General features: G+C 45.2%; 2 protein-coding genes and 1 pseudogene across 2 annotated transcripts; all 3 read left to right on the top strand.

Annotated features, from left to right (window-relative positions):
* Window positions 1–22,470: 22,470 nt before the first annotated feature.
* LOC123057380 (uncharacterized) lies at window positions 22,471–26,809 on the top strand. Its single transcript, XM_044480385.1, is given in 4 exon segments — window positions 22,471–22,770; window positions 25,894–26,173; window positions 26,176–26,459; window positions 26,648–26,809. Coding segments are annotated over 4 exon segments (1,026 nt in total).
* An 8,657-nt stretch (window positions 26,810–35,466) lies between these two features.
* Window positions 35,467–38,773, top strand: LOC123057381 (agamous-like MADS-box protein AGL23; annotated as a pseudogene).
* Window positions 38,774–41,633: 2,860 nt separating this feature from the next.
* On the top strand, window positions 41,634–50,954 carry LOC123057382 (agamous-like MADS-box protein AGL23). Its single transcript, XM_044480386.1, has 2 exons — window positions 41,634–42,257; window positions 50,733–50,954. Exons 1-2 carry the CDS (start codon window positions 41,634–41,636, stop codon window positions 50,952–50,954), a joined length of 846 nt encoding a protein of 281 aa, XP_044336321.1.
* The last annotated feature ends 11,553 nt before the right edge of the window (window positions 50,955–62,507 follow it).

Below are 62,507 nucleotides of genomic sequence, written 5' to 3' on the forward strand. Positions count from 1 at the left end.
CCCTAGCCCGGGTGGCGTTGGCCTCGCCACCGCCGGAGCTCCTCCGATGAGCGGCCTCGCGCGCGGCCTCTTCATGCCGCCACAGATGACCTCGGCGGCGGGTGGCGTCGCGCCGGAGCCGGCCCGAGCCGCCGCCCCCTCCTCCTCAAAGCTCCCCAATGCGGCGCGGCTAAAGAAGGGCAAGACATCGACGAAGAAAAACAAGGCAGCGGACGGCTCCGGCACCTCCAAGGCGAAGAGGAAGAAGCATGCGGGGCGTGCGACGGGCGCGGTGGCTGCCGAAGCGCCGGCAAGCTCACTCGTTGAGCCGGCGGCCGGCGCGCACAACATGTTCGACGAAATGCCTCCAAGGTAAAAAAAATTCTAACTTTTCATTTTTTTTGTTATTTTTTGAATGCATTCGTCACATATAGATAGCTTATTTTCATTGTGCAAAAAAATTTGTAGGTGTTGGCTCCAACAATTCGCATTGGTCTCAAACCAATGACATGAATTTTGAAGACCATGAGTTCGAGGTGGATGAGGAGGGTGAGGGCATTGTCGACGCACCGAAAGGAAGAGCGGGCAATTACAACAACACCGATGACATCTTACTATGCAATACTTGGTTGCAAGTGTCGAGGGATCCATCCGTTGGAGGCGATCAAAGTAGAGATGCTTATTGGAACCGGATGAAGGAACACTTTGATGCTCGCGACGTGAGTGGAATTGACCGCTCCAACCGATCACTTAGGTCCCGGTGGTCGACAATCAACTCGGATTGTCAAAGGTGGGCGGCTTGTCAAAAGGCGGTTGACAAGTTGAACCCAAGTGGCACAAATGAGGACGATAGAGTAAGTGCCATTTCATCTTACATGTTGGTGCTAAACTTGCTTTGTTTTGCTTGTTGTTGGTGCTAACTTGCTTTGTTTTCATGTAGTTCAACATTGCGCAAAACTTGTTCAAAGAAGAGGAGAGGAAAACCAAGAAGGGGAAGATCAAGAACGGAAGGGTCTTTACTTTGCCTCATTGCTATGATGTGTTGAAGGATGATGAGAAATGGAAGAAGCGTGAAGATTTGGATGATTTGCATTTGAGCGACAAACGGAAGCGAACAATTAAGTTGGATGATGAGGAGGAGGAGGATGATGCATCAAGTGATGACGGCAAGAGAAGCTCTACACCCAACTCGGTTTCATACTCGAAGCCAAAGCGAGCGGATGGGTGCAAGAAAGACCAAACCCAAAAGAAGAAGAAATGAGATGATGAGCTCAAAAATGCTATGGAAGCTATTGTGTTTTTTGCGTGCAGCGCGACCGGCGCCTGTTGGAGATGCTCTTATACCGCAATGCACTGCATACCGGGCATGCGTTCAGATCTTTGTACGCACCGCGGTAGAGGATGCATTCATTAGGGCATGCATGTATCTTCTGCACCTCCAATCCTAGAGGGCATACGGCCTTCTTTGATGTGTATGTACTGTTGGGCAATTCGTTATCCTTTCGAAGCTTCTTCTTCAATATTTCCAGTAGCTTCTCAAATCCTTTGTCAGGCACAGCATTCTCTGCCTTCCACTGCAGCAATTCCAGTACGGTACCAAGCTTTGTGTTGCCATCTTTGCAATTGGGGTGGAACCCTTTTTTGTGATCCTCTAACATGTGATCGAACTTCAGCTTCTCCTTTTGACTTTCGCATTGCGTCCTTGCATCGACAATGACCTGGCAAAGATCATCATCATCGGGCACATCGTCTGGTTCCTCTTGATCTTCAGCAGCTTCCCTCGTTGCAGCATCATTGGGCACATCGTCTGGTTCCTCTTGATCTTCAGCAACTTCCCCCGTTGCAGCATCACCGTATTCAGGGGGCACATAGTTGTCATCGTCCTCTTCTTCTTCGCTGTCTTCCATCATAACCCCTATTTCTCCGTGCCTCGTCCAAACATTATAGTGTGGCATGAAACCATTGTAAAGCAGGTGGGTGTGAAGGATTTTTCGGTCAAAGTAAGACTTCGTATTCCCACATTTAGGGCATGGACAACACATAAAACCATTCTTCTTGTTTGCCTCAGCCACTTCGAGAAAATCATGCACGCCCTTAATGTACTCGGAGGTGTGTCTGTCACCATACATCCATTGCCGGTTCATCTGCGTGCATTATATATAATTAAGTGTGTCAAAAACCATTACAGAACATCATGAATAGATAATTAAGTGACCAAATTAATAGAAGTTCATCATCACATTAAAACCAAAGTACATACATAGTTCTCATCTAACAACATATAGCTCTCCAGAGCATCAAATTAATTAAACCATACATTGAAACTATGTAAAACATTTCAATGCGAAAACAAATGCAATCATAATCGCAACCAAGGTAACAATTGATCCAACGGCGTAATGATACCAAGTCTCGGTATGAATGGCATATTTTCTAATCTTTCTAATCTTCAAGCGCATTGCATCCATCTTGATCTTGTGATCATCGATGACATCCGCAACATGCAACTCCAATATCATCTTCTCCTCCTCAATTTTTTTATTTTTTCCTTCAAGTAATTGTTTTCTTCTTCAACTAAATTTAACCTCTCGACAATAGGGTCGGTTGGAATTTCCGGTTCAACTACCTCCTACATAAATAAAATCTATGTCACGTTGGTCGGCATAATTGTCATAAACAATAAATGAACCAAATAGCTATAAAAAGATAATATATAGCACATCCGAATCATAAATAGGACGAGGGCCGACGGGGGCGGATACCAAAACCATCGCACTATATAGTAACAAGCAATAAAATAGTAATAAAATTAGACAAGTATCTATCTAAAGTAAGAATTTTTTCTCTTAGAAAGAAGATAAGAACAAGAGGCTCACCACGGTGGTGCCGACGACGAGATCGGCGCGGGCGATCGACGGCGCTGAAGATGGGAATGGGATGTGACGGGCCACTAAACCTAGACAAATCTCGAGGAAAATGAAGCTTTGAGGTCGAGCTTCGACAGGAGAAAGCTTAACTAGTGTGGCTCGGGCATTTCATCGAACACCTCATGTGCATAGGAGGTGAGCTAGAGCACCACAAAGCCCTCCCCTCGCCGGCCAGAGAAAAACAGAGCACTGGAGCGCTCTACTCGCGGGCGAGGGGTATATATAGGCACCTCATTGGTCCTGGTTCGTGGCATGAACCGGGACTAAAGGGAAGCCAGTGGTCCCGGTTCAAGCCACCAACCGGGACCAATGGTGGTGGGCCAGGAGTGAGGCCCATTGGTCCCAGTTCGTCCCACCAACCGGGACCAAAGGGGCCAGACGAACCAGGACCAATGCCCCCACGAGGCCCGGCAGGCCCGTGGCCTCACCAACCGGGACCAATGCCCCCATGGGTCCCGGTTCTGGACTGAACCGGGACTAATGGGTTGACCCGGCATGAACCAAAGCCCTCTTTTCTACTAGTGAGGCTTACTCATATCAATCGGAAAAAAGGACAGGGGACATTGGATCTTGATGATGGGTGGCTGGGACCGAGGACGCGCCTGGACGACCTGAGGAAACGCAGCAGCACAATAGCTCTGTCGTGATGGCGTCCGGCCGTTGGTCCCTTGCACCACGGTAAGAAGGCAGGAAGGAGAGGGAGATCCCAAAGGGCGACGGCGACCCGAGATCCCTTGCGTCGGCAGGGCCGTCCCCCTTCTCGAGCAGGATAAGAAGTTTTGCTGAAATCCGTGGTTCAAGCTATTCCGACATATATTATGAGCTGTTTCCTAATACCCATTTCTATATGTGAAGGGATGAGACAAGCTGTTGCTGATTATTGGTGGGGTAGAGAAGATGGTAAGAGGAAACTTCACTGGCGTTCATGGGATTGGTTATCCACACCAAAAAAGCTTGGTGGACTAGGTTTCCATGATTTTTCGCTCTTCAACCAAGCTATGCTTGGTAGACAATGTTGGAGGCTTCTTACTGAGCCAGATTCTCTTTGTGCTCGGGTTCTCAAAGGACGCTATTTTCCTTCCTGTGATTTTTGGGATGCGCCCAAGCCTAGATCGTCATCTTATACTTGGAGAAGTATTCTCTATGGCCGAGAGCTTGTTAAGGCTGGTGTTCGTTGGGGAATTGCTAATGGCCAAAAGGTTAAAATCATGACAGATCACTGGATTCCCGGACGACCACCGCACATGTTGCAAACTCTATTTCCAATTCCAAAATATGCTAAAGTGTGTTCTCTCATGGATGGACATGGTCATTGGAACGAAGAAAATGTCAGAGCTTTCTTCCCAGAGGAAACTGTTGAACTCATATTACAAACACAGATTAGCAGCCATGGAGGAGAGGATTTTGTGTATTGGCCTCATACTCGCTTTGGACTATATACTGTCCGTTCAGCATACAATCTTGTTCGATCTTCGGATTTCTTTTTATCACACAGTAAGAATGGCCGTGGACTCTCGTCAAGTAAGGAAGTTGAGGAGAAATATTGGAAGCAATCTGGGCAATCAAGGCCCCAAACAAAATGAACATAATGCTCTGGAGGTTCGCACAAAATTGTCTCCCATCTGGACTTCAGTTACGCCATCGGAATATCCCCACAAATCCTGCTTGTGTGCATTGTGGGAGAGACGAGAGTATTGAGCATTGTTTGCTGTTCTGTCAGTTTGCTTCCGAGGTTTGGAACAAGGTCAAAAAATGGTTCGACATCCACCTATGTCCCAAGAACTTCCACTCAACGAAACAGTGGCTATTCGATTTCATTGACAGAGCATCACCGGAGCAGTCCACTGTTTTGGCAATCACTGTATGGCATATTTGGGAAGCGAGGAATGCGGTAAGGAATGGTGAAGGTAATATCCATCCACACCGTGTTGCCTCAAAGATCCATGCTTATGTTGATTTGGTTCTGCTGCATCTCTTTAAGACTGTTGCGGGGCACAGTCGTGAGACACCATCAAGTTCATCGGTTAAATGGTCTCCGCCGCCGCCCGGATCAGTCCTTATTAACGTCGACGCATCTATCTTCTCAAACCTACACAAACTGGGAATTGGCATCCTGATTCAGAACCACAAAGGTGAATGCTTGGTCGCCTGCACCGAGCCACTTAAAGGGATGGTACAGCCAGAACTTGCTGAAAGCTGGGCGCTCCGTCAAGCTGTGATTCTCGCCCGTGATGAGGGACTGACCTCTGTCATTTTCGCTTCTGATTGCCTCTCCTTAGTACAACGAGTGAACTCTTCATCCATAGACAGGTCTGAAGTGGGTGTAGTAGTGTCAGATATTAAGCGTTTGGTTGCTTGTTTTTCTTCTGTTTTCTTCTGCCATGTCAAGAGGTCGTTGAATGCTGCTGCTCATATACTAGCTAGGGCCTGTGAGTTTGCTAGTTCAAAATTTGTGTACTATTCTACTCCAGAATGTATCAGGCAAACTCTTTGTACTGATGTATACTAATTAATATAATGCAGCATTCTCTCTCAAAAAAAAACCTTCACGAACCAGAAGTGATGAATAAGAAGCATAGTAGTACATGTCAGTGCTTGAATGGATACTACTGAAATATCCCCTGAGAATCCAAAAAAAATAAGACATTGCCAAACAGCATATACTGGTTGGCGGCACATAGGGACATATTCAGGAATCAAGCATGTGCTTTTCTTAGAGCTAGTAAATTAGTGATGTTATTCTTCGTACCAAAATTCTAATCAGCAAAATTATTGGGCCAGCTCAGAAAATGGAGACTGTTTAACAAATAGTAGCATTATACATGTAATTGAATAAACATATGTTGCAACAGCTTTGCTTCTCATAGCATCACCAGATTGGTGCATGCGCTTAGTTAGATAGTGGCGGTGTTTGTCTGCCTTTCAATCAATATACGAAAAATGCTTACGATTAGCATGAAGGGAAATACTCACGTCAAAATCCCATTCACTATAGAGGTCAGGATCATCTACATTCCCCCATATGTATGCATAGGCGATCATTGTATCCGACGAATCCTGCAAATCCGAAGTACTCAATCATCTTTCCGTGGAACAGTCTAGTGAAGAATTGCTCCCTAAGTGCCAAACGAAAAGTGATCTTTCATGATAAAACAAAACCAATTGATAGATGTTCTATCTGCGTGCCCCAAAGAAGAAGGCTCAATCATGAAAAGGGGTGTCAGGATAACTGATTTGAACTAAACATTCCACTGAATTTTGCAGTTCGGCATGAATCCGGCTACCATGAGCTGAAGCAGAGACCTAGGCCGGCGAATGGACTTACGGTCAGTGAGATGCCAACAGCTTCCCTCACATACTCTTCATCTTCAAATGTGTCCAGCACATCAAGCTCCCCATCAGTGATCCCCTTCCAAACCTGTAGCGTAGACACATGAACAGATTGTCACTCGTTCTGCACTTCAACCGTTCCATACTGACAGTACTCGCCACTGTTCACATCTTAACTTGTAGTGGACAAACTAAGAAATTAACACCAAGTATACAGGATTTGTGTGTGTGCGATTGCATGCACCTTTCCAGGGACTTTGTTGCTGTCTACAGGGAGGATCGCCGGGTAGACGCGGCCCCTGATGTTGAGCCTCTGGTTGCGACAAAAGCAACGTGAGAATAGCGACAGGGGACGCAGAGGGAGAGGGAGAACACATGACGAACACCGGGAGGAGTGGACGCTCACCTGGGCGAGAACCGCCGCAAAGGACATCCCAGGCGGCAGTGTGATGTCCTGCACGTCATCACCGGCACCCTTGTCGTCGCCTTCGCCTCCCTATCCTCTCCGAGCGGACAACAGTCGCCGACACCACTGTAGGTGAATCCTCTTCCGCGGCCGGGAGCGCCGGGAGGCCGAGTCGGTCGAGGACGCAGGGGAGGAGGCCCTGTCGGCCTCCGGGGAGTTGCCAGCGATGTGGGCGGCCCCGTCCATCGGAAGGGGCCCTGCTGGAGTTGAAGCCCCGCCGCTGGACCTCCTTCCGCGCCTTGTAGATCGCCTCCATGTCGTCTCCGGAACAGGATTCGGTCCCTACCTCGCCTCCTCGACCAGATCTGAAGGGAGATTGCCGCTGCCGCGCCTGGCGTCGTGTGCATCGCAGCCCCATCTCGCTCAGAACCGGCGAGGAACGCCGCCACCATGTACTTGGAGTTGAAGCTCCGCCGCTGGACCTCCTCCCGCGCCTCCTAGATCGCCCCGGCCTCACCTCCTCGGCCGGATCTTGTCGGAGATCGCAGCCGCCGCGCCGGGCATCGTTTGCATCGCGGCCAGCCTCGACCTCCAGCTCGTCTCGCTCGCCAGCAACCGAAAAAGGGACCGCGGGTTGAATACCAAAAAGGACAGGGACTATTTTGCAAAATTGCTGACGATGGACGACAAGAAACACTATTTGCTTTACTAGCAAAAAAAAGTCTGTGTGTTGCAACACGAGAGAAAACATAACACACACTCTTAACTCAACAACCATCACTCAAGACCACAATAGGTCCATCTCCTTTATTTTTGCGAGGCATCATATTTGTGTTGCCGTTTATCCTTCTTCTCACCCTCGCCGGCGATGGCCTCGGTGTTCACACGAAACAACAAAAAACGTGTGTTGAATATGGTTAATCCTAAGGCGTCTCTCTCCCTCTCTTCTCCCTCCCTCCCTCTCTCTCTCTCTCTCTCTCTCTCTCTCTCTCTCTCTCTCTCTCTCTCTCTCTCGCTCGCTCGCTCGCTCGCTTGCTTTCTCTCACTCTCGCGATGAGAAATCTGTTGTTTTCGCCTACGACATTTTTCAGAGGTATGCATGTGTAGTTATCGATGTTTTCTTTTCCGTATATGGTTATAGTGTGGTGTTTATTTGCAATCCGGATCGCTGCCGGTATAAAAAAACGAATCTTGTGCTATAAATTATAAGTTTGCTTCCATAAAATATTTAAAAAATATTTAACAGGTAAAATTAACATCATATTTAGATTCCACACATTTTTCTACTAAAATTTCATATATAATATGTTAAAAACGAAGTTACGGTTTAAAAGATACAGATAATTTAGAAAATCATTTGGTTTGACTCAATAATATTTAAAAATACTTAACAGGTAAAAATAATCTCATATTCATATTCTACATATTTTTCTAATCAAATTTCATACATAACATGTTCAAATCGGAGTTACGGTTTAAAAGATATGGATGATTTTAAAAAGCATTTATTTGACTTAAATACCGCGGATGAATTACCTAAAACATCAGGGGATTGAAAATTGTAAAATAACTGTGATAATGGATCTTGCACCCAGGTATGTGGATCTTACATAGATCTTGCATGATTTATTTAGAATAATATAACTGTGACAACAAACTACTCCTGCCCGGACACAAACATGATTAAGGCCTTGCTGTTAGCCTTAATCTTGATTCCATGTGTTTGCATATTTGAGTTTTGCATGTAGTTTAGTCTGGGGTCTCAAGTGTCCGGTGAAGTTTCAGCTATACGCGTGATGGAGGAGAGATGCCGGGCTGCCGTGCGCTGCGGCGAGCATGGTGAGATTCTGATGGCAACGAGAAGTCGCGGTGCTGTTTGATGCAGCATAGTCGTGTGAATCGACAAAACGCAAGAAGGGTTGAAGCAAGACCGGACGGCTGGACGGATTAGTTGGAGGTGACGTTCAGTACGGTACTAGCTAGTCAGGTGACTCGGTTAGTTAGTTAGTGCATGGAGGAGTCAGTGTAGTTTGCATGGAATGAGTCCAAGCCGGTGGCTCTTGGCCGTGTGTGGGTGGCGCTTGGATACGAGTGGATGGCATTACGTGCATGTAGTTGGTGATTACCATCATGCATGGAGTTAGTTGGAGTAGTGGCTAGATGTGCTGGCCGGTTAGTGCGTGCGTGATGGCCGGACGTGATGGCTGGCAGTGTGCCCTCCTGTGTCAAGTGAAAACGCTTGATCAGTAAAAACTGAAAACTATCATCCTAGCCCATCAGATCGAGGACGTACAGCAGAGATCGGAGATGGGAATATGGCCATCCACTTAATAATTCTTTTGCACATAACCCCGCGTGCTTACGTTCTGTCTTATGAAAGATTTAGCGAACTAGAAAGAAAAGAAAAAAGCAAAACGAATCTCGACCCAGGCGAGGGCGAGACTTGGCGGCGGCTACTGGACTGCGACTTGGAGGCCGGTGCCGCACCCCTAGCGACGGCGACTCGGAGGCCACGGTGGAGCAACGACGCGACCGCGATGCCCCCAGGCGATCTGGCGCGCGCTGGCGGTATCCCCACCCAACGGCGACGAGACGGCCACCGAGATGACCCTGGCCAAGGCGACGTCCACGATCCAGCGACATGGCGCTGGCCCAGGCGAGGGAGACCCTGTGGCGGCGGCCGGCGGCGCTGCCTCCATGCGACAGCGACCCGGCAACTTGCTTGCCCTCTGGAGCTGTTGTTTTGCTGTAGATTAAAATTGTTGGTGTTCTTGCTGTAGCTGACTGAATGGTGATGTACAGATAAGATAAATCTTTGTTGTTTTGTTTCACCTGAAGTGAAAGTGAGAGTGGGTATTCAAAAAACACGTGAGTCGATGTACATACAGAAACATTTGCTCTTGCTATTGCTGTTGCTTTGCTATCCACGTCGATTTGGATGTACATTTAAGTATGACCATGTTGCTACATAGTGAAATATTTGGATGTACAAACAACAGCTTCAAAAAACACTTGAATTAATTTGGATATATACAAGAAATATTTGCTCTTTTGCTACTGCTGTACATACTGAATTTGCAGATTTACAGAATGAATGTGAATTGGTTGCAGAAATATTCCCTTGTTAAAAGTGAGGCATGTACTGGTGATTTAACATCTTTTGTCTTGCTAATTTCAGAATTCCGTAAGCCACATGTGCTAAAACCAACAGGACGCAACGTTAACCAATGAACCTCTTGTGCCTTATTATCCTGTCTAAGTCTAACCCTTTTTAGTAAAAGCGAACAGTTGCCAGCCAAAAGATAGCAGCAGGAGGAGTAGGCAGGGGATCCTGGTAAGCTCAATGCCCTCTGTTATCTACAAACCTTTCCCACACTTGACATAAGCAGGCGATGATTTCAACATCACTTGTACACAGTAAACTGGAGCAAACAACTTGCCGTGCGAAATATTATTCTTGCATCGCGAAACAAAATTTCTCTCTGGCCATTTTGATGAATCTTCAGACATAAATATTCAGAAATACAATATTCGGACATAAATATTCAACAGAACTACAATATTTGGAAATAAAATAATAATCTCCTAGGAAATATAAGCGGAAAGTTCATGTAAAATCCGTCCAACACATGAGCTTCAATGCAAAGTTGTCGTTCCAAAATGCATCGTGGAGTTGGAACAAGACCTGCAGTTTGACATAAACAGATAAGTTTGTGTCTGTGTATACATTTTTTGAAAGAAAAATAAATTGTATGGTCATGAAAAGTACCAGTAGTTTTCTTAGTTATTGTTAGGGCAATTACGGCTAGCATGGAAGCCAACTTGCTTACACTTCTTGCACGTTCTAGGCACTTTCTTTTTTTGTCCACCAATATTTTTCTTCCCCTCTCCATCCTTATTTTTCTTCCCTTCTACATCCTTATTTTGATGCCCACCCTTGTCTAAGTGCCCCTTAATTCTTTTGCATCTCCCTTTTGTATGGACATCTGTTGGTGGATGAATTTCAACTTGATTAGGCATAGTACAACCAATATATGCCTCAAACTCATCTTGTCTACTAGGATGATTGGCAACAACCCTTTTAGAAACATTTCTTTTCATGTCGATGAGAATGTTTCTTATTGCTTCCAATTCTTCAGGAGAGTGTTCAGCCAACCTAATTGTATCATCCACTGCTTGGTGTATCTCAGAAACCATTTTTCGCTTTGCCAAATCAGAGGAACTACTTTCATTCTCTTCAAGAAAGTTGCCGTAGCTATCATATAGTACCCTCCTATTAACCGTTTTCTTCCACCTATTTAGAATAAAATGGCTAGGTAGCTCATTCATCTTTGTGAAGGAAATATGCCCTAGAGGCAATAATAAAGTTATTATTTATGTCCTTATATCATGATAAATGTTTATTATTCATGCTAGAATTGTATTAACCGGAAACATAATACATGTGTGAATACATAGACAAACAAAGTATCACTAGTATGGCTCTACTTGACTAGATCGTTAATCGAAGATGGTTATGTTTCCTAGCCATAGACATGAGTTGTCATTTGATTAACGGGATCACATCATTAGGAGAATGATATGATTGACTTGACCCATTCCATTAGCTTAGCACTTGATCGTTTAGTTTGTTGCTATTGCTTTCTTCATAACTTATACATGTTCCTATGACTATGAGATTATGCAACCCCCGTATACCGGAGGAACACTTTGTGTGCTACCAAACATCACAACGTAACTGGGTGATTATAAAGGTGCTCTACAGGTGTCTCCGAAGGTACTTGTTGGGTTGGCGTATTTCGAGATTAGGATTTGTCACTCCGATTGTCAGAGAGGTATCTCTGGGCCCTCTCGGTAATGCACATCACTTAAGCCTTGCAAGCATTGCAACTAATAAGTTAGTTGCAGGATGATGTATTACGGAACGAGTAAAGAGACTTGCCGGTAACGAGATTGAACTAGGTATTGAGATACCAACGATCGAATCTCGGGCAAGTAACATACCGATGACAAAGGGAACAACGTATGTTGTTATGCGGTCTGACCGATAAAGATCTTCATAGAATATGTGGGAGCCAATATGAGCATCCAGGTTCCGCTATTGGTTATTGACCGGGGACATGTCTCGGTCATGTCTACATAGTTCTCGAACCCGTAGGGTCCGCATGCTTAAAGTTTCGGTGACGATTGTATTATGAGTTTATGTGATTTGATGTACCGAAGGTAGTTCAGAGTCCCGGATGAGATCGGGGACATGACGAGGAGTCTCGAAATGGTCGAGACGTAAAGATCGATATATTGGACGACTATATTCGGACATCAGAAAGGTTTCGAGTGATTCGGGTATTTTCGGGGGTACCGAGGAGTTACGGGAATACAAGGAAGAAGTAATGGGCCTCATGGGCCAAGTGGTGGAAGAGAGGAGGCAGGGCGCGCGGCCCCCCTAGCCCAAACCGAATTGGACTAGGGGGCCGGCCCCCCTTTCCTACTTTTCCTTCCTTCTCCTTCTCCTCCTTCCTTTCCTCCTCCTAGTAGGAGTAGGAAAGGGGAGTCCTACTCCTACTAGGAGGAGGACTCCTCCTCCTGGTGCGCCCATAGAGGGCCGGCCGGCCTCCCCCCTTGCTCCTTTATATACAGGGGCAGGGGGGCACCTCTAGACACACATGTTGATCAGTTGATCTCTCCCAGCCGTGTGCGGTGCCCCCCTCCATCATATTCCACCTCGGTCATAACGTAGCGGTGCTTAGGCAAAGCCCTGTGTCGGTAGCAACATCATCACTGTCACCACGCCGTCGTGCTGACGGAACTCTCCCGTGAAGCTCTGCTGGATCGGAGTTCGCGGGACATCATCGAGCTGAACGTGTGCTGAACTCGGAGGTGTTGGGGAATGTAGCAGAATTTTAAAATTTTCTACGCATCACCAAGATCAATCTATGGAGTCATCTAGCAACGAGGGAGATAGGAGTGCATCTACACACCCTTGTAGATCGCGCACGGAAGCGTTCAAGAGAACGGGGTTGATGGAGTCGTACTCGTCGTGATCCAAATCACCGATGACCTAGTGCCGAACGGACGGCACCTCCGCGTTCAACACACGTACGGTTGGGAATACGTCTCCTCCAACTTGATCCAGAAAGGGGAAAGGAGAGGTTGATGAAGATCCAGCAGCACGACGGCGTGGTGGTGGAAGCAACGGTGTTCTCGGCAGGGCTTCGCCAAGCTCAGGGAGAGGAAGGAGTGTCACGGGAGGGAGAGGGAGGCGCCAGGGGCTAGGGTGCAGCTGCCCTCCCTCCCCCCACTATATATAGGACCCCTAGGGGGGCGCCAGCCCTAGGAGATTGAATCTCCAAGGGGGGCGGCGGCCAAGGGGGTGGAGTGCCCCCCAAGCCAAGTGGGGCGCCCCCACCCCTAGGGTTTCCAACCCTAGGCGCAGGGGAGGCCCATGGGGGCGCATCAGCCCACTAGGGGCTGGTTCCCCTTCCACTTTAGCCCATGGGGCCCTCTGGGATAGGTGGCCCCACCCGGTGGACCCCCGGACCCTTCCGGTGGTCCCGGTACAATACTGATTACCCCCGAAACCTTCCCGATGGGCGAAACTTGACTTCCTATATATAAATCTTCATCTCCGGACCATTCCAGAACTCCTTGTGACGTCCGGGATCTCATCTGGGACTCCGAACAACTTTTGGGTTACCGTATACTAATATCTCAACAACCCTAGCATCACTGAACCTTAAGTGTGTAGACCCTACGGGTTCGGGAGACACGCAGACATGACCAAGACGACTCTCCGGTCAATAACCACCAGCGGGATATGGATACCCATGTTGGCTCCCACATGCTCTTCGATGATCTCATCGGATGAACCATGATGTCGAGGATTCGATCAATCCCGTATACAATTCCCTTTGTCAATCGGTACGTTACTTGCCCGAGACTCGATCGTCGGTATCCCAATACCTCGTTCAATCTCGTTACCGGCAAGTCACTTTACTCGTACCGTAATGCATGATCCCGTGATCAACCACTTGGTCACATTGAGCTCATTATGATGATGCATTACCGAGTGGGCCCAGAGATACCTCTCCGTCATACGGAGTGACAAATCCCAGTCTTGATTCGTGCCAACCCAACAGACACTTTTGGAGATACCTGTAGTGTACCTTTATAGTCACCCAGTTACGTTGTGACGTTTGGCACACCCAAAGCACTCCTACGGTATCCGGGAGTTGCACAATCTCATGGTCTATGGAAATGATACTTGACATTCAGAAAAGCTATAGCAAACGAACTACACGATCTTTGAGCTATGCTTAAGATTGGGTCTTGTCCATCACATCATTCTCCTAATGATGTGATCCTGTTATCAATGACATCCAACGTCCATAGTTAGGAAACCATGACTATCTTTTGATCAATGAGCTAGTCAACTAGAGGCTCACTAGGGACGTGTTGTAGTCTATGTATTCACACATGTATTACGATTTCTAGATAACACAATTATAGCATGAACAATAGACAATTATCATGAACAAAGAAATATAATAATAACCATTTTATTATTGCCTCTAGGGCATATTTCCAACAGTCTCCCACTTGCACTAGAGTTAATAGTCTAGTTACATTGTGATGAATCAAACACCCATGCAATTCTGGTGTTGATCATGTTTTGCTCTAGGGAGAGGTTTAGTCAACGGATCTGCCACATTCAGGTTCGTATGTACTTTACAAATATCTATGTCTCCATTTTGAACACTTTCAAGAATGGAGTTGAAGCGACGCTTGATACGCCTGGTCTTCCTGTGAAACCTGGGCTCCTTGGCAAGGGCAATAGCTCCAGTGTTGTCACAGAAGAGAGTCATCGGGCCCGACGCATTGGGTATGACTCCTAGGTCGGTAATGAACTCCTTCACCCAGATTGCCTCTTGTTCTGCCTCCGAGGCTGCCATGTACTCCGCTTCACATGTAGATCCCGCCACAACACTTTGCTTGCAACTGCACCAGTTTACTGCCCCACCATTCAAAATATACACGTATCCGGTTTGTGACTTAGAGTCATCCAGATCTGTGTCGAAGCTAGCATCGACGTAACCCTTTACGACGAGCTCTTCGTCACCTCCATAAACGAGAAACATATCCTTAGTCCTCTTCAGGTACTTCAGGATATTCTTGGCCGTTGTCCAGTGTTCCATGCTGGGATTACTTTGGTACCTTCCTACCAAACTTACGACAAGGTTTACATCAGGTCTGGTACACAGCATAGCATACATGATAGACCCTATGGCCGAGGCATAGGGGACGACACTCATCTTTTCTCTATCTTCTGCCGTGGTCGGGCATTGAGCCGTGCTCAATCTCGTACCATGCAATACAGGCAAGAACCCCTTCTTTGACTGATCCATTTTGAACTTCTTCAATATCTTGTCAAGGTACGTACTCTGTGAAAGACCAATGAGGCGTCTCGATCTATCTCTATAGATCTTGATGCCTAATATATAAGCAGCTTCTCTAAGATCCTTCATTGAAAAACACTTGTTCAAGTAGGCCTTTATGCTTTCTAAGAATTCTATATCATTTCCCATCAACAGTATGTCATCCGCATAAAATATGAGAAATGCTACAGAGCTCCCACTCACTTTCTTATAAATGCAGGCTTCTCCATAAGTCTGCGTAAACCCAAACGCTTTGATCATCTCATCAAAAAGAATGTTCCAACTCCGAGATGCTTGCACCAGCCCATAAATCGAGCGTTGGAGCTTGCACACCTTGTCAGCATTCTTAGGATCGACAAAACCTTCCGGCTGCATCATATACAATTCTTCCTTAAGGAAACCATTAAGGAATGCCATTTTGACGTCCATTTACCATATCTCATACTCATAGAATGCGGCAATTGCTAACATGATTCGGACGGACTTCAGCTTCGCTACGGGTGAGAAAGTCTCATATTAGTCAACCCCTTGAACTTGTCGATAACCCTTAGCGACAAGCCGAGCTTTATAGATGGTTACATTACCATCCGCGTCTGTCTTCTTCTTAAAAATCCATTTATTTTCTATGGCTCGCCGATCATCGGGCAAGTCAGTCAAAGTCCATACTTCGTTTTCATACATGGATCCTATCTCGGATTTCATGGCTTCCAGCCATTTGTTGGAATTCGGGCCGCCATCGCTTCTTCATAGTTCAAAGGTTCACCATTGTCTAACAACATGATTTCCAAGATAGGGTTGCCGTACCACTCTGGTGCGGAACGTGTCCTTGTGGACCTACGAAGTTCAGTAGCAACTTGATCTGAAGTTTCATGATCATCATCATTAACTTCCTCTCTAGTCGGTGCATGCACCCTAGGAACAATTTCCTGAGCTGCGCCACTCTCTGGTTCAAGAGGTAATACTTCATCAAGTTCTACTTTCCTCCCACTTATTTCTTTCGAGAGAAACTCTTTCTCTAGAAAGGATCCATTCTTGGCAACAAAGATCTTGCCTTGGGATCTGAGGTAGAAGGTATAGCCAATAGTTTCTTTAGGGTATCCTATGAAGACGCATTTTTCCGACTTGGGTTCGAGCTTTTCAGGTTGAAGTTTCTTGACATAAGCATCGCATCCCCAAACTTTTAGAAACGACAGCTTAGGTTTCTTTCCAAACCATAATTCATACGGTGTCGTCTCAACGGATTTCGACGGAGCCCTGTTTAAAGTGAATGCGGTAGTCTCTAAAGCATAGCCCCAAAATGACAACGGTAAATCGGTAAGAGACATCATAGATCGCACCATATCCAATAGAGTGCGATTACGACGTTCGGACATACCATTACGCTGAGGTGTTCCAGGCGGCGTGAGTTGTGAAACGATTCCACATTTCCTTAAGTGTGTGCCAAATTCATGACTCAAGTATTCTCCCCCACGATCTGATCGCAAGAACTTGATTTTCCTGTCACGTTGATTCTCAACCTCACTCTGAAATTCCTTGAACTTTTCAAAAGTCTCAGACTTGTGTTTCATTAAGTAGACATACCCATATCTACTCAAGTCATCAGTGAGGGTGAGAACATAACGATAGCCACCGCGAGCCTCAACACTAATTGGACCGCACACATCAGTACGTATGATTTCCAATAAGTTGGTTGCTCGCTCCATTGTTCCTAAGAACGGAGTCTTTGTCATTTTACCCATGAGGCATGGTTCGCATGTGTCAAATGATTCGTAATCAAGAGACTCCAAAAGTCCATCTACATGGAGCTTCTTCATGCATTTGACACCTATGTGACCAAGGCGGCAGTGCCACAAGTATGTGGGACTATCATTATCAACCTTACATCTTTTGGTATTCACACTATGAATACGTGTAACATTACGCTCGAGATTCATTAAGAATAAACCATTCACCAGCGGAGCATGACCATAAAACATATCTCTCATATAAATAGAACAACCATTATTATCGGATTTAAATGAGTAGCCATCTCAAATTAAACGAGATCCTGATACAATGTTCATGCTCAAAGCTGGCACTAAATAACAATTATTGAGGTTTAAAACTAATCCCGTAGGTAAATGTAGAGGCAGCGTGCCGACGGCGATCACATCGACCTTGGAACCATTCCCGACGCGCATCGTCACCTCGTCCTTCGCCAGTCTCCGCTTATTCCGCAGTTCCTGCTTTGAGTTACAAATGTGAGCAACCGCACCGGTATCCAATACCCAGGAGCTACTACGGGTACTGGTAAGGTACACATCAATTACATGTATATCACATATACCTTTAGTGTTGCTGGCCTTCTTGTCCACTAAGTATTTGGGGCAGTTCCGCTTCCAGTGACCACTTCCCTTGCAATAAAAACACTCAGTCTCAGGCTTGGGTCCATTCTTTGACTTCTTCCCGGCAGCTTGCTTACCGGGCGCGGCAACTCCCTTGCCGTCCTTCTTGAAGTTCTTTTTACCCTTGCCTTTCTTGAACTTAGTGGTTTTATTCACCATCAACACTTGATGTTCCTTTTTGATTTCCACCTCCGCTGATTTCAGCATTGAATATACTTCAGGAATGGTCTTTTCCATCCCCTGCATATTGAAGTTCATCACAAAGCTCTTGTAGCTCGGTGGAAGCGAGTGAAGGATTCTGTCAATGACCGCATCATCCGGGAGATTAACTCCCAGCTGATTCAAGCGGTTATGCAACCCAGACATCTTGAGTATGTGCTCACTGACAGAACTATTTTCCTCCATCTTACAACTGAAGAACTTGTCGGAGACTTCATATCTCTCGACCCGGGCATGAGCTTGGAAAACCATTTTCAGCTCTTCGAACATCTCATATGCTCCGTGTCTCTCAAAACGCTTTTGGAGCCCCGGTTCTAAGCTGTAAAGCATGCCGCACTGAACGAGGGAGTAATCATCAACACGTGACTGCCAAGCGTTCATAACGTCTTGGTTCTCTGGGATGGGTGCGTCACCTAGCGGTGCTTCTAGGACATAATCTTTCTTGACAGTTATGAGGATGATCCTCAGGTTCCGGACCCAGTCCGTATAGTTGCTGCCATCATCTTTCAGCTTGGTTTTCTCTAGGAACGCGTTGAAGTTGAGGGCAACATTAGCGTGGGCCATTTGATCTACAAGACATAGTGTAAAGATTTTAGACTAAGTTCATGATAATTAAGTTCATCTAATCAAATTATTCAATGAACTCCCACTCAGATAGACATCCCTCTAGTCATCTAAGTGAAACATGATCCGAGTCAACTAGGTCGTGTCCGATCATCACGTGAGATGGACTAGTCAACATCGGTGAACATCTTCATGTTGATCGTATCTTCTATACGACTCATGCTCGACCTTTCGGTCTTCCATGTTCCGAGGCCATGTGTGTACATGCTAGGCTCGTCAAGTCAACCTAAGTGTATTACGTGTGTAAATCTGGCTTACACCCGTTCTATTCGAACGTTAGAATCTATCACACCTGATCATCACGTGGTGCTTCGAAACAATGAACCTTCGCAACGGTGCACAGTTAGGGGGAACACTTTCTTGAAATTATTACAAGGGATCATCATATTTAAGCTACCGTCGTTCTAAGCAAATAAGATACAAAACATGATAAACATCACATGCAATCAAATAGTGACATGATATGGCCAATATCATTTGCTCCTTTTGATCTCCATCTTCGGGGCTTCATGATCATCGTTGTCACCGGCATGACACCATGATCTCCATCATCATGATCTCCATCATCGTGTCTTCTTGAAGTTGTCTCGTCATCCATTACTTCTACTACTATGGCTAACGCTTTAGCAATAAAGTAAAGTAATTACATGACGTTCATGTTGACACGCAGGTCATAAATAATTTAAGACAACTCCTATGGCTCCTGCCGGTTGTCATACTCATCGACATGCAAGTCGTGATTCCTATTACAAGAACATGATCAATCTCATATATCACATATATCATTCATCACATCCTTTTGGCCATATCACATCACACGGCACATGCTGCAAAAACAAGTTAGACGTCCTCCAATTGTTGTTGCAAGTTTATACGTGGCTGCTATAGGTTTCTAGCAAGAACGTTTCTTACCTACGCCAAAACCACAACGTGATATGCCAATTTATATTTACCCTTCATAAGGACCCTTTTCATCGAATCCGATCCGACTAAAGTGGGAGAGTCAGACACCCGCTAGCCACCTTATGCAACTAGTGCATGCCAATCGGTGGAACCAGTCTCACGTAAGCGTATGTGTAAGGTCGGTCCGGGCCGCTTCATCCCACGATGCCGCTGAATCAAGATAAGACTAGTAACGGCAAGAAAATTGACAATATCCACGCCCACAACTGCTTTGTGTTCTACTCGTGCAAAGAAACTACGCATAGACCTAGCTCATGATGCCACTATTGGGGAACGTAGCAGAATTTTAAAATTTTCTACGCATCACCAAGATCAATCTATGGAGTCATCTAGCAACGAGGGAGAGAGGAGTGCATCTACATACCCTTGTAGATCGCGTGCGGAAGCGTTCAAGAGAACGGGGTTGATGGAGTCGTACTCGTCGTGATCCAAATCACCGATGACCTAGCGCCGAACGGACAGCACCTCCGCGTTCAACACACGTACAGTTGGGAAGACGTCTCCTCCAACTTGATCCAGCAAGGGGAAAGGAGAGGTTGATGAAGATCGAGCAGCACGACGGCGTGGTGGTGGAAGCAACGGTGATCTCGGCAGGGCATCGCCAAGCTCAGGGAGAGGGAGGAGTGTCACGGGAGGGAGAGGGAGGCGCCATGGGCTAGGGTGCAGCTGCCCTCCCTCCCCCCACTATATATAGGACCCCTAGGGGGCGCCGGCCCTAGGAGATTGAATCTCCAAGGGGGGCGGCGGCCAAGGGGGTGGAGTGCCCCCCAAGCCAAGTGGGGCGCCCCCACCCCTAGGGTTTCCAACCCTAGGTGCAGGGGAGGCCCATGGGGGGGCGCACCAGCCCACTAGGGGCTGGTTCCCCTCCCACTTTAGCCCATGGGGCCCTCCGGGATAGGTGGCCCCACCCGGTGGACCCCCGGGACCCTTCGGGTGGTCCCGGTACAATACCGATTACCCCCGAAACCTTCCCGATAGCCGAAACTTGACTTCCTATATATAAATTGTCACATCCCTGCTTTAGTCATGCATTAGGATTGGTTGAACATGTGCATCATGTTTAAATTTATTTTAAACTTGAAATGGGGGCTAATCAACCCCAACACCCCCCTGAAAATGCTAATCTCCAACAATTGGATTTTCAATGAACCCAAAATGCCCTTCATAAAAGCCCACCATTTTTGGTTCTGGTTTAAACCTCTGCCAAAAATGGCCTTGCAAATTATGGAGCCATTCTGGATTTTTGAACAAGCCATAAATATTTGAATTTGTGCATTTTAAATACTATAAATATTTTAAAGTGCTCAAATACTCTTGGAAGTATTTTTAGGCAGTTGAGAATAAATATTTTAGTAAGTTTCACCATGTTTCTACAAAATTTCCATTTAATTTGCTAGACTATTGATGATAGTTAACTTCCAGACCAAAATCACGAGGGCTACATAATATTATATATAGCAATATGTGTTACATCTAGCCGCGCAACTAAGCAGGTAACCGTGCTACTTGGTACTAATATCGTTTAACACATTTTTAGAAAAATGCAATTAACACTTTTTAGCATAAATGTAATTAACACTTGGCAAATGAAGCTTCATGAGCTATTACTTGGAGGGTCGTAAAGAATTAACTATGATGGTCCAAGAGTATTGTAATTATAAAGGCTAGGGCCCACAGAGATAAGCTCTTAATGAACTCTCGATGCATGCTCGGCTTTCAAACACAAAACCATCCAGTGCATGCATGGACACTAATTTCGTGAATTTATTGTCAATCGGTAACATATGCATCTTCTAAGTCATCCCATCAATCTTATGTTATATATTACAATGCATCTACCTCGATCTGGATGAAACCTTTCCTCAATAATTAGGTTGTCTCCTTATTATAGTAATAATTAATCAATGGCTTCTAGTCGTGGGAATTTAGTTGATATGTAGAAAATGCCTCCGCTAGCGGGGTTGGCCACTGCGATAGATATGGTACAGATGGACATTCCTCAGCCGTTAGGGTTCAACACTGGGACGGAGATGTAGATACGGCACTTGTTTATGTCTGTACCACCGCCTCCACCGGAATTTCCCGCCGAGATGGAGATGCTGTAGCAGGCGCTTGAGCCGAACGCCCGCTTCTTGTATTGACAAGAAGATAAGATCAACACCCAGTCTAAGTCATGCTGAACATTCTGTAAATACAAGGTGAACATAACTCATAAAGTTGTTGATTTTTTTCAAAAATTTCTTGAACAATTTAAAAAATGTGAGAGCATTTTGAAGTGTTATGAACATTAATTAAAATTACACAAAGATTTTCTTCATATGTTACAAACATTTTTATAAAATTGTGTGGGAAAACATTTTATATGTTGTGAACATTTCTCCTATAAACCTCTCTACACTACCCACTGTTCTGGGGTGTTCGGGGCACGCATGCAATCTGGCTCACACGATATGCCTTGCTGGCCTGATTTTACGGCGCTTTCAAAATAAAGAACCCGGGGCAGCTATTCGAGAAGCAGACGTGACGGGCATCCTCCTGCTCGGTCCGGCAGATGACGTTCTTCTTCCTCCCTCGCTCACAGCAAGGGAGGAAGAGTGTGTGTAACTACGTCTCGGTGTCGATGGGTTTATATAGCAAGCGCCGGTGAGAATCGCTTCACTGAGCTACATACATTAAAAGTCGTGATAGGCCATGGGATTCAATTCGGTATTCGCTGAGCTGTGTATACTAAATCTCATGGGTCAAAGGATGACAACATGCACCAACTAAAAATTGCTATATCCGAACAACTAAAAAACATAAACTTAAGCATGAAAAAATTGCAAGATATGACCAACTAAAAATCATAAACCCGGGCATTAAAGAAAGCAAGACCAGAACAGCTAAAAATCATGAACTTGTGCATGAAAAACATGCCTCTGAACAACTAAAAAGTCATGAACTTAAGCACGAAAAAATTGTAAGATCTAAACAATTGCAGCACCTTAGCCACAGAGCGAGCAAGTAATGGCAGCGTCCAACGGGGGGGGGGGGGGGGGGGGGGGGGGGAAGCGGCCGGAAAAAGACCGTCATCCGCCGGATCGAGCAGGACGATGCCACGCACATCTGCTTCTCCAAGGGGTGCGTGGGGTTCTTCAGCAAGGCGAGCGATCTAGCGGTCCTGACCGGCACCCAGGTGGCCGCTCTCACCTTCTCGCCCGGTGGCAATGCTTCTCCTTCGGCACCCCTCTGTCGACACCGTCGTGGAACGCTTCCTGGTGGGGAAGGGTGCCGGGGTTGGCGCGAGGGAGGAGGGTGCTGCCAGTGATGATCAGAAGATGGAGAAGCGGCACCAGGAGTTCGACGAGATGCGCACGGACCTATCCGAGGTGAAGAAGTGGACCGAGCGCGAGGAGGTCACCGCGAATGAGCGTGACACGGGGGAGCCGATAGCGGCTTGGGTTGACCCGAATGTGCGCGACATGGGGGACGAGGACATGGTGGCCTTCTTTGCCGCGCTGATGCAGGTGAAGGACATCGTCTCCGAACGCGCCAGCCAACAATGTACTAGTGTTGACTTGTTTTCTCAGTGGACACACACGTTCAATACTAGGGATGACTTAACATGGTAACAAGCGGACATACAATTCTCATCAATAAAACGAAGCTCCATTTTATCCATCATAATACGGACTTGACAAGCCTTGAATATATATTAGAATGGGATATAGTAGACCCAAACCCTTTTTTTAAAAGAAGGAAAACCTCCGGCCTCTACATCAGTAGACCCAAACACATGCACCAAAGAGAATGCTTAATACATGCCTGTAGATACGCCTCAAACCAGACTGCGGTGCATCCACAACAACATATCCAATTGTTTCGATGATGTGCCATGGATCAAACACACGAGCTTGTGATACGTGCTCGCGACGTCTTGGGTGGGTGAGTGGGTTATTTCTCTTTTCTCTCGTTAGTACCGTCGATGCCAGATATGCTTCCGTGGATCACAGGTTTTCTATACTGGCTTGGCAATATATAATCGGTCATTGTGTCAAAAGATGTAAGTCGTGCAGAACCAGACAAGGGCACCATTGTGTCAAATAGGCTACATCTTGTTTAAGTGCATGGGAATATTGCAGAAGAATTCTGATGAATATACAAGGATGAATATATTTGTTGAAAGAAAGAGATAAACATATCATGGCATTATGAAAAATAATGAACAAATTTTTTTATGGATTTGATCCAAAATGTGAGCCCGGAAACTTCCTCACTGATAATTTCACTCCCATAAAAGAACGCGTTAGAGGCGACAACATGCATATGAGGTGAATGGACAAGCTAGGTTGTGACTGACCAATAGAGAATGTTGTAGCAAAGATGTTTTCAGCCATAAAAAGGCAATGAAAAATAGCTACAGTCTATGATCTTTTTGGGAGTGAAAAATAATGTCTCAAAAATTTCAATAACAAAAAGCTAGAATTGCATCAGATCAAGTGATACTCCGACAAAGACAATCATAGTAATTAAGATGAGGATATGACGATAATACAATATTAATCAAATAGACAGTTGTAATACAACCTGGGCTAAGAGGTAATTTGATTCATCAATGAGTTAACAATAATTATAAGCAATTTCTTAAAAAATGATTGATCTGAAGATAGGGAAACATATGGATGAGGGCAAATCGAAGAGGAAAAGTGGGTAAAACATATGAAAACCAATGGATTCCACATCGATCCAAAACACCAATTTTATCTAGAGGTTTTTTAATGATCCCTTCTTGAACATTTAAAAGTAGGGTTAGAGGAGAGAAGTCCTATCATAGAATTTCTTGGAGTTGTTCAAAACAAAGGTCTAGTCATATTAGACCTGCGGGAATTTCCAATGGAATGCAACATGCTATAGTACTTTTAGAGGAAAACACACACGATGTATAATCTCCTACTTTATTTACTTATTTCTTGCATTAACATGACCTTAGTAAGTTTCACCATGTTTCTACAAATGTCCGTTTTATTTGCCAGACTATTGATGATAGTTAACTTCCAGACCAATATCACGAGGACTACATAATATTAAATATAGCAATATGTGTTACATCTAGCCGCGCAAACGAGCGGCTCACCCTGCTAGTAGGTACTGATATCGTTAACACATTTTTAGGAAAATGTAATTAACACTTTTTAGCATAAACGTAATTAACACTTTTTAGCATAAATGTAATTAACACTTGGCAAATGAAGCTTCATGAGCTATTACTTGGAGGGTCGTAAAGAATTAACTGTGATGGGCCAAGAGTGTTCTAATTATAGAGGCTAGGGCCCAGAGAGATAAGCTCTTAATGAACTGTGGATGCATGCTCCGCTTTCAAACACAAAACCATCCCGTGCATGCATGGACACTAATTTCGTGAATTTATTGTCAATCGGTAACATATGCATCTTCTAAGTCATGCCATCAATCTTATGTTATATATTACAATGCATCTACCTAGATCTGGATGAAACCTTTCCTCAATCATTAGGTTGTCTCCTTATCATAGTAATAATTAATCAATGGCTTCTCATCGTTGGAATTTAGTTGATATGTAGAAAATGCCTCCGCCAGCCGGGTTGGCCACTGCGATGGATATGGTACAGATTTATATTCCTCGCCCGCCAGGGTTCAACACTGGGTGTCTCTACAACCGCCTCCACCGGAATTTCCCGCCGGGATGGAGATGCTGTAGCAGGCGCTTGAGCCGAACGCCGGCTTCTTGTATTGACAAGAAGATAAGATCCACACCCAGTCTAAGTCATGTTGAACATTCTGTAAATACAAGGTGAACATAATTCATAATGTTGTTGATTGTTCTTTCAAAAATTTCTTGAACAATTTAAAAAATGTGGGAGTATTTTTAAGTGTTATATGAACATTAATTAAAATTACACAAAGATTTTCTTCATATGTTGCAAACATTTTTACAAAATTGTGCCGGAAAACATTTTATATATTGTGAACATTTCTCCTATAAACCTCTATACACTACCCACTGTTCTGGGGTGTTCGGGGCACGCATGCAATCTGGCTCACACGATCTGCCTTGCTGGCCTGATTTTATAGCGCTTACAAAAATAAAGAGCCCGAGGCAGCTCTTGGAGAAGCAGACGTGATGGGCATCCTCCTGCTCGGTCCGGCAGATGACGGTCTTCTTCCTCCCTCGCTCACAGCAAGGGAGGAAGAGTGTGTGTAACTACGTCTCGGTGTCGGTGGGTTTATATAGCAAGCGGCCGGTGAGAATCGCTTCACTGAACTACGTACATTAAAAGTCATGATAGGCCATGAGATTCAATTCGTTATTCACTGAGCTGTGTACATTAAAACTCACGGGTCAAAGGATGACAACATGCACCAACTAAAAATTGCTATATCTGAACAACTAGAAAACATAAACTTAAGCATGAAAAAATTGCAAGATATGACCAACTAAAAATCATGAACCCGGGCATTAAAGAAAGCAAGACCCAAACAGCTAAAAATCATGAACTTGTGCATGAAAAACATGCATGTGAACAACTAAAAAGCACGAAATTAAGCATGAAAAAATTGCAAGATCTGAATAATTGCAGCACCTTAGCCACAAAGCGAGCAAGTAATGGCAGCGCCCAACCGGTGGGGGCGGGGGGGGGGGGGGGGGTGGCAGCGGCTGGAAGAAGACCGTCATCCGCCCGATCGAGCAGGACGATGCCCCGCACGTCTGCTTCTCCAAGGGCCGCGTGGGGTTTTTCAGCAAGGCGAGCGATCTAGCGGTCCTGACCGGCACCCAGGTGGCCGCTCTCACCTTCTCGCCCGACGACAATGCCTTCTCCTTCAGCCACCCCTCCGCCGACACCGTCGTGGAACGCTTCCTGGTGGGGGACGGTGTGGGGGCTGGCGCGAGGGAGGAGGTGCTGCCATCGAAGATTAGAAGATGGAGAAGCTGCACGAGGAGTTCCACGAGCTGCGCACGGACCTAGTCAAGGTGAAGAAGCAGACAGAGCGCGAGGAAGTCACAGCGAAGCAGCGTGATGCGGGGGAGCCGATAGCGGCTTGGGTTGACCCGAACGTGCGCGACATGGGGAACGAGGACTTGGTGGCCTTCTTTGCCGCGCTGATGCACGTGAATGACGTCATCTCCGAATGCCCCAACCAGGTTCTCTTTCGCGTCGACGTGAGCCGCACGGAGGAGGTGGCCCCGCCGCTCCCGATGCAGCTCTTCGGTGGCAGTACTTTGGAGCTCGGTAGCAGCAGGAGCATCAGATACTGATGGCAACGCTGCCTCCGCATGAGGTGTTCGCCTCCGAGATTAATATGTAGCAGCAGATGTTGATGGGGCTGCCTCCCGCACAGGCGTTCACCGCCGGGATGGATAGGCAGGAGATGCCTCCACCGTTGGTGTTCGCCGCGGGTATGGAAATGGAGGAGATGCAGATGGTGATACCTCAGCCGCTAGGATTCGATGATGAGATGGGGATGCCTCCGCCACCAGAGATCACTGCTGGGCTGGAGACGAATGTCGGCTTCCCGTTCCCGTACTGAGAAGATGCGCTATGTCGTTCCGTTCAAGTGAAAGCATTAAACAATGGACGATAGTTCGTCGATCTGTTGTCATCTAGTTACATCTGGATGCAATCTTTCGTCAAATTTTATGTCGTTTCTTTATTATCAATAATTAATGGCTAAATCTGTATTGTCCTGTCGCTGGCTGCTGGCATTTAATGAAATACAGACATCTTCTCAAATGTACTACAAACATTCGCTGGCTACAGGATTTTGAGCCAGCAATGTACTAGTGTTGACTTCTTTTCTCAGTGGACACACACGTTCAATACTAGGGATGACTTAACATGGTAACAAGCGGACATACAATTCTCTTCAATAAAATGAAGCTTCATTGTATCTATCGTAATACGTACTTGACAAAGCTCGAATATATATTAGAATGAGATATAGTAGATCCAAGCACATGCACCAAAGAGAATGCTTAATACATGCTTGTAGATACCCCTCAAATCAGACTGCGGTGCATCCACAACAACATATCCAATTGTTTCGATGATGTGCCATGGATCAAACACATGAGCTTGTGATACGTTCTCGCGGCGTCTTGGCTAGGTGGGTGGGTTATTTCTCTTTTCTCTCGTCAGTACCGCTGATGCCAGATATGCTTCCGTGGATCACTGTTTTTCTATACTAGCTTCGCAATATATAATCGGTCATTGTGTTAAAATGTACAAGTCATGCAGAACCAGACAAGGGCACCATTGTGTCAAACAGGCTACATCATGTTTAAGTGCGAGGGAATATTGCAGAAGAATTATGTTGAGTATACAAGGATGAATATATTTGTTGAAAGAAAGAGATAAACATATCATGGCATTATGAAAAATAATGAATAAAAATGTTATTTATGATTGACGATTCGATCCAAAATGAAGAAATTGTACACCCACTATCTAACTAATGTGAGCCCGGAAACTTCCTCATTGATAATTTCACTACCATAAAAGAGTGCGTTAGAGGCGGCAACATGCATATGAGGTGAAAGGACAAGCTAGCTTTTGACTGACCAGTAGAGAATGTTGTAGCAAAAATGTTTTCAGCAATAAGGCAATGAAAATAGCTACAATCTATGATCTTTTTGGTAGTCAAAAATAATGTCGCAAAAAAATTCAATAACAGAAAGCTGGAATTGCATCAAATTGAGTGATACTCTGACAAAGACAATCAGAGTAATTAAGATGAGGATATGACGATAATACAATATAAATCAAATAGACAGCTGTAATACAACCTGGGCTAAGAGGTCATTTGATTCACCAATGAGTTAACAATAATTATAAGAAACTTCTTAAAAAATGATTGATCTGAAGATAGAGAAACATATGGGTGAGGGCAAACCGAAGAGGAAAAGTGGGTAAAACATATGAAAACCAATGGATTCCACATTGATCCAAAACACCAATTTTATCCAGTGGATTTTTAATGATCCCTTCTTGAACATTGAAAAGTAGGGTTAGAGGAGAGAAGTCCTATGATAGAATATCTTGGTGTTGTTCAAAACAAAGGTATAGTCATATTAGGCCTGTGGAAATTTCCACTGGAATGCAACATGCTATAGTACTTCTAGAGGAAAACAAACATGATTTATAATCTCCTACTTTATTCACTTATTTCTTGCATTAACATGACCTTAGTAAGTTTCACCATGTTTCTACAAAATGTCTATTTAATTTGCTAGACTATTGATGATAGTTAACTTCCAGACCAAAATCATGAGGACTACATAATATTAAATATAGCAATATGTGTTACATCTAGCCGCGCAAGTGAGCGGGTCACCCTGCTACTTGGTACTAATATCGTTAACACATTTTTAGAAAAATGTAATTAACTCTTTTTAGCATAAATGCAATTAACACTTGGCAAATGAAGCTTCATGAGCTATTACTTGGAGGGTCGTAAAGAATTAATTGTGATGGGCCAAGAGTATTCTAATTATAAAGGCTAGGGCCCAAAGAGATAAGCTGTTAATGAACTCTGGATGCATGCTCCGCTTTCAAACACAAAACCATCCAGTGCATGCATGGACAATAATTTCATGAATTTATTGTCAATCGGTAACATATGCATCTTCTAAGTCATCCCATCAATCTTATGTTATACTAGATCATATAGGCGCGCGTTGCCGCGGCCGTCCATTTAAAGAGTTTCAATAGAATTGTTTGGGAAATGTTGAGTTGAACATATCATAAAATTCATATGGTTCAAAATATTATATACCAGAACCTCCAAAAGGGAGAAATAAACTATCCTGCACAATGTAATATATACAAAAAATAAATCAATCCTAATGTTTATGTTCCCTAAAGAGAATGTCATTTCTATATACGGGCTATATTTCTGTACAATGCACACATGCAATAATATTAGGGATGGGCAAGAGAGGCTCAAATTACCAACAATCTAGGGAGTCGGCTATAAAGGGATCGCCTCCTTTTGAATCAGTAAAATGATGCACGCATACCTTGCTGGAGCTTGCCAACATCATGGTATGCCCACATGACACTAATCTTTTTCACTGTGCAAAAATGAACACTAGTGAAATGCCAATACCAGCACATGGTGAATACTAAGATGAACTAATTGGTTGATGTCTTAAGGATAAAAACCACCTATGCCCTATGTCGCTACAATGCTACCTCTAATCATCCCTGTGGCAGCTACAAAAGGTCCCAGTCAAATTGTATAAGGAAAGATAAGATAAACATCATAGAAGTAGAAAGAAAATGAAGTACATACATTCAAAACACAGGTTACCAAGCCTATGAGTGAATATACGCACCATATCTTCCTTTCTAGGCAAGGAAATAGAAAACAAACACTTGAAACAAAGGAAATAGAAAATATTCATTATGAGTAAAAACAGGTAGGGTTCATACTTCATACCTCACGATATATAGGGCAATACATGACATTGATTTTCTCAAAATTGCGCTAGGAGATTTGTGTTATTTCTTCCATGTTAAGTCACATAGGTGCAAATAAAGTACTCCCCCGTTCTAAATTAGTGGTCACACAAACGGATGTATCTACCATTAAAATATGTCTAGATACAACTAATATGGATTGGAGGGAGTAACATAATTACCCTCCTTGCTAACAATTTTGTCAGTTTGTGAATGTCAAACTGTTGGTTGAATAAAGAATAGCTGAAAATCTGGAATGAATAATTTACCATTGAGAATTGTATTAATCAATAGCATATACATGATATTTTACGACTATGTCTTAGAAGTTAGAATAAATACCACAGAAAATAAAAATACAACAGCAGATCTTAGTTTCTGTAGGTTGCTTAAAAGTTAAAATATGAGATGCAGAGCTGTAACTCTTTTTCCAAAAATAACTTTTGAAATAAAAATTACCATACAAATAATGAATTGCTCACTTCTTGAGACAAATATATCTTCCCGCCACTAGGATACCAAGATACAAATGTATATTCTCTCCATCGACTTGTGTGCTGGTCTCACATTTTCAACCAATAGTGTATATGTAACTCCAGAATCATGAGTACAAGATGACGTCTAAGCAGCAGATCAGAAGTATTGGATGGTCACTTATCCATGCATTTTGATTAGTCTAGGTACCTAAACCATAATTAATCAAGCACAATTGATAGCCTAAACAAAAAGATAGGGAAGATCATCTCATTATTTCTTGCAAAAAAATGAATCAGGTGAAGTAGATGCAGTAAATGTAGTCATGTAGATCTAGGGCAGTTGGAATATGATATAAGTGCTCACCTAGATCTCAACAGAGAACGGAGAAGAGCAGCACAGTCACTAACATCCCTCATCGCCTGTATCATCTTGCCATCACAGCAAAACTGTCATGCATGGGAAGGTGAGAAAACATCCCGCCGTTGCCCATTTGTGTCGCTGTCTTTGGCGAGAGGGCGCCGACGGCGCCAGCGGCCACCGCAGCCGCCATGGACGAACGCTGCAAGACACGAAATTAAAACCAGTAACGAAGGGCTACGGATGAGGAGTAGGGGGGTGCATGGGGGTGCGTAACTGGCTTGGAGGCGTTCACGCAGAAGAACACGGCTGAACGGCGACGCATCGAGGAGGAAAGAGCGACGGCGCATCGAGGAGGGAAACTGCTAGCTCGCTTGGGGAGGATAGCGATGGAGGTGCACAACCTGGGCTGTTAGCATTAGCATCCAAATGAAAGGACGTGGGCCTTCGAAAGGCCCGGTTACGGAGAGGAAAACCAACTCGGTATGTGGAGCAGCAGCCCGTGAGATGTTGCGTGCGGCGCGCGAGCGACCTAGGATGACCAGACCTGATCTGAATCGTAGATTTGATGATCTGACGGTTCAAACTGTCAAATTGCTGTGGAGGCTCCTAGCTAGCTACGTTATACTGTTTCTCAATATTACAATGCATCTACCTAGATCTGGATGAAACCTTTCCTCAATCATTATTTTGTCTCCTTATCATAGTAATAATTAATCAATGGCTTCTAGTCGTTGGAATTTAGTTGATATGTAGAAAATGCCTCCGCCAGCGGGGTTGGCCACTGTGATGGATATGGTACAGATGGACATTCCTCAGCCGTTAGGGTTCAACACTGGGACGGAGATGTAGATACGGCACTTGTTTATGTCTCTACCATCGCCTCCACCGGAATTTCCCGCCGGGATGGAGATGTTGTAGCAGGCGCTTGAGCCAAACGCCACCTTCTTTTATTGACAAGAAGATAAGATCCACACCCAGCCTGAGTCACGCTGAACATTCTGTAAATTCAAGGTGAACATAACTCATAAAGTTGTTGATTTTTTTTCAAAAATGTCTTCAACAATTTAAATAACTAGTCGTCAACCCGTTCAACTGCACGGGCTAGCACAAAATAATTTAGAATGCAAGACTATGACAACATATGAAAGTAGTCCTTTGTGACGTACATGGGAAAACAAACAACATTACTGCTGGAATTTCATGAATTACTAATTCACTATGAAAAACATTCTATCTTTAGCAATAAAAAAATGCAGAATAACCGAGAACATGCTATGGGAACACAAATGAGGAGAATAACATTAAATCAGCTACATGTAGAGATATTATTTTGCATTGTATTGTTAGGAAGAAACCAAATATAATTGTAACATGATTAATTTCATGAACAAACCTACTTTGTTCTAACCATGGGTTAAGCATATTGAGTAACGTATAAGCAACTCGCAGACCAGGAAACGCATCTCTAAAAATAAAGAGTATCGTGAGAGTACTGCTATGATTGATTGTTAGTTTTGAGGATAAGAAATTAGTTCAAAAGTATATATGAGATCTACTTTTTTTTCTGATACTCGATATGGTTAAAGGTGTTATTAGAGGAATATTATATACAAATTATTCTATTGATAACCAAATATTAAAAAAAATCAGAACTTGAAATAATTATTTTCTAAGTCTCATATTGAAAGAAATTTGTGTCAAGTGTGAGACGCTTAAGTAAAATTTCATGATAAATATTTGGGCTTGATGCCACTTGTCAACAATAAATGTTTGATGCTTGTCCAAATTGCATAGGAGACGCATATTAGACAAAAAGGACCAAACATTCAGCTACTGAATTCTAAAAAGCCATCTGTTTCTCAATGTATGCAATTAGAATTGGAATCCGGGCTTTGACCTTATTTCTTTAATCTTTTTTCAAGTATAAATGACAAATCTTGATATGGTCAGAAATAGACCAAAAATATTAAATCAATCTATTACTTAATCTCTAAGAGAAAAATACTAAATGAATTACATATTGGGAATAACTAAGTCAGTACATGGCATATTCTGATGATAAGCCCCCCATGCGTCATGCCGAAACCATCTAGTTCATTTCTCGAACATATTTAATTGCTGTCTGTTTCACCTATAAATTGCTAACGGCTTTAGAGGAAGGTCAATTTACACTATATTGTAAAAGAAATAGGACATAGGAGAACTGGACATTACCTGGCCGGGAAGTAGCTGGGAAGAAAGGTGTGTATGGACACGGCCTGCCTATATTTCAACTCCTCCATCTGTGGTTTATTAATCGAATTATCCAGATTCAGATAATAATCTGCATGAATAATTCAAATCAAAGTGTGGATATATCTCCATATATACTTTGAAGGACAGAATACCATACCTTGATATATGGGATATACCATTAGGACACTGGCTCAATCGTGTGTGACGCTGTGAAGTAGCTTGCTAAACAGTATCCCAATCGAAATTATTCATGACTATTGTTCGTTTTTTATCTTAGTAAATACTCCCTCCTGCAAGGGTCATTTATACACTGGTCTAAAAATTGATTATTTCTTCTCAAAGAGAATCAAAAAGTTTGCTAAAAAATATTAAAGTGATCATTAGTTCCTTTGAGAAAATAAATAAACGTATTGCAGAACCGCAGCAAAATGTCTGATCCAGTCCCAGCCGTCAAAGGAGTTAAGCCTGAAGCAACATGTTAATTTCATAGTGAATATATAGTAGTTAATATCCAATGTCCGTAGCACGTACCAGCGTAAGCATCTGTCATTAAGTTGCCTCTCATCTGCCCGTTGTCCCTACTTCCAGCATGTCCGACATGTTTTCAATTTCTGTTGAGCTCACTCCTGCTTCCGCCCTTAGATCTTCATGTGTTTCTGTAATGGCTGTTCCCTTGTGTACTTGGACACAGCCGATTAGATGCCATGAAGGCCTGGGAGACATCCGGCAAATGTTGGCATGGCAGAAAAGGCACGGGTCGTTGTTCAGACTTTTGAACAACAATCCTAGTTCTATAAGGCCGCTGCATGTTCTCCGAACCACCACCTGGGAATCATCTACCAGCACAAAACAAACAAATTCACCATGGAAACATATCTCGCTGAGAAGGAAAAGAAATATGACCAGTTTATCTACTGATATGATCTAGCGACATTGAAATAAGCGGCTTGGCTTTGAGCAAATTGTACTTGTAATAATAGAAGAGATATGTGGTGTTACGTTATAGCTAGAGAAAAATCAAGCAGGATAATCAAGGAATTTACGGATATGGTGCTTGCCTATGGAGATGGACAACCCAGGACGAACTTGACTTTGGACAGGTAAATCTCTATGCCGCCAGTCCCTAGTAGGTTCTCGACCGTTCAATACACCATATTTTTTTTCCGAGAAGGTATTCAACACACCACATGCGACAGGAGGACCACATACTTAAGGACAACATCGCTACTCCTTACCCTACCTTGCATGAACCATCACCATCGTTAGATTGCAGCCAGGTGAGAACATGGAATTCAAAGAGATTAGATAGATGACGGATCTGATAGTTGGCTTGATTTAGATCCGAAGCGCTGGTGGATTTTGGAAGCTGAGGGCGGATGAGTAGAAGTAGGCGGCACGGCAGCAGACACGGCGGGTCGACCATGACCATCGAGCTGTAGCTCGGATTGTGCAGGGATAATTTCCTGGACGGCGCAGCAAGCCATATGCATCGGAAGGGGTGATAGACGGCTTCGGTATTGGCTTGTACGCAGATATTGCAGTCCCGACATTGGAAGATCGGTGTTGGCTTGTACGCAGATTGTAGTACCGACATTGGAAGATCGAAGAGGATTGGAAGGAGAAGGCTTAGGAAGATACTTTCGTGAGTATTTTTTGAGGAAGGACCGCTCCTTTTCCATCGGGAGGAGAGAGAAAGAATAAGGATGAGGGATCGTTGGAATAGTAGATGGGTTGAGATGGCAGTTACGGTTCAATCTCGTTTTTTAATAACTGGATCCAATCTTTTTTGTCACAACGTACGTACGTGAGCCTTTTAAGAAAAGTCCTCCAACTAAACAACTCTTATTTTCTTCAAAAATATATTAAATATATATATATTGACTGATCTGAACCGTAATAACTCGGTCCCACCGAGATTAATGGTTCGTAATTACTGATTAACGTTGGAATTTCTAGGAAGTCAAGAATTAGTATTAAATAAATAAAAATTATAAAAATATTAAATATGTATATATCGACTAATCTGAACCGTAATAACTCGGTTCCACCAAGATTAACGGTTCCTATTTACTGATTAACGTTGCAATTTCTAGGAAGTCAAGAATTAGTATACTTAGGTATTAGGTATTAGGTATTAGGTATTAGGTATTAGGTATAGGTATTAGGTATTAGGTATTAGGTACTTAGGTACTTAGGTATTAGGTATTAGGTATAGGTATTAGGTATTAGGTATTAGGTATTAGGTATAGGTATTAGGTACTTAGGTACTAGATATTAGGTATAGGTATAGGTATAGGTATAGGTATAGGTATAGGTATAGATAGATAGATAGATAGATAGATAGATAGATAGATAGACAGATGTTGGAGCATTTTTAAGTGTAATGAACATTAATTAAAATTACACAAAGATTTTCTTCATATGTTACAAACATTTTTGTAAAATTGTGTGGGAAAACATTTTCTATGTTGTGAACATTTCTCCTATAAACCTCCCTACACTACCCACTGTTCTGGGGTGTTCGGGGCATGCATGCAATCTGGCTCACATGATCTGCCTTGCTGGCCTGATTTTACGATGCTTTTAAAAATAAAGAACCCGAGGCAGCTGTTGGAGAAGCAGACGTGACGGGCATCCTCCTGCTCGGTCCGGCAGATGACGGTCTTCTTCCTCGCTCTCTCAGAGCAAGTGAGGAAGACTGTGTGTAACTATGTCTCAGTGTCGGTGGGTTTATATAGCAAGCGGTCGGTGAGGAATCACTTCACTGAGCTACGTACATTAAAAGTCGTGATAGGCCATGAGATTGAATTCGGTGTTCGCTGAGCTGTGTACATTAAAACTCACGGGTCAAAGTATGACAACATGTACCAACTAAAAATTGCTAGGTCTGAACAACTAAAAATCATAAACTTAAGCATGAAAAAATTGCAAGATATGAACAACTAAAAATCATGAACCCGAGCAGCTAAAAATCATGAACTTGTGCGTGAAAAACATGCATTTGAACAAGTAAAAAGTCACGAACTTAAGCATGAAAAAATTGCAAGATCTGAAAAATTGCGGCACCTTAGCCACATAGCGAGCAAGTAATGGCAACGCCCAACGAGGGGCGGGGGGTGGCAGCGGCCGGAAGAAGACCGTCATCCGCCGGATCGAGCAGGACGATGCCCCGCACGTGTGCTTCTCCAAGGGCCGCGTGGGGTTCTTCAGCAAGGCGATGGATCTAGCAGTCCTGACCGGCACCCAGGTGGCCGCTCTCACCTTCTCGCCCGGCGGCAATGCCTTCTCCTTCGGCCACCCCTTCGTCGACACCGTCGTGGAACGCTTCTTGGTGGGGGAGGGTGCGGGGGCTGGCGCGAGGGAGGAGGGTGCTGCCAGTGAACATCAGAAGATGGAGAAGCTGCACCAGGAGTTCGACAAGCTGCGCACGAACCTGTTCGAGGTGAAGAAGCGAGGAGATCACAGCGAAGGATCATGGTGCAGGGGAGCCGAGAGCGTCTTGGGTTGACCCGAACGTGCGTGACATGGGGGACAAGGACTTGGTTGTTAAGAAATAAACCACGAGTGTGTCATTGCGTGCGTCGCGGTGGTATGAGCCCCGGTCGCGTAGTTCATTGGCGTAGTTAGTAGCAGTCGTAGAGTACGCTTTAGAGCGCATCGTGGGTTGGCCTGGGCGAGCAAGACGCGAGCGTCAGAATAGGGGAGGCGGGCTGCATTGTGCGCATGGTTAGCTAGTGGCCTAGATGGCCGGATAGTGCACGCGTGGGTTAGTTGGTTAGTGCGTGAGTGGCACAAAATCTGGGCAGGTTGTTGCTCTGGCTGACTGCGTGCGTGTGCGTGGCCGGATGCTACTTAAGCACTTGTACTCATGTTTGTTTGTTTTTGAGTCCAGAGGAATAAAAGGCCAAGATACAGGCGTTCGTCGCCGCGGCGTTCGTCTCCGGAATATCCTTTGTGTGGTCCACTATCCTTCTTCTTCCTCCGTCCGTGCGAGAGAGAGAGTGAGGGTGCAGCTGGAGGTGTCCTGGACTCCAACAATTGGTATACAGAGCTTCGGTTCAGGCGATCACCGGCGACCATGGCGCTCGTCCCACACGGCGGCGGCGCGGGCGGATCGGCGACGATGGCGATGCCAATGCTGACCGCGAACAACTACACGGTCTGGGCCATCAAGGTGCAGGCGATCCTCGACGTCCACACCGTATGGGAGGCGGTGGCGCCGGGCGACGCGGCGGTGAACGCCAAGAAGGACAAGATGGCGCGCGCGTTGCTCCTTGGGGCGTTGCCGGGAGGATGAGCTGCTGCAAGTGTCGACGAAGCTCACCGCCAGGGAGGCATGGGACTCCCAGAAGGTGAGGTTCGTCGGCGTCGATCGGGTCCGCGCGGCGAGGCTGGGGACGCTGCATGGAGAATTCGACCGCATGAAGATGGCAGATGGCGAGGAGCTCGACGTGTACGGCGTGAGGCTCACAGCGATGGCGGCGAGGTATGCCAACCTCAGGGAGAGGCTGGGCGACGGAACACTTGTCAAGAAGTTGCTGGATACGGTGCCGGATCGCCTCTTCCCTGTCGTCGTCGGCATCGAGCAGTTCAACGACGTGACGACGATGGCGTTTGACGAAGCGCTCGGGCGGCTGCGCGCGTTCGACAAGCGGGTTCGGCGCCGTGGACAAGACGGCGGCGAGCGCGGGGGTGAGCAGCTGCTCATGACGGCGGCACAGTAGGCAGCGCGGGAGCGTCGACACGGCGGTGCTCGGGACGAGGACGACGGCAAGAGCGTGGCGTCGAGCAACGGCGGGAACCGGCGCGGGCGCTGCTACAAGTGCGGAGAGCGCGGCCATTTCAAGCGGGACTGCCCACAGCTGAGGAAGGCTCCAGCGGCGGAGCAGGCGCTGCTGGTGAACGGCAACGTCGACGACGACGGACTCCTCTAGGCCACGGCTTAGGAGGAGTGTGTTAGGAATAAGCCGTGGCGAGCCCGGGACGCGGTGTGCGTGCGTGCGCGTGGTGAACGTGTCGGACTCGGCCCGTGGCAACCTGGGTTGCATGCGTACGTGACCAGGTGTGTGTGTGGTGTGCGTGTGCATGCTGGTGGAGCTGGGCACCGGTTCGTGGCCGTGCCGAGTCTGTAGGAGGGCGTGTGTGCGTGCGTTGGCGAAAGTGACGGGGTGAGCGTGGTGATCCGTTGAAGTGCAGCAGCGTCGGTGCGTTTGAGAGCGTCCGGGGCGCAGTGCATGCGGATCGTGGCCAGGTTAATTGGAGTTGGGTGCGGGGTGTGTGTGCACCCGTATAAACTCCCCCTCCCCTTGTACTGCTTTGAGCCAGCTTGTTTATCAGAGAAAAGAGAAGGCCGTACGTGCGGCTGGGCGTTCGAGCGCCTGTAGGAAATTTCTGTTGTGTCTTCGTTCTTGTACCTCCATCCATCCACGACAGAGAGAGCTAGCTAGGCTTCGGCAACAACATTGGTGGCCTTCTTTGTTGTGCTGATGCAGGTCAAGGACATCCTCTCCAAACGCGCCAACCAGGTTCACTTGCGCGTCGACGTGAGCCGCATGGAGGAGGTGGCCCCGCCGCTACCACTACAGCTCTTCGGTGGCAGTACTTTGGAGCTAGGTAGCAGCAGGAGCATCAGATGCTGATGACGACGCTGCCTCCGCCTGAGGTGTTCGCCTTCGAGATTAATATGTAGCAGCAGATGTTGATGGAGCTGCCTCCGGCACAGGCGGTCACCGCCGGGATGGATATGCAGGATATGCCTCCACCGTTGGTGTTCGCCGCAGGGATGGAAATGGAGGAGATGCAGATGGTGATTCCTCAGCCGCCAGGATTCGACGATGAGACAGGGATGCCTCCATCACCAGAGATCCCTGTTGGGCTGGAGGCGAACGTCGGCTTCCCGTTCCCGTACCGACAAGATGAGCTCTGTCGATCCTTTCAAGTGAAAGCATTAAACAATGGATGATAGTTCATCGATCTGTTGTCATCTAGTTACATCTGGATGCAATCTTTCGGCAAATTTTATGTCATTTCTTTATTATCAATAATTAATGGCTAAATCTGTATTGTCAAAGCTCGAATATATATTTGAATGGGATATAGTAGACCCAAACACTTTTTTTTAAATGAAGGATAACCTCCGGCCTCTACATCAGCAGACCCAAACACATGCACCAAAGAGAATGCTTAATACATGCCTGTAGATACCCCTCAAATGAGACTGCGGTGCATCCACAACAACATATCCAATTGTTTCAATGATGTGTCATGGATCAAACACACGAGCTTGTGATACGTTCTCGCGGCGTCTTGGGTGGGTGGGTGGGTTATTTCTCTTTTCTCTCGTCAGTACCGCTGATGCCAGATATGCTTCCGCGGATCAATGGTTTTCTATACTGGCTTGCCAATATATAATCGGTCATTCTGTTAAAAGGTATAAGTCGTGCAGAACCAGACAAGGGAACCATTGTGTCAAACCGGCTACATCATGTTTAAGGGCAAGGGAATATTGCAGAAGAATTCTGATGAATATACAAGGATGAATATATTTGTTGAAAGAAAGAGATAACCATATCATGGCATTATGAAAAATGATGAACAAAATTTTTATTTATGATCGAGGATTTGATCCAAAATTAAGAAATTGTGCACCCACTATCTAACTAATGTGAGGCCGGAAACTTCCTCACTGATAATATCACTCCCATAAAAGAGCGCGTTAGAGGTGACAACATGCATATGAGGTGACAACATACAAAGAATATTGTAGCAAAAATGTTTTCGGCAATAAAAAGGCAATGAAAATAACTACAATCTATGATCTTTTTGGGAGTGAAAAATAATGTCTCATGAAATTTCAATAATAGAAAGCTAGAATTGCATCAGATCGAGTGATACTCTGACAAAGACAATCATCGTAATTAACATGAGGATATGATGATAATACAATATAAATCAATTAGACAGTTGTAATACAACCTGGGCTAATTAAGAGGTCACTTGATTCATCAATGAGTTAACAATATTTATAAGCAATTTCTTAAAAAAATGATTGATCCGAAGATAGAGAAACATATGGATGAGGGCCAATCGAAGAGGAAAAGTGGGTAAAACATATGAAAACCAATGGATTCCACATCGATCCAAAACACCAATTTTATCTAGTGGTTTTTTAATAATCCCTTCTTGAACATTGAAAAGTAGGGTTAGAGGAGAGAAGTCCTATGATAGAATTTCTTGGTGTTATTCAAAACAAATGTATAGTCATATTAGGCCTGTGGGAATTTCCAATGGAATGCAACATGATATAGTACTTTGAGAGGAAAACAAACATGATGTATAATCTCCTACTTTATTCACTTATTTCTTGCATTTTGAGAGGAAAACCCTGCTACTTGGTACTAATATCGTTTAACACATTTTTAGAAAAATGTAATTAACACTTTTTAGCATAAATGTAATTAACACTTGGCAAATGAAGCTTCATGAGCTATTACTTGGAGGGTCGTAAAGAATTAACTGTGATGGTCCAAGAGTATTGTAATTATAAAGGCTAGGACCCACAGAGATAAGCTATTAATGAACTCTCGATGCATGCTCCGCTTTCAAACACAAAACCATCCAGTGCATGCATGGACACTAATTTCTTGAATTTATTGTCAATCGGTAACATATGCATCTTCTAAGTCATCCCATAAATCTTATGTTATATATTACAATGCATCTACCTCGATCTGGATGAAACCTTTCCTCAATAATTAGGTTGTCTCCTTATCATAGTAATAATTAATCAATGGCTTCTAGTTGTGGGAATTTAGTTGATATGTAGAAAATGCCTCCGCTAGCAGGGTTGGCCACTGCGATAGATATGGTACAGATGGACATTCCTCAGCCGTTAGGGTTCAACACTGGGACGGAGATGTAGATACGGCACTTGTTTATGTCTGTACCACCGCCTCCACCGGAATTTCCCGCCGGGATGGAGTTGCTGTAGCAGGCGCTTGAGCCGAATGCCCGCTTCTTGTATTGACAAGAAGATAAGATCAACACCCAGTCTAAGTCATGCTGAACATTCTGTAAATACAAGGTGAACATAACTCATAAAGTTGTTGATTTTTTTCAAAAATGTCTTGAACAATTTAAAAAATGTGAGAGCATTTTTAAGTGTTATGAACATTAATTAAAATTACACAAAGATTTTCTTCATATGTTACAAACATTTTTATAAAATTGTGTGGGAAAACATTTTATATGTTGTGAACATTTCTCCTATAAACCTCTCTAAACTACCCAATGTTCTGGGGTGTTCGGGGCACGCATGCAATCTGGCTCACACGATATGCCTTGCTGGCCTGATTTTCCGGCGCTTTCAAAATAAAGAACCCAGGGCAGCTATTGGAGAAGCAGACGTGACGGGCATCCTCCTGCTCGGTCCGGCAGATGACGTTCTTCTTCCTCCCTCGCTCACAGCAAGGGAGGAAGAGTGTGTGTAACTACGTATCGGTGTCGGTGGGTTTATATAGCAAGCGGCCGGTGAGAATCGCTTCACTGAGCTACATACATTAAAAGTCGTGATAGGCCATGGGATTCAATTCGGTATTCGTTGAGCTGTGTACATTAAAACTCATGGGTCAAAGGATGACAACATGCACCAACTAAAAATTGCTATATCTGAACAACTAAAAAACATAAACTTAAGCATGAAAAAATTGCAAGATATGACCAACTAAAAATCATAAACCCGGGCATTAAAGAAAGCAAGACCAGAACAGCTAAAAATCATGAACTTGTGCATGAAGAACATGCCTCTGAACAACTAAAAAGTCATGAACTTAAGCACCAAAAAATTGCAAGATCTGAACAATTGCAGCACCTTAGCCACAGAGCGAGCAAGTAATGGCAGCGTCCAACGGGGGGGTGAAAGCGGCTGGAAGAAGACCGTCATCCGCCGGATCGAGCAGGACGATGCCACGCACGTCTGCTTCTCCAAGGGCTGCGTGGGGTTCTTCAGCAAGGCGAGCGATCTAGCGGTCCTGACCGGCACCCAGGTGGCCGCTCTCACCTTCTCGCCCGGTGGCAATGCCTTCTCCTTCGGCCACCCCTCTGTCGACACCGTCGTGGAACGCTTCCTGGTGGGGAAGGGTGCCGGGGCTGGCGCGAGGGAGGAGGGTGCTGCCAGTGATGATCAGAAGATGGAGAAGCGGCACCAGGAGTTTGACGAGATGCGCACGGACCTATCCGAGGTGAAGAAGCGGACCGAGCGCGAGGAGGTCACCGCGAATGAGCGTGACACAGGGGAGCCGATAGCAGCTTGGGTTGACCCGAATGTGCGCGACATGGGGGACGAGGACATGGTGGCCTTCTTCGCCGCGCTGATGCAGGTGAAGGACATCGTCTCCGAACGCGCCAACCAGGTTCTCTTGCGCGTGGACGTGAGCCGCATGAAGGAGGTGGCCCCGCCGCTGCCGCTCCAGCTCTTCGGTGGCAGTACTTTGTGTTGGGGAACATAGTAATTTCAAAAAAAATCCTACGCACAAGCAAGATCATGGTGATGCATAGCAACGAGAGGGGAGAGTGTTGTCTACGTACCCTCGTAGACCGACAGCGGAAGCGTTATAACAACACGGTTGATGTAGTCGTACATCTTCACGGCCCGACCGATCAAGCACCGAAACTATGGCACCTCCGAGTTCTAACACACGTTCAGCTCGATGATGATCCCCGAACTCCGATCCAGCAACGTGTCGGAGAAGAGTTCCGTCAGCACGACGGCGTGGTGACGATCTTGATGTTCTACCGTCGCAGGGCTTCACCTAAGCACCGCTACAATATTATCGAGGATTATGGTGGAGGGGGGCACCGCACACAGCTAAAAAAACGATCACGAGGATCAACGTGTGTGTCTAGAGGTGCCCCCTGCCCCCGTATATAAAGGAGCAAGGGAGGAGGAGGCCGGCCCTAGGAGGGGGCGCGCCAAGTGTGGAGTCCTACTAGGACTCCCTAGTCCTAGTAGGATTCCAGCTCCCATATGGAATAGGAAAAGAGGAAGGGAAAAGGAGAAGGAAGGAAGGGGGCGCCCCCCTTCCCTAGTCCAATTCGGACGAGACCAAGGGGAGGGGTGCGGCCACCCTTGAGGCCTTTTTTCTTCTTTCCCGTATGGCCCAATAAGGCCCAATACGTATTCCCGTAATTCTCCGGTACTCTGAAAAATACCCGAATTACTCGGAACCTTTCCGATGTCCGAATATACTCGTCCAATATATCGATCTTTACGTCTCGACCATTTCGAGACTCCTCGTCATGTCCCCGGTCTCATCCGGGACTCCGAACTCCTTTGGTACATCAAAACTCATAAACTCATAATATAACTGTCATCGAAACCTTAAGCGTGCGGACCCTACGGGTTCGAGAACAATGTAGACATGACCGAGACACGTCTCCAGTCAATAACCAATAGCGGAACTTGGATGCTCATATTGGCTCCCACATATTCTACGAAGATCTTTATCGGTTAGACCGCATAACAACATATGTTGTTCCCTTTGTCATCGGTATGTTACTTGCCCGAGATTCGATCGTCGGTATCTTAATACGTAGTTCAATCTCGTTACCGGCAAGTCTCTTTACTCGTTCCGTAATACATCATCTCACAATTAACTCATTAGTTGCAATGTTTGCAAGGCTTATGTGATGTGCATTACCGAGAGGGCCCCAGAGATACCTCTCCGACAATCGGAGTGACAAATCCTAATCTCGAAATACGCCAACCCAACATCTACCTTTGGAGACACCTGTAGAGCTCCTTTATAATCACTCAGTTACGTTGTGACGTTTGGTAGCACACAAAGTGTTCCTCTGGCAAATGGGAGTTGCATAATCTCATAGTCATAGGAACATGTGTAAGTCATGAAGAAAGCAATAGCAACATACTAAACGATCGGGTGCTAAGCTAATGGAATGGGTCATGTCAATCACATCATTCTTCTAATGATGTGATCCCGTTAATCAAATAACAACTCTTTTGTTCATGGTTAGGAAACATAATCATCTTCGATAAACGAGCTAGTCAAGTAGAGGCATACTAGTGACACTCTGTTTGTCTATGTATTCACACATTGTATTATGTTTCCGGTTAATACAATTCTAGCATGAATAATAAACATTTATCATGATATAAGGAAATAAATAATAACTTTATTATTGCCTCTAGGGCATATTTCCTTCAGTCTCCCACTTGCATTAGAGTCAATAATCTAGTTCACATCGCCATGTGATTCAACACTAATAGTTCACATCACCATGTGATTAACACCCATAGTTCATATCGTCATGTGACCTATACCCAAAGGGTTTACTAGAGTCAATAATCTAGTTCACATTGTTTATGTGATTAACACCCAAAGAGTACTAAGGTGTGATCATGTTTTGCTTGTGAGATAATATTAGTCAACGGGTCTGTCACATACAGATCCATAAGTATTTTGCGAATTCCATGTCTACAATGCTCTGCACGGAGCTACTCTAGCTAATTGCTCCCACTTTCAATATGTATCTAGATCGAGACTTAGAGTCATCCAGATCTGTGTCAAAACTTGCATCGACGTAACTTTTTACGATGAACCTTTTGTCACCTCCATAATTGAGAAATATTTCCTTATTCCACTAAGGATAATTATGACCGCTGTCTAGTAATCTACTCTTAGATCACTATTGTACTCCCTTGCTTAACACAGTGTAGGGTATACAATAGATCTGGTACACAGCATGGCAAACTTTATAGAACCTATGGCTGAGGCATAGGGAATGACTTTCATTCTCTTTCTATCTTCTGCTGTGGTCGGGCTTTGAGTCTTACTCAATTTCACACCTTGTAACACAGGCAAGAACTCTTTCTTTGACTATTCCATTTTTGAACTACTTCAAAATATTGTCAAGGTATGTACTCATTGAAAAAACTTATCAAGCGTCTTGATCTATCTCTATAGATCTTGATGCTTAATATGTAAGCAGCTTCACCGAGGTCTTTCTTTGAAAAAATTCTTTCAAAATACTCCTTTATGCTTTGCAGAATAATTCTACATTATTTCCGATCAACAATATGTCATTCACATATACTTATCAGAAATGTTGTAGTGCTCCCACTCACTTTCTTGTAAATACAGACTTCACCGCAAGTCAGTATAAAACTATATGCTTTGATCATACTATCAAAGCGTTTATTCCAACTCCGAGAGGCTTGCACCAGTCCATAAATGGATCGCTGGAGATTGCACACTTTGTTAGCTCCTTTTGGATCGACAAAACCTTCCGGCTGCATCATATACAACTCTTCTTCCAGAAATCCATTCAGGAATGCAGTTTTGACATCCATTTGCTCGATTTCATAAAATGCGGCAATTGCTAACATGATTCGGACAGACTTAAGCATAGATACGAGTGAGAAACTCTCATCGTAGTCAACACCTTGAACTTGTCGAAAACCTTTTTGCGACAATTCTAGCTTTGTAGATAGTAACACTACTATCAGCGTCCGTCTTCCTCTTGAAGATCCATTTAATCTCAATAGCTTGCCGATCATTGGGCAAGTCAATCAAAGTCCATACTTTGTTCTCATACATGGATCTCATCTCAGATTTCATGGCCTCAAGCCATTTCGCGGAATCTGGGCTCATCATCGCTTCCTCATAATTCGTAGGCTCGTCATGGTCAAGTAACATGACCTCCAGAACTGGATTACCGTACCACTCTGGTGCGGATCTCACTCTGGTTTACCTACGAGCTTCGGTAGTAACTTGATCTGAAGTTACATGATCATCATCATTAGCTTCCTCACTAATCGGTCTAGTAGTCACAGGAATAGATTTCTGTGATGAACTACTTTCCAATAAGGGAGCAGGTACAGTTACCTCATCAAGTTCTACTTTCCTCCCACTCACTTCTTTCGAGAGAAACTCCTTCTCTAGAAAGGATCCATTCTCAGCAAAGAATATCTTGCCTTCGGATCTGTGATAGAAGGTGTACCCAACAATTTCTTTTGGGTATCCTATGAAGACGCACTTCTCCGATTTGGGTTTGAGCTTATCAGGTTGAAACATTTTCACATAAGCATTGCAACCTCAAACTTTAAGAAACGACAACTTTGGTTTCTTGCCAAACCACAGTTTAGATTGTGTCATCTCAACGGACTTAGATGGTGACTTAGATGGTGCCCTTTTAAACGTGAATGCATCTGTCTTTAATGCATAACCCCAAAACGATATTGGTAGATCGGTAAGAGACGTCATAGATCGCATCATATCTAATAAAGTACGGTTATGACGTTCGGACACACCATTATGCTGTGGTGTTCCAGGTGGCGTGAGTAGTGAGACTATTTCACATTGTTTTTAACTAAAGGCCAAACTCGTAACTCAAATATTTTATTTCTGCTATCATATCGTAGATACTTTCATTTTTGTTACGATGATTCTTCACTTCACTCTGAATTTTTTTGAACTTTTCAAATGTTTCAGACTTGTGTTTCATCAAGTAGATATACTCATATCTGCTCAAATCATCTGTGAAGATCAGAAAATAATGATACCTGCCATGAGCCTCAATATTCATCGGACCACATACATTAGTATGTATGATTTCCAATAAATCTGTTGCACGCTCCATTGTACTGGAGGACGGAGTCTTAGTCATCTTGCCCATGAGGCATGGTTCGCAAGCATCAACTGATTCATAATCAAGTGATTCCAAAAGCCCATCAGTATGGATTTTCTTCATGCGCTTTACACCAATATGACCTAAACGGTAGTGCCACAAATAAATTGCACCATCATTATTAACTTTGCATCTTTTGATTTCAATATTATGAATATGTGTATCACTATGATCGAGATCCAACGAACCATTTTCATTGGGTGTGTAACCATATAAGGTTTTATTCATGTAAACAGAACAACAATTTATTCTCTTACTTAAATGAATAACTGTATTGCAATAAACATGATCAAATCACATTCATGCTCAGCGCAAACACCAAATAATACTTATTTAGGTTCAACACTAATCCCAAAAGTATAGGGAGTGTGCGATGATGATCATATCAATCTTGGAACCACTTCCAACACACATCGTCACTTCACCCTTAACTAGTCTCTGTTTATTCTGCAACTCCCGTTTCGAGTTACTAATCTTAGCAACTGAACTAGTATCAAATACTGAGGGGTTGTTATAAACACTAGTAAAGTAAACATCAATAACCTGTATATCAAATATACTTATGTTCACTTTGCCATCCTTCTTATCCGCCAATCACTTGGGATAGTTCCGCTTCCAGTGACTAGTCCCTTTGCAGTAAAAGCACTCAGTTTCAGGCTTAGGTCCAGACTTGGGTTTTTCACTTGAGCAGCAACTTGCTTGCTATTCTTCTTGAAGTTCCCCTTTCTTCCCTTTGCCCTTTTCTTGAAACTAGTGATCTTGTCAACCATCAACACTTGATGTTTTTCTCGATTTCTACCTTCGTCAATTTCAGCATTATGAAGAGCTTGGGAATCGTTTCCGTTATCCCTTGCATATCATAGTTCATCACGAAGTTCTACTAACTTGGTGATGGTGACTAGAGAATTCTGTCAATCACTATTTTATCTGGAAGATTAACTCCCACTTGATTCAAGCAATTGTAGTACCCAGACAATCTGAGCACATGCTCACTAGTTGAGCGATTCTCCTCCATCTTTTAGCTATAGAACTTGTTGGAGACTTCATATCTCTCAACTCGGATATTTGCTTGAAATATTAACTTCAACTCCTGGAACATCTCATATAGTCCATGACGTTCAAAACGTCTTTGAAGTCCCGATTCTAAGCAGTTAAGCATGGTGCACTAAACTATCAAGTAGTCATCATATTGAGCTAGCCAAACGTTTATAACATATACATCTGCTCCTGCAATAGGTCTGTCATCTAGCGGTGCATCAAGGACATAATTCTTCTGTGCAGCAATGAGGATAAACCTCAGATCATGGATCCAATCCGCATCATTGCCACTAACATCTTTCAACACAATTTTCTCTAGGAACATATCAAAATAAACATATGAAAGCAATAACGCGAGCTATTGATCTACAACATAGATATGCTAATACTACTAGGACTAAGTTCATGATAAATTAAAGTTCAATTAATCATATTACTTAAGAACTCCCACTTAGATAGACATCCCTCTAATCCTGTAAGTGATCACGTGATCCAAATCAACTAAACCATGTCCGATCATCACGTGAGATGGAGTAGTTTTCAATGGTGAACATCACTATGTTGATCATATCTACTATATGATTCATGTTCGACCTTTTGGTCTCCGTGTTCCGAGGCCATATCTGTATATGCTAGGCTCGTTAAGTTTAACCTGAGTATTCCGTGTGTGCAACTATTTTGCACCCGTTGTATTTGAACGTAGAGCCTATCACACCCGATCATCACGTGGTGTCTCAGCACGAAGAACTTTCGCAACGGTGCATACTCAGGGAGAACACTTCTTGATAATTATTGAGAGATCATCTTAAAATGCTACCGTCAAACTAAGCAATATAAGATGTATAAAAGATAAACATCATATGCAATCAAAATATGTGACATAACATGGCCATCATCATCTTGCGCCTTTGATCTCCATCTCCAAAGTACTGTCATGATCTCTATCGTTACCAGCATGACACCATGATCTCCATCATCTTGATCTATATCAATGTGTCGTCACGTGGTCGTCTCGCCAACAATTGCTCTTGCAACTATTGCTATCGCATAGCGATAAAGTAAAGCAATTATTGGGCGCCTGCATCTTATGCAATAGAGAGACAACCATAAGGCTTTTGCCAGTTGCCGATAACTTCAACAAAACATGATTATATCATACAAAAACTTATATCTCATCACGTCTTGACCATATCACATCATAACATGCCCTACAAAAACAAGTTAGACGTCCTCTACTTTGTTGTTGCAAGTTTTACGTGGCTACTACTGGGCTTAGTAAGAACCGTACTTACCTCCGCATCAAAACCACAACGATAGTTTGTCAAGTTGGTGCTGTTTTAACCTTCGCAAGGACCGAGCATAGCCACACTCGGTTCAACTAAAGTTGGAGAAACTGACACCCGCCAGCCACCTGTGTGCAAAGCACGTCGGTAGAACCAGTCTCGCGTAAGCGTACGCGTAATGTCGGTCCGGGCCGCTTCATCCAACAATACCGCTGAACCAAAGTATGACATGCTGGTAAGCAGTATGACTTATATCGCCCACAACTCACTTGTGTTCTACTCGTGCACAACATCAACGCATAAAACCTAGGCTCGGATGCCACTGTTGGGGAACGTAGTAATTTCAAAAAAATTCCTACGCACACGCAAGATCATCGTGATGCATAGCAATGAGAGGGGAGAGTGTTGTCTACGTACCCTCGTAGACCGACAGCGGAAGCGTTATAACAACGCTGTTGATGTAGTCGTACGTCTTCACGGCCCGACCGATCAAGCACCAAAACTACGGCACCTCCGAGTTCTAGCACACGTTCAGCTCAATGATGATCCCCGGACTCCGATCCAGCAAAGTGTCGGGGAAGAGTTCCGTCAGCACGACGGCGTGGTGACGATCTTGATATTCTACCATCGCAGGGCTTCGCCTAAGCACCGCTACAATATTATCGAGGATTATGCTGGAGGGGGGCACCGCACATGGCTAAGAAAACGATCACGAGGATCAACTTGTGTGTCTAGAGGTGCCCCCCTGCCCCGGTATATAAAGGAGCAAGGGAGGAGGAGGCCGGCCCTAGGAGGGGGCGCGCCAAGTGTGGAGTCCTACTAGGACTCCCTAGTCCTAGTAGGATTCCACCTCCCATATGGAATAGGAAAAGAGGAAGGGAAAAGGAGAAGGAAGGAAGGTGGCGCCCCCCTTCCCTAGTCCAATTCGGACCAGACCAAGGGGAGGGGTGCGGCCACCCTTGAGGCCCTTTTTCTTCTTTCCCGTACGGACCAATAAGGCCCAATATGTATTCCCGTAACTCTCCGGTACTCCGAAAAATACCCGAACCACTCGACCATTTCGAGACTCCTCGTCATGTCTCCGATCTCATTCGGGACGCCGAACTCCTTCGGTACATCAAAACTCATAAACTCATAATATAACTGTCATCGAAACCTTAAGCGTGCGGACCCTACGGGTTCGAGAACAATGTAGACATGACCGAGACAGGTCTCCAGTCAATAACCAATAGCGGAACTTGGATGCTCATATTGGCTCCCACATATTCTACGAACATCTTTATCGGTCAGACCGCATAACAACATACGTTGTTCCCTTTGTCATCGGTATGTTACTTGCCCGAGATTCGATCGTCGGTATCTTAATACCTAGTTCAATCTCGTTACCGGCAAGTCTTTGGTAGCACACCTGTAGAGCTCCTTTATAATCACCCAGTTACATTATGACGTTTGGTAGCACACAAAGTGTTCCTCCGGCAAACGGGAGTTGCATAATCTCATAGTCATAGGAACATGTATAAGTCATTAAGAAAGCAATAGCAACATACTAAATGATCGGGTGCTAAGCTAATGGAATGGGTCATGTCAATCACATCATTCTTCTAATGATGTGATCCCGTTAATCAAAAAACAACTCTTTTGTTCATGGTTAGGAAACATAACTATCTTCGATTAACGAGCTAGTCAAGTAGAGGCATACTAGTGACACTCTGTTTGTCTATGTATTCACACATGTATTATGTTTCCGGTTAATACAATTCTAGCATGAATAATAAACATTAATCATGATATAAGGAAATAAATAATAACATTATAATTGCCTCTAGGGCATATTTCCTTCACTTTGGATCTCGGTAGTAGCAGGAGCATCAGATGCTGATGGCGATAAATATGTAGCAGCAGATGTTGATGGAGCTGCCTCTGGCACAGGCAGTCACCGCCGGGATGGATATGCAGGAGATGCCTCCACCGCTGGTGTTCGCCGCGGGGATGGATATGGAGGAGATGCAGATGGTGATTCCTCATCTGCTAGGGTTTGACGATGAGATGGGGATTCCTCTGTCACCTGAGATCCCTGCTGGGCTGGAGACGAACGCCGACTTCCTGTTCCCGTATTGAGAAGATGAGCTCCAAACCCCTCTCGCTCCGTTCAAGTGAAAGCATTAAACAATGGACGATAGTTCGTAAATCTGTTGTCATCTAGTTACATTGGATGCAATTTCGTCAAATTTTATGTCATTTCTTTATTATCAATAATTAATGGCTAAATATGTATTGTCCTGTCGCTGGCTGTTGGCATTTAATGAAATACAGACATCTTCTCAAATGTACTACACACGTTTGCTGGCTACAGGATTTTGAGTCAGCAATGTACTAGTGTTGAGTTCTTTTCTCAATGGACACACACGTTCAATACTAGGGATGGCTTAACATGGTAACAAGCGGACATACAATTCTCTTCAATGAAACGAAGAATCATTTTATCCATCATAATACGGACTTGACAAAGCTCGAATATATATTAGAACGGGATATAGTAGATCCAAACACTTTTAAAAAAAGGAGGATAACCTCGGCCTCATCAGTAGACCCAAACACATGCACCAAAGAGAATGCTTAATACATGCATGTAGATACCCCTCAAATTAGACTGCGGTGCATCCACAACAACATATCCAATTGTTTCGATGATATGCCAAGGATCAAACGCACGAGCTTGTGATACGTTCTCGCGGCGTCTTGGGTGGGTGGGTGGGTTATTTCTCTTTTCTCTCGTCAGTACCACTGATGCCAGATATGCTTCCGTGGATTACTGGTTTTCTATACTGGCTTATCCATATATAATCGGTCATTGTGTTAAAAGGTATAAGTCGTGCAGAACCAGACAAGGGCACCATTGTGTCAAACAGGCTACATCATGTTTAAGTGCAAGGGAATATTGCAGAAGAATTCTGATGAATATACAAGGATGAATATATTTGTTCAAAGAAAGAGATAAACATATCATGGCATTATGAAAAATAATGAACAAAACTTTTATTTATGATCAAGGATTTGATCCAGAATGAAGAAATTGTACACCCACTATCTAACTAATGTGAGCCCGGAAACTTCCTCACTGTTGGGGATATAACTATTAGGTCTGACCCGCCCAGGAGGGGCCGGGTTATACCTAAGGCGATTCATGAAGCCCAAGACAGCTCGGGAAGATGGCGGTTTAGTTCAGGGCCCAAGACCCAAAGGTGACTCAAGGCCCGTAGAGATAAACCACCGTATGTACATAACTTGCATTGTAAGGTAGGAATAGTTAGAGACCGAGTAGGTCAATGTTTTTGAGCCGGCCAGAGGAAGCCTCTGTATATAAAGGGACAACCCGGGCGGCGGTTCAGGGCAAGAAAGATCAGGTCAAGCGGATTCGGTCCCTAGTAATCGAAACATAAGCAATACCACCTCAAACTGGATTAGGCTTTTACCTTCACCGTAAGGAGCCGAACCAGTATAACCCTCGTGTTCTTTGTCCCGTTTTAACCACTTTAAGCTTCCTAGTTGCGATGTCTCCACGATTAAGTCCTTCCACTAGGACATCTGCCATGACAATTCCATGATAGTTGGCGCCCACTGTGGGGCATGCAAACGGTGGATTTGAGTGCGAGACCCACCCGGACTCAGCTCGCCATGAAGCGTGCCTTCGTGGGATGCATCCATGGAGGAGAATTTTCTGAAGGGTCTGTGTTTGGCGGTGAGACGACCGTCTAATCTAATGGTGAGTCATCCACAGGTGAGACAGATTCATTGTATCAATTGCAAGATGGTGGGCTCGGGGGCTGTTCCGATGGCAGCAGTATTCCGGACCCCTTTGAGTCGCCAAGCAGGGCAATGATCTTCATTACTGGCACGCAACCGGTCAAAACTCTACGGCTGCGGCAGCGATAACTTCCGGGTCAGCGGCGGCCGGGGCAGGAGGCCCTGCGCGCCCGCGGGCTCAAGTACTGATGGACCTCATGGATAGGATGACAGCCCTAATAACTGTCGTGGTTAACCTGGCGGATCAGGCGCAACATGATGCAGGAGTGGCATGGTTACGTGAGGAGGTAGCAAAAGCCAAGGAAAACCTAGCAGCGGAGGACATCGGGATGGCCGCAGAGCGGGAGGCTTTGGATGCTCGGGCTCAGCAGATTCAATCAAGGGCTTTCCAGCTTATGATGGATTTGAATGCATCAAATGAGGTCATGAGGAGAAGGCACCAGAAAACTCACGTCTGCCTCTGACTTATGATCCTAGAAACCTCATCTGCACACCCGGTGTAGGCCACAGCAACCCGCCGGAGGTAAACCGGGTTGCAACACCCGGGGCAGGAACGCTGGTTCGACCACGAGTGGTGGAATCTCCTCGTATGAATACTACTTCACCTCATTGTGTACCAACACCACCAGGTCATTATTCCAACCCTTTGGAAAACATGATCGCTGCGGCAGCATGATTGGCGGCTCTCCCGGCGGAGGGCCACTCTACGACGGCAATTGAAACACGAAGGGTCAGAGAACTTCTTCAGACGGCTCTGGCGCAGCAGGAGGCATATTCTTATAGTCGAGATAGGATTCATTCGACTCCTCGCCCAAGCTGGAGCCCGAGTTATAGCAGGCATATAGATTCAACAGCTGTTTCAAGCAACGCCCGACGCCATGACCAGCCGTGCGGGCATGTCCTGGCGCGTGATGGAGCTCCTAACCTGGTTGACCAGGACAGGATTCGCCAAGAGGTTGAGCGAGCGGCTCAACAGGCAGCTGAGTAGGCGGCTCAGCAGGCAGCTTACCAGTCTTTTCCGGTCTATCCGACGACTTCTCTTGAAGCAGGCATGACCACGACGACTGGAGGTGTCCCTTGCTTGGTGCTGGCGCTGCGTAATGAACGTTTGCCTAAGGATTTCAAGGGCCTCGAAAGGTGCCTAATTACACAGACGATTTACAGCCCGGGGAGTGGATTGAAAGTTATGAGATGGACATGGAACTGCTGGAGGTCAGTGATGCTACAATGGCCAAGTACTTCACCATGATGTTGGACGGGACGACCCGCACTTGGTTAAAGGGGCTGCCGCCTAATTCCATTGGTTCATGAGCAGAGTTAAAGCCCCGGTTTATTCAGAACTTCAAAGACACATGCAAGCATCCCATGACAATTGTGGATTTGACTAATTGCAAGCAAGAGAAAGGTGAGTCCACGACCCATTGGGTGCGCCGGTTCAAAGCCATAATACATTCATCTGATAAGATGGATGCCGACTCTATAGTCTTAATGTTGGAGAAAAAATGCCACTTTACGCCTCTGAAACAGAAGCTGTGGCGGCTCAAGCGTGATTGTAATGACATGGGCCAGCTAATGGCGGCTCTAGTCAAGTACGCCGACTCTGATAGTAGCAAGGATCCTGAGTCTAACTATGAGAAGACAGGAAAGGGAAAGAAGAACGGCAATGCCAAGGGTCATCAGCATAACCCAGCGAATCAAGGAGGCAATAATAAGCGTAAGGCTGACAGTAGCTCGGAGTTTGTGACTAACACCAATGCATAGGGAAACAACCAACGACGCAAGGGGAGGCTTTCAAGAATTCTAACATGTTCAACAGCAATCATGGGCCGGGCGGCGGCTCAGGTGGCGGCGGTTTTCATTGCTCGGGCGGCGGTTCAAATTCCAACTTTCAAGGCTCTCACGGAAATCAAGGTGTCTATAGTCAGCAATCTGTCCAGGGAGGTCAGCAGCAGTAGTCTGGATATCAGAGCAATCCAAAGTAGTTGAATAGTGGACAGTATCATGTGTTCACCACCAATTTGTGCAGACGGGACCAGAAGCTTCATAAGAGGGCTGTAAATGTTGTTGATCCGGCCGTCCCTCATTATTTGAGATGGTCTGAGCAACATATTATGTGGAGTAGGGAAGATCATCCTCCCCGGGTTGACAATACGGGTCACCTGGCCTTAGTGGTGGCACCTCAGGTTGGTGGATATAAATTCACTAAGGTACTCATGGACGGAGACAGTAGCATCAACATCCTCTATTATGAGACTTTCCGTCGCATGGGTTTGACTGACAGAAGTCTTAAAACGTCCAATACTGTTTTGCATGGAGTGGTGCCTGCTACCTCTTGAGCACTGCATTGGATTTTCCCGAAGAGGAGAGGATGATGCAGCAAAGTAGCATAAGTATTTCCCTCAGTTTTTGAGAACCAAGGTATCAATCCAGTAGGAGGCTACGCATGAGTCCCTCGTACCTACATAAAAACAGTAGCTCAACACAACCAACGCACTTAGGGGTTGTCAATCCCTTCACGGTCACTTATGAAAGTGAGATCTGATAGAGATGATAAATAATATTTTGGTATTTTTGGTATAGAGATGCAAAGTAAAAAGTAAAAGCAAAGTAAGAGCAAAGCAATAATAAAGTGATGGAGATTGATATGATGAGAAATAGACCCGGGGGCCATAGGTTTCACTAGTGGCTTCTCTCAAGAGCATAAGTATTCTACGGTGGGTGAACAAATTACTGTTGAGCAATTGAAAGAATTGAGCATAGTTATGAGAATACCTAGGTATGATCATGTATATAGGCATCACGTCCGAGACAAGTAGACCGACTCCTGCCTGCATCTACTACTATTACTCCACTCATCGACCGCTATCCAGCATGCATCTAGAGTATTAAGTTAAAAACAGAGTAACGCCTTAAGCAAGATGACATGATGTAGAGGGATAGCTTCATGCAATATGATAAAAAACCCATCTTGTTATCCTCGATGGCAACAATACAATGCGTGCCTTGCTGCCCCTTCTGTCACTAGGAAAGGACACCGCAAGATCGAACCCAAAGCTAAGCACTTCTCCCATGGCAAGAACAACCAATCTAGTAGGCCAAACCAAACTGATAATTCGAAGAGACTTGCAAAGATAACCAATCATACATAAAAGAATTCAGAGAAGATTCAAATATTATTCATAGATAGACTTGATCATAAACCCACAATTCATCGGTCTCAACAAACACGCCGCAAAAAGAAGATTACATCGAATAGATCTCCACAAGAGAGGGGGAGAACATTGTATTGAGATCCAAAAAGAGAGAAGAAGCCATCTAGCTACTTACTATGGACCCGTAGGTATGAAGTAAACTACTCACACTTCATCGGAGGGGCTTGGATGATGATTTAGAAGTCCTCCGTGATCGATGACCCCTCCGGCGTAGCTTCGAAACAGGCCCCAAGATGGGATCTCGTGGATACAGAAAGTTGTGGTGGTGGAATTAGGTTTTGGCTCCGTCCCTGATCGTTTAGGGATACGTGGATATATATGGGAGGAAGAAGTACGTCGGTGGAGCTTCGAGGGGCCCACGAGGCAGGGGGCGCACCCTAGGGGGCGCCCTCCACCCTCGTGACCGCCTCATGGCTTTCTTGACGGAGGGTCCAAGTCTCCTGGATCTTAACTGATGAGAAAATCACGTTTCCGAAGGTTTCATTCCGTTTGGACTCCGTTTAATATTTTGTTTCTCCGAAACACTGAAATAGGCAAAAAAACAGCAATTTTGGGCTGGGCCTCCGGTTAATAGGTTAGTCCCAAAAATAATATAAAAGTGGAAAATAAAGCCCAATATAGTCCAAAACAGTAGATAATATAGCATGGAGCAATCAAAAATTACAGATACGTTGGAGACGTATCAAGCATCCCCAAGCTTAATTCCCGCTCGTCCTCGAGTAGGTAAATGATAAAAATAGAATTTGTGATGCGGAGTGCTACTTGGCATAATTTTAATGTAATTCTTCTTAATTGTGGTATGAATATTCAGATCCGAAAGATTCAAGACAAAAGTTCATATTGACATAAAAATGATAATACTTCAAGCATACTAACTAAGCAATTATGTCTTCTCAAAATAACATGGCCAAAGAAAGTTCATCCCTACAAAATCATATAGTTTAGTCATGTTTCATTTTCGTCACACAAGAATGCTCTCATCATGCACAACCCCGATGACAAGCCAAGCAATTGTTTCATACTTTAGAAATCTCAAACCTATAAACTTTCACGCAATATATGAGCGTGAGCCATGGACATAGCACTATGGGTGGAACAAAATATAATGAGGGGGGTTATGTGGAGAAGACAAAAAAGAAGATAGTCTCACATCAATGAGGCTAATCAATGGGCTATGGAGATGCCCACCGATTGATGTTAATGCAAGGAGTAGGGATTGCCATGCAACGGATGCACTAGAGCTATAAATGTATGAAACCTCAACAAAAGAAACTAAGTGGGTGTCCATCCAACTTGCCTGCTCATGAAGACCTAGGGAACTTGAGGAGGCCCATTGTTGAAATATACAAGCCATGTTCTATAATGAAAAATTCCCACTAGTATATGAAAGTGATAACATGAGAGACTCTCTACTATGAAGATCATGGTGCTACTTTGAAGCACAAGTGTGGTAAAAGGATAGTAACATTGTCCGTTCTCTCTTTTTCTTTCATTTATTTTGGGGGCCTTCTCTTTTTTATGGTCTTTCTCTTTTTTTGGCCTTTTCTTTTTATGGCCTTTTTCTCACTTGGGACAATGCGCTAATAATGATGAGCATCACACTTATATTTATTTACAACTCAATGATTACAACTCGATACTAGAACAAAGATGACTCTATATGAATACCTCCAGCGGTGTACCGGGATATGCCATGATCCAAGAGTGACATGTAAGAAAGAATTATGAGCGGTGGCTTTGCCACAAATACTATGTCAACTACATGATCATGCTAAGCAATATGACAATGATGAATGTGTCATGATGAACGGAATGATGGAAAGTTGCATGGAAATATATCTCGGAATGGCTATGGAAATGCCATAATAGGTAGGTATGGTGGCTGTTTTGAGGAAGATATAATGAGGTTTATGTGTGAAAGAGCATATCATATCACGGGGTTTGGATGCACCGGCAAAGTTTGCGCCAACTCTCAATGTGAGAAAGGGCAATGCACGGTACCGAAGAGGCTAGCAAGGATGGAAGGGTCAGAGTGCGTATAATCCATGGACTCAACACTAGTCATAAAGAACTCACATACTTATTGCAAAAATCTACAAGTCATCAAAAACCTCGGCACTAAGCACATGCTCCTAGGGGGATATATTGGTAGGAAAAGACTATTGCTCGTCCCCGACCGCCACTCATAAGGAAGACAATCAAATAACACCTCATATTTCAAATTTGTTGCATAACGTTTACCATACGTGCATGCCACCGGACATGCAAACTTCAACAGAAGTATTTCTCAATTTCACAACTACTCAACTAGCATGACTTTGATATTATTGCCTCCATATCTCAAAACAATCATCAAGCATCAAACTTTTCTTAGTATTCAACACACTCATAAGAAAGTTTTATTATTAATCTTGCATAGCAAGCATATTATGATTTTAAGCAAATTATCACACTATTAAGATTCTCAAAATAATCTAAGTGAAGCATGAGAGATCAATAGTTTCTATAAAACAAATCCACCACCGTGCTCTAAAAGATATAAGTGAAGTACTAGAGCAAAACTATAAAGCTCAAAAGATATAAGTGAAGCACATAGAGTATTCTATCAAATTCCAAATCATGTATGGCTCTCTCAAAAGGTGTGTACAGCAAGGATGATTGTGGTAGACTAACAAGCAAAGACTCAAATCATAAAAGATCATGCTTATTTTTCTAAACTGAAACATGAACTAAAACACATTATTCCTGAAAAAAATCATAATTTTGGAAAATGGTCATGACTTTTATAAAAAAAATTAAAAAAATACCATGAATATTTTATTAATGTGTAAATTAAACTTGCCGACAACCCTGCTCCCACCACTAATTGCAATCTCGCTGCAGGCATGGAGTTGCATGTCGAGCGCGGACTTCCAACTAGGACAAAAAGCGGTCGGACCTAGTTGTGTGTCGTGGGTGGACTTGCAGCTCAGACAAAAATGGGTCGGGCCCCATTTACAGCTAACCTTTCCATTAATAATATGATAGATACTATGATAATGGAGAACTCAAGGAGATGGGTCTTACATCGACCTGGCTTGATTTATTTAGAATAATACTATAAATGTGGCAAGAAACTATTAGATTTCATGCGAAGTTAGACTTTGATTATGTGCGCATTTGTCTTTCTCTCCTCGGTAGGGAAAGCTAGCATGCCCCTGCATAACGACAACGAACTCCTGCAGCGGCGCCATCTCCATGAGCATATGCATCACCATCACTGCGGGGAATTCACGCGGCGGCGGCGGCGTGGCCATTAGCCCCTATTGTATGTTCACCTTGGTGGCCAAACCGGGAGGAGGAGGCATCACCGTAAGCATCTGGTGCATGTCCACTCCTGGGGGCTAAGCCCGGCATTTGAGGCATCAAACTCAAAGGTGGTGGCACCGAAGAGATGGAGCGGTGGCCGCGGAGGCGGGGGCACCAGGAGCTTAAGGAAGATATCGATGTGGTAGGCCTCCACGAGAACCTGGTTGACACGTCCGGAGACAGCAGCCAATACATGCATGACTGCAGCGACGAAGGCCGCCATGTCCTCATAACCCATGTCGTGCATATCAGGGCCGAGCCACGCGGCAATCTGGTCCCCCGTGGCGCGCTCCTTGGTCAGGGTCTCGTGCGCGCGCTTCTTCTACTTCTTCCTCTCTGCCAGCTCTGTGCGCATCTCGCCATGCTGCCGGTGCAGCATCTGCAACACGTTGTTGGCGGCGGAGACTTGAAGCTCTGCACCGTCCCCCGCATGACGTGGTTGTCGACGGCGTCAAAGGATGAATGGCCATAGGAGAAGGCCTTGCAGCGAGGCGAGAAGATGACAGCGCCCCACTTGGGCACCGGAAAGCTGTTGGCCCGAACTAGCGAGTAGCTAGTTGTCTGAGGATCAACCAAGTCTAAACTACAGCTAGTGTAAACTAGCAGAGCACACGGTGCTGGTCCCACACACACTAGTAGTGAAGCTGGTACACTCACGAGTAGAGGAGGAAACTAAAGTGGCTTGTTGCCTGGTATTTGATCGGAATGGAATGCTTACAACCGGCGGGGGTGAAGCTCCTTTTATAGCTAAGTGAACCGACCTAGTACTGGGATATTTTTGTAGCTGTGACGTGAGCACATATGTCACAGCCTACTACCTACACTAGTAAGCTAGCTATTATCTTGCTAAGTAACAGCTGCTGCTGCTGCCGACATGCAACTATGCATGCATCTTGTAAATGCTGCTGACCAAGGTTGACTCAACATTCTCTCCCTCAACCTTGTCGAAGGAGCTTGGTGTCGATGATCCCGATCTTGTCGCGCAGATCCTGGAACCGGACGCGGCCAAGTGCCTTCGTCAGGATGTCCGCCTTCTGCTCACCAGTTCGGATGAACTCCACGATCACCGAGCCTTTCTCGATGCAGTCACGTATGAAGTGATAGCGGAGATCGATGTGTTTGCTGCGGTCGTGAAGCACTAGATTCTTGCAGAGCGAAATCGCCGACTTGTTGTCGACGAAGATGAGCGCAGGGGCGGTGTCCTGATTCAGCATCTCGCTAAGAAGGCGAGCAAGCCAAATGCCTTGACAGGCCGTTGTAGCTGCCACGATGTACTCCGCCTCACACGAAGATACGGCGACAACCTTGTGCCTCACCGATTGCCAGCTGACGGGACTATTCCCGAGAAGGAATAGTATGCCCGAGGTGCTCTTTCGAGAATCCACATCACCAGCATGGTCGGAGTTGCTGTATCCGACCAAGCTCTCGTCGTCGCCACGACGATACACGCATCCATGCGTGAGCGTACCCGCGATGTACCAGAGCAGGTGCTTGACGGCAGCGAGGTGATAGCTTGCCAAGGCTTCTGTGAACCTACTCACGTATCCGACAACGAACATGATGTACGGTCGGGTGTCCACGAGATACCTGAGGCTCCCAATGATGTTGCGGTAGAGCGTAGCATCCACCGCCTTCACGGAGCTATCCTTGCTGAGTTTCAGTGGTGCCTCCATTGGAGCATGCACAGCATAGCAGTCCTTCATGCTTGCTCGCTCGAGCATCTTGGTGGCGTAGGCCGTCTGCGTGATCGTGATGCAACAACCCTCCTGGTTCACCTCCAGCCCGAGGTAGGATCGGAGCAGCCCAAGGTCACTCATACTGAAGAGACGATGCATCTCTCCCTTGAAGCGTTGAACCTCTTCAGGCTCTGCCCCGACGATGACCAAGTCGTCGACGTAGATGCCGATGATGAGAAGCGTGTTCGCGGTGCCACGCGAGTAGACGCCGTACTCAGAAGCTCTGTGTGAGAACCCAAGAGATGCGAGACTTGCATCGAGCTTCGCTTTCCACGCCCTTGGGGCTTGCCGGAGTCCATACAGAGCCTTGTGTAGTCGATACACGCCCTGCTCGTGGCCCTTGGCAATGAACCCGAGTGGCTGGGAGACATACACATCCTCATTAAGGTCGCCGTTGAGAAACGCCGACTTGACATCCATGTGGTGTACCTCCCACCCGCGGTGAGCAGCCACGGCAAGGATGAGCCGCACGGACTCCAGCCTTGCCACCGGAGTGAAGACTTCCTGAAAGTCCACTCCCTCACGCTGCACATAGCCCTTTGCGCCGAGGCACGCCTTGTGCTTGACAATGGCACCGTGCTCGTCCTTCGTCAGCTTGAACACCCACTTGATCCCGATGGCTTGGTGCCCAGCAGGCAGTGTGGTGAGTGTCCAAGTGGTGTTGTCATTGATCGACGCCATCTCGTCCAGCATCGCGTGGCGCCAGCAATCCTCTTGCTCGGCCTCCGTGAATGTGGTCGGCTCCTCGCTGGCCATCAGATGCAGGACCTCATCGTCATCAACGTCCTCATCCTCGGGGTGTTGCGGTGTTGCCGCAGCCTCGCCAAGGAGATCCCCCATGCGCCGAAACCTGTGGGGTGCGCCAACGCTGTCTTTGGTGTCGAACAGCTCTGACCTCGCCGTTGGCGGGGTTGCGAACTGCCTCCCGGGACCCACCTTGCTTGACATCGGGGTGTCCGGGGACACCGTACCCGGGGACGGTGTTCTTGGGGTTGTGGTTCCTGGATCCACACCTCCCGGGCTTCCCGGGGTGTCACTTCCCGGGGTCCTAGAGTACATCGGGTACTCCATGGTGAAGGAGCTGCTTGCCGGGGCCTCCCCCGACGCCTCCCAAGTCCATCGCGTGTCTTCGTCGAAGATGGCGTCGCGCGAGACATGCACACGCTTTGAGATGGGTTCGTACATCTTGTATGCCTTAGAGCCCGTCTCGTAGCCCATAAACACCATTGGGGTGCTCCTATCGTCGAGCTTCTTCAGCTGTGGGCGCACCGTCTTGACATGCCCGATGCAGCCAAAGGTGCGGAGGAAGCGTACATCGGGCTTCCTCCCGTACCACGCCTCATAAGGTGTCTTGTCATTGACGCTCCTTGTGAAGGAGCGGTTGAGGATGAAGACAGTCGTGAGCGCGGCCTTCCCCCAATATGTGCTCGGCACCTGCTTTGCCTTAAGCAAGCAGCGTGCCATCCCGAGCATAGTTTGGTTCCTCCGCTCGACGATGCCGTTCTGCTACAACGAGTAAGGGGCTGTGAGGTGACGTTGCACCCCTTTATCGGCGCAGTGCTTGTAGAATG

This window comes from Triticum aestivum, chromosome 3A (genome assembly GCF_018294505.1).
Source record: "Triticum aestivum cultivar Chinese Spring chromosome 3A, IWGSC CS RefSeq v2.1, whole genome shotgun sequence".
NCBI classification, from domain to species: domain Eukaryota; kingdom Viridiplantae; phylum Streptophyta; class Magnoliopsida; order Poales; family Poaceae; genus Triticum; species Triticum aestivum.

Bases quoted from the DNA above. Each gene is read 5' to 3' on its own strand.
- LOC123057382 (XM_044480386.1), top strand. From the start codon at position 41,634: ATGAACTTAAGCACCAAAAAATTGCAAGATCTGAACAATTGCAGCACC. The intron at 42,258-50,732 runs GTGGCCCCGCCG...ATAAATATGTAG, and splicing joins ACGTGAGCCGCATGAAGGAG to CAGCAGATGTTGATGGAGCT.